Here is a 72089-nt window from a genome sequence, read left to right on the forward strand (position 1 = left end):
AGTAATGGTTTAACAATTAACTGAAGACATTTAATAAAAGATTCTGCAAAACCATTTTGGGTATGAGTGTGTAGAACAGGATGTTCAACATCAATGCCAATTGTTATGCAATAGTCATCATCTTAATCGGATAGTTCGAGAATTGTGCTCGTAATCAAATTATTTGAGCAAGAACTTGAACAAATGCAAAATTACGAGTAAAAAGTAAACTTACGTGTGATCAAATTAAGATCATAAAATACCGAAATGGTCCACACGCTAGATGAATTAGTCCACATATATCCTCTTAAATTCTTTGTAAAAACATTGGGAATTTAGCGACGACCTTTGAGGGTGACGGTCTGACAATCAATTTACCTGGTGAGCATACGATACATGGATAATCACTTGACAAAAGAATCTTCTGGTTCTTTAGTGGATGCCTATGTGATTTTTCAATGATTCGGCGCATTATTGTTGACCCAGGATGGCCAAGACGATCATGCCAAAGTATAAAAATCTTTGGGTCATAGAACTTATGATGCATTATAGCACTTCTAGTGTATTATAACACTTCTGGTGCATCATAGCACTTCTAGTGCATTATAACACTTTGGGTGCCTGCACTTCTGGTGCATCACTACATATGATTCAATTGCTCTTATAGTTGTGGAATACAACCCAGAAAAAAAAAAGCATGGAGTTTTTCTAATACATGCTTCTAGCATGAAACAATATATGTAATGCAGAAGTAGTCAACACTACCTTCATTTATAGTTTCAATATGATATCCATTATGACGTATATCTTTAAAACTCAACAGATTTCTTTTGGATCTAGTTAAGTACAAAACATCATCAAATATTAGCTCTTTCAGAGCTTTCAATCAAGTCTGCAGGATCTGATATTATATTAACACTAGCTTCAACTAATGTTATATGAGAGAAATATTTTCCATCTTGAAGGATAGTGTGCGTTGTTCCACTGTCTGCTAAATATATATCCTCACCATATTTCTTGGATTTAGTTACCAGATCCATGCCTCTTCATATATGTAAATTTATAATTGATTACTTTAAAAATATATATATGAAAAATAGATAAAATATATGTATATTGAGACATGAATAAAATCACACTGAAACAGATACGACAAAACATACTTAGAAAGTTATAATACAACAAGTATTTTACAACAATACAACTACAATACGGTCAGTTGCAAATATCATACAGGAAAGCAGGAGAACAAAGCTACAATATGGCTACTTGCAAATATCATACAGAAAACACAAGAACACATTAATTGGTATAGACATCACCAATAAGATGGTTAATTTTTCCAATGGGATCTTCAAAGAAATCCGAGACATCCAAGTGAGTGATGTTTATCGGCTCATCATCACTAATAAAATTCATTTCAAAATTTCCCCTTTTTTCATTTAATGATGCTTGGTAAAAATCGGCCAGATGTCTAAGTGTACAACAGGTACGCGACTTATACCCTTTCATGCCACACCGATAACAAGGCTTCTTTGCATAATTCTGAGGGGGTTTATTCTGCAAACCCTTTTCTTTTGCCTATTTAGTCACATTTGTATTCCACTTCTGGTAGAACGGCTTCCACTTTTAGTGGAATGGTGTGGGGGTTCTGGGAAACTGTAAGGGATTCTAACCACCACGGTTATGGTAATTATTTCTACCATAACCATACCAATGACCATTGCCAAGACCACGACCACAACCACGCTTGTTTACGCCCGTAAGATGAGGATGCATTCGCTTTTGGGAATGATGTTTCACCGGTCGAATGGGACTGGTGATTTTTCAACAAAAGCTCATTATTTTATTCAGCTACTAGTAACCAAGAAATTAGCTCAGAATATTTGGTAAATTGACGTTCTCGATACTGTTGCTACAGGAGCACATTCGAGGCATGAAATGTGGAGAAATTTTTTTCTAACATGTCCTCATCAGTGATTTTTTCTCCACAAAATTAATTGCAAGCTGATTTTGAAAAGAGCTTAATTATACTCACTTATGGTTTTATAATCCTCCAATCGCAGATGCATCAAGTCAAATCTAGCTTTTGGAAGAAATACAGTTTTCTGATGCTCATATTTTTCTTTTTAAATTATTCCATAAGATGAGTGGGTCTTTAACCGTTAACTATTGTTTTTAATTCATTATGTAAATGATGGTGAAAAAAAATCATTGCTTTTGCACGGTCCCGCATGGATGCTTCATTATCTGTTTTAATTGTATGCCCAAGATCCATGGCATCGAGATAAATCTTGGCATCGAGAATTCATGATAGGTAGTTTTTGCCCAAAATATCAAGGGCAACAAATTCAAGTTTGGTAAGATTCGACATTATCAGGGAACTATAAATGATAAAATAACACAGTTAAAATTATTTTATCATAATCGAACTGAGTTATGCATCATAATAAAAAGAGTAATTAATTTGAGATTATTGAAGTATCACAATCATTATAATATGATTTGCATAGTGATTATATCATATATATAAATAACAATAATAGTCAATTTATATTTACAACAGAACAAGTGGCTTGGTGGCTCGTTAACTCAACTTGCGCATTAAAGGGCCACGGTTTGAATCTTGTGGTAAAAAAATTTTAATTTCTTTTTGCACATTTTTATATATCATGTCATTTACGTACACAAGACCAAATGTGAACATGTTTAAATTATAGAAATAATTATGTGGGTCATGCCATTGACCTTTGGAAATGGAGAAAACAAAATTTCCACCACATACCACATAAATATGTATGTATATATAAATATAATATCAAGTAAGTTTTATTGTCAACTATAACATAAAAGCTCATAAGCTAAAACAATAAACTTGTTCATAATAAATGTGTGTGTGTGTGTATAATAGAATCAAAGGCTCATAATTTATCTTCCTATAATTTTGTGGAACTTCAAGTTCGCAAGGGGTACTTAGTGTAAAGGACTTCAAGTCAACAAGTTTTGTGAAATTTCAGGTTCGCTTGGACTTTAGGCCAACAAATTTTTTGAAACTTCGAGTTTGCAAAAAGTACCAAGTATTCGTGAAACTTCAAGCTCACAAATAGTATATTAATATATGCAAAACTTCGAGTTTGCAAAAATCATTAAATATAAATAATTTAGTATTTGTGAGACTTCAGGTTCAGCAATTTATTTTTCTGTAAAGAATGAACTAAAATATTATAATATAAATAAATATGTATTTGTGAGACTTCAGGCTCAACAATTTTAATTATCTATAAAGTATGAACAAGAATAGTTTAATATAAATAATTGTTTTTCTTACCCTTTGTAGTGAGAAAGAAAAATAAAATTTTCTTCTCAGTTGGCAGAGTCTTGTGCTGATAACGTTTTATAAATATAGAGTAAGAAATATAAAATACAAGAGATGAGAAGGAACCAGAAGAGAAAGGAGCTTTCTATTATTTCTTCTTGTTCGGTATGTCTAGCTAACTCAAAACATCACACACATATTTATTCACAAAATTTTTACTCAAACTTTCCTGTGCCTTTCCCCTTATCTCTTTTTTACCAATCACGCCTCCAATTATAGCTTTTCACACAGAGCCACATAACTCATATAATTGGTGCAAAGCATTTAATATGTGGACGCCACATCAACTTTTAAACATATATATTACTATAATATGTTGAAACAGGTGACCCAAAACCAATGTCGAAACACAGATTCCAACTTCATAACTCAAACAAAATACATACTTTGAGGTGTGTTATTTAATTTTCTTAAAGTGTTATTTGCCCCCACTTCAATTGAGTTTGTTATCGGGTTCTATAGCAAAATACTTTTAGAATACAACAAAGCCTAAATTTATGCAGTTAGCAATAGTGAAGGAATTTCCTAAGGGTCTGTTTGGTACGCGTTATATTTTTTGCTTTTTGTTTTAACTCGAAACTAAACAAATGTTTTGATATGGAGTATTCTGACTTTAAAATGGAAACATGTTTGGCTATGCAAATTTGCAATGGGAATTTCAGAATAAAATATATATAACATGCGTCTTTTATTTTCAAAATTTTTGAAGCAAAACATGTTTGGCAGAGTCTTACTGTTGTCAAAATTCCTAAAACAAAAACAAGAAACATGTTTAATAAAGAATGTTATTTGTTTGTTTTTGAAACTTTAAAATATATTAATACATTATTATTTATATATAATAGTACAATTTTATATAACTTGTGGCCATTATTAAAAAAAAGTGATCATAATTTGAATATTATATAAATAATATTAGAATTCGGGTTCGGGTTTCTAGCATCTCAACTCAAGTCCAAACATAATTAAGTTCAAATTAAAAAATTTCAATTCGAACTCAACCCTAATTCTAAAAGTAATTATCCAAGCCCATGAAAATTGTGCTGTGCTCCGGTTGCCCACCCTAAGTTACACCCTAATTTTTATTTATTTTTATTTATTTATTTTTTTGTAGTCCTACTCAAAGTAGCTCTACTTTCTCTTGTTGCCATTTTAATCTCCGAAATTCAAATGACACATACATGGTGTCATCATCTTGTTGTCGTTTAAATCTCCTCCTAGGGTTTCAAACACGCCGTCTCTGTCTCTCTTTGGTAGCTCTCAGCCTCTCACTGCTCAATCCTCCACCGCTCTCTCTTTCTCTCTTTGTCTAATCCAATCCATATTATTTAATACTTAATGTATTACATATTATGATATGAAAATGTCATTTTTTATTTTTCGCCTAAGGCCCCGAGTTATATCGAGCCGCCCCTGCAAAAACTATAATGGGATTTATCAAGGATCTCATATCCTGTTGGACAGTAGGGTAATGAAGTATTGGAATATCCATCTGCCTTTCTTTTTTGTTGTCCAGGAGGTCTCTAGTTATTATTTGTTTCTTTCTTCAATCAATTATAAAAAATCACAACAAATTTTGAGATGCCAAATTGATAACCCTTTGCAAGAATCCTAATTTCATAAGTTATAACATACTTCTAAAGCCTATAGAGTCAGAAACCAGAAACTTGTGAACAAAAATGATTACATATTTATATTTATATATGTGTGTGTAAAGAGAGAGATGGAGGGGGACCTAGAAGACCTGCGAGGTGGGTGGTGTCCTGGACGTTGGTGGCTGATTAATGAGGAAGATAAGTGATAGAGAATTATTATTCGCTAGTCAAACTAATTTTTAATTTCATATTTTATTGTATTAAAATTATATAATTTTAAAGAGGATATTTTGATATTTTGAAATAAGAGTGTGAAAATATTTTAGACCAGTAATAAATATGAATGTATTTATAATTATTTCCCTTCATTCAATCAAACTCAAAGTCACATAGAGTAACAGCTAATTTGCGTGAGAATGACATAATTAAGTCATAAGTAGTGAAAATTTAAGCGAGAACGTACGCGGAACAGAAATGCACTTAACATGTGGAGTAACACCCATTAAAAAGAATTGTATGACTTGGATCAAATAGAAAATTAACTTTGAATCTATTATTTAGGACTCTAACTTTCCCTAAATTTTATTTTTTATTTTTTATAGTCCTGCTCAAAGTAGTTTTACTTGTTCTTGTTGCCATTTTAATCTCCCAAATTCAAATGACACATACACGACGTCATCATCATGTTGCTGTTTTAATCTCCTCCTAGGGTTTCAAATGCCGTCTGTGTCTCTCTTTGGTAGCTCTTAGCCTCTCACACTGCTCAATCCTCCGCCGCTCTTTCTTCCTCTCTCTCATCCAATCCAATGGTATGCGTTTCCGCCCCCTCTCTTGTCTTGTTGGTTTCTCTCTCTAAAACAGCCACACACACTCTCTCATCATCTTCTATATGAATGTTTCATCTGTTTTTCGCAGGCTCCAAAGAAGGAGAAGGCTCCTCCTCCGTCTTCCAAGCCAGCCAAATCTGGCGGTGGAAAGCAAAAGAAGAAGGTCAAAGTTTTCTTTCATATATATATATATACACACACACACACACACGTGTGTATGAATTTATGTGTGTATATATATGTATTATGAATGAATTGTGATTGATGTTGTTGTGTGATAATAATTTTGTGGGATATACAGAAGTGGAGCAAGGGAAAGCAGAAGGAGAAGGTGAACAACATGGTGTTGTTTGACAAGGCTACCTACGACAAGCTCCTCTCTGAAGCTCCCAAGTACAAGCTCATCACTCCCTCCATTCTCTCCGATCGCCTGCGGGTATCAATTCTTCTTACCCATTATTTTCCTCTAATTTGGATGTGAAGCTATGGACCGTGTGTTTGTTATGAATCGTTGTTTGAGTTTGACAAATTTGAAAATTTGTCTTTTGGGGAAAATTAATCTTTGATGTTATTTTGTTTAGAAGTTGATTTGTGTAATTGGGATTATAATCATGATGGGCTGATGTGTTTTTTTGTTAGTTTGCTAACCTATTCATTAGGTGATCTGATTTTCTGCTGTTTTTTATCAACCTTAATTACCACATATTTCTGTTTTTTTGCTAATTTTTATTAACTACCAAATATCTCTCATTATTATTTTTGTTTATGTTGATTTTTATTATTGTTAAGTTCCAAAAATCTCTGTTTCTGCTGGTTTAGCCTGATATCTCTTGAGGTTTGGTTAAATAACTCATAAATGAAACTGTAAAAAAATTTGTGGTTAAACTCCCTTGAGGTTTGACCAAAATACAAATAGCCCCACATCACTAACAAAATATGAACTCCATTAAATGAAGTCTGCTTAAAAGCCATAACTGCCCTTTTTATTCATAATTTATATTTGCACTACCAATTATATGCTTATAGGTATACTACATATATATCACAAATCAACAAAGCCCCCTTCCCCCACCTCACAGCCACAAGGCTCTTCTCACCTTTCTATTCCAACCAATGCCACCGCCACCTATTCCTCTATCTGTCTAACTCTTCGGCTCTCTTTCCTTAAAATCTTACCTATTTTTGCCTCTCTCTAAAAGTTCTTCGCAAAGTACAACGGTCAATTATTATTAGAGCAAAGATGGTGGATTGTTATTTGGGTTTCCTTGTGTATGCTTTGTCCTTTGTTTTGTTTTGTGGATCTTTATATGTTTAGAGGCTGGCGCGTTTGTGTTATGCTTAGAGAGAGAAAATTAGGACTACTTTTATGTTTTAAAACAAGATGCATGAATTAATTTGTTAGTTTTATTCTTTGAAATGGAAGCATATAACATATCTCATCAAACCTCTCAAACTGGCCACACAAATGGTTTGGACGAATTTAGAACTGGTTACAAACTCAGTTCTGTTTCTTACTTTATCAGTTTGAGTCTGCCTCAGTCTAGAGGCAAACGCATGTGCAAAGAAGACCCAAGAGAATTTATATCTAGTCGAAAAAGAAGAGTTGGTGTACAAGTTTATATGTTTACATAGAAATTTAAGGCTAGGGATCCGTGTCTTCTTAGAGAGGAAATAGAAGATGATACAAATTCATTTGCAATAAAATGGGAGTCAAAGTGAATACAGATTCTATAATATTTTAAAATTATTTCCTTACTATCTAAAGTTGTTATGTAAACGTGCACACACATATATCCCAATATATAAAGTTACTGTTTTTTCCTTGAATTCTTTACTGCCTTGTGGCAACATTCTAAAGCCTTTGTGTACTATGTGTAACATTCATGTTATCATAATGATATGTTTTACGCATATTGTATTTTGTCCAATCATATGTATATTTTGTGTTTCATGTAATACCAAGTAAGCCTTCTAAGAGAGTTAATCCATGTATGCCTTATGCATATAAATATATATTTAAGAATTAACCTATGAGCCTTTTCTTCTAAAAAACAATTTAAATTAAGGAATTGAAACATCAACACTGTGTTTATATATAGATATATATGATACTATTTGTAGTTCAGTAGATAGAAAACCTTCAAAGCCTTGGAAACCTACGTACTCTTAATTTATTTGATCTAGTTTTTTTTTCAGAACAATAATTGTGTATGATAGCAATTTTAGCCAAATTAAGTGACTATTACTGAAAGACCAGTGCTAGCGGCAGTCGCGTCAATCCACAATCGCGCTTGTAGCCAATCAGAAGTCCCACTTTATTTTTATTTTCATTTTTATTTATTTTTATGTTTGTTTTGGTTTATGTTACAGTATTATATATACCATTTATTTAAAATAAATTTACAGTAAATGATGTTGCCAAAGGGAACGCACATGGCCCAATGTCACAATGGCATTGACTCTAATTTGATACAAAAGTAATGGCTATATTTAAAAATAGGGTAATAATGTTCTTGACATGTTGTAATACATGACCATTACTTTTGTGTAATATTACATTCAGTGCCATTGTGAAATTGGGCATATGCGTTCACTTTGGCAAAGGCATTGACTGTAAATTTCTTATAAATAAAGGGTATATATAGTAATTTAATAGAAACCAAAAAAAGAAAAAGAAAGTGGAACCTAGCCAATGACACCTACATAGGTCACACCCTGTGACCGGGCTAGAGAGCGACCTCTTATTGAAATATAATGTGCACACATATTATACATTCCTGAAAAGGAAGGCATACATGAAAGATACAAAATGCTGTGAATGAAGGAAAATATACATGATTGGATAAAATGCAATATTCGTGAAGCATATCATTATGATAACATGAATGTTACACAGTACAAAAGTTTATTATGTGTGTAAAATAGCAGCTTTAGATTGTAAAGAAATAGTTTTAAAATATTTGAAAATTTGTGTTTACTTTTAAAACTTTTAAGTTAGGAATGCTAAAAAATTTATCAAATTAACAACTAGAAGATAACTTGATTGTAGAAACATATATTGTAAAAAAAAAAGATGTGGCCTAGGATATGAAGAGGCATGCAAATGCACTGTCCTAAAGTTGCTATTTCCTCCCTACATGTTACGTGCAAGTGGTGATGGATATAGCAACTCCAACATACAATCCACATAGCCATGGCTCCTCTATGAGCATGTTCACAGTAAGTATAGTATCAAGTCTCGATCAATTGTCCAAAATAGTTAAACTACGATGAGAATTACAGAGAAGTTTATTCTGGATAAAAGATTGCAGAGAATTGATGTGGAAGAAGAAAGAGTATTTAGATGCTATTTTTTTGTTCTACTATACTATGGATGGTTGGATTATAATATTTATAGACTTCTGTAGACACTAAAATTTTAATGAACTTTTGTTTTGATAAATTGACCCATTAAATATGGGTCTAATGTTTAATTAAGGGTGTGTTAGTAACCCAAAACATTTTTTGTTTTCTGTTGTCAATCCTTAAAAAGGAGAAACAAACACAAAAATCATGTTTAGTAATTTGTTTTTGTTTCCTCTTATTTTATGAAAGAAAGAGAAAATATCAAAATGATGTTTCCTGTGTTTTTTCACTGTAGCAGAGGAAACGTTTTCACTACTGTTTCCCTCGTTTTTTACGCAACAACTGATATTACTCTTCCATTAATACACAATCACTAACATTACTCTATTAGTACTTTTATATTATATATATATACACATTATACAAAATCTATTTTTATATTCTATATATATACATTATACAATTGTAGGCCCTGTATTTATTTTTTTTTTTCCTTTTTCTAATTGTTAATACATTTATTGGTTGTGGTTTGTTTTCAGATTTTTTGTTAATATATATGTATATATAAAATCTATTTTTATATTCTATATATATACATTATACAATTGTACGCTTATCTTGCCCTGTATATATATATATATTTTACTTTTTTGATTATGTCTTTTATTGTGATTGAAAGTTAGATTTTGATAGATGGATGAAAAAATAAATTAAAAAAATTTCCCAAAAAAAAAAAATTTTGTAACAAATGTTTTACTAAACATTGCTTTTTGTTTTTTGTTATTGAAATTGTGGCAACAGCAAAAGTTACTAAATGTTATTTTTGCCTTTTGTTTTTACTTTGAAAAACAAAATTATGTTTCTGTTTCTTTGCGACTGCAAAAACATAAAACGAAAACGTTACTAAAAGCACCCTAAGTTATTTAATTGGCCCAAGCTTGGTCCAGTTAAATTATTTAATTAGTCCAGCCCAGATGGTTAAATAAAAAGATATTTGGAATAATTATTTTTAAGGATAATTATCATAATCTAACCGGTCTAGCCCAGTTATGATTTTATCCTTATCAGGAGATGACACGTGTCATCATCCTATGGATCCAAGAAGCCTATAAATAGATGCCTGGAGGAAGAAGGAAGGGACACAAAATTCAGAATTCGGAATTTAGAAATACAGAATTTCAGAGAGAAATACAGAAACTCTGCCAATACTCATCCCAACATCCAAACCCAAAGGCGAAGAACACCAAGCACATCTAATCGTGCCGTTCTTCATCAAATTTTACTGTAATCAACAACAGGCACATCAAATCGTGCCGTTCTTCATCCAAATTCCACGGTGATTCAATATCAAGCTTGTGCAGCCCTTGGATCCAACCAACAAAAAGGAGATCGAATCAGAGTACTTTATTCTTTGTAAAGAATATTACAGAGGGTTGTACTCCAATTTTTTCAAATTAATAAAATATTATTTTTGCTCCCTATTTTGTTCTTATTTGCAGATTACAAAATTTGTGTGTATAAATTTCTACACACAAAATTTGTGTGTCCCTTCGGGCGTGTCAGAAATTTGTACACACAAATTTTGTAGTCTGCAAATAAGAACAAAATATGGAGCAAAAATAATATTTTATTAATTTAAAAAAATTGGAGTACAATTCTCTGTAATATTCTTTACAAAGAATAAGGTCCTCTGATTCGATCTCCTTTTTTTTTTTTTTGTTGGTTGGATCTAAGGGCTGCACGAGCTTGATCTTGAATCACCGTGCAATTTGGATGAAGAACGGCACGATTTGACGTGCTTGTTGTTGATCACCGTGAAATTTGATGAAGGACGATACGATTTGATGTGCTTGATGTTCTTCGCTTTTGGGTTTGGATGTTGGGGATGAGTATTGGCAGAGTTTCTGTATTTCTCTCTGGAATTCTAAATTCTGAATTTTGTGACCCTTCCTTCTTCCTCTAGGCCTCTATTTATAGGTTTCTTGGATCGATAGGATGATGACACGTGTCCTCTCTTGATAAGGATAAAACTATAACTGGTCGGGCCGGTTAGATTATGATAATTATCCTTAAAAATAATTATTCCAAATATATTTTGTTAGGAATAATTATCTTTTTGTTTAACTATCTAGGCTGGGCTAATTAAATAATTTAAGTGGACCAAGCTTGAGCCAATTAAATAACTTAATTAAACATTAGACCCATATTTAATGAGTCAATTTGTCAAAACAAAAGTCTATTAAAATTTGTGTCTACAAATTGCCCCCACTTCGAGTCCTATGTTTGACAGGACTTGTCTCCCTTTTCAAGTGGGACTCGAAGTATCCAACTTGGTCTTTGAATTGTAAAAGGCTCTCCTATCCGATTTTGGATTATAAGATTTCCTCTTTCCCTTTTCTATCCAACCTTGGATTATAATTTTACTTTTCCATTTGAACTGAATTATACAAATCCAGTATCTATGCTATTTTATTGTCTATATATACCTATCCATGCTATAGGGTTAGACATCAATTTCAATATTGTTGAAGACTTGTCTGATTACAATCTCTGAAGATTGTGTTGGATTGCCGCATCTGTTCAAGCAAATAATTGGTATGAATTTTTTTTTTTTCACCCATTTTTTTCCACACTGGAATATATATATATATATATTTTTAGCTTATGTGGGTCAGGAGCATAGTGCAATTTAAGCTCATACGATCAGGATCATAGCCTTCATGGGTAGTAGCGCTTTAGGAACTTGCCATTAATGGGGCCCACTCTTACTCCGTCTTCATCAATAATGAGATATGCGCCGTTAGTATAAACTTCGAGAACATATGGTCCACTCCATTTGGATACAAATTTATTTTTCTTGCGATGATTCATGATAATTGGTCTACGAATAGCTAATATTAAGTCTCGAACTTGAAATGACCGAGGTCGAACTTTCTTATTGAACGCTTTAGAAAGTCGAGCTTGATAACACTCTTAACTGTTGCTGAGCTTCTAATCTCTTCCCATCCAAAGCTTCTAGTTCTTGAAGACTTAAGATGGCATTTTCTTCACTTGTAAGACCTTTTTGTATGGCAATCCTTAACGAAGGGATTTGTTGTTCCAATGGGAGAACAACTTCTATGCCATAGACAAGAGAATACGGAGTTGCTTGAGTAGGTGTACGATGCGTAGTGCGGTATGCCCACAATGCTTCTTCCATTGGCTCATGCCAATCTCTCTTTGTCTGGTTGACTACTTTTTTCAATAGCTCACAAAGAGTTTTATTGAATGCTTCTGCGAGACCATTTGCAGGGGCATTGTACATGGAGGATTTACGTTGTTTGAAGCCAAACTTCTCACAAAGGTCAGTTACCCAACTGTTTTTTGAAATTCGTCCCATTATCTGTGATGATGTATCGAGGGACACCATATCGATAAATAATGTTAGACTTGATGAAATCAACAACTGTTTCCTTTTTCACTTGTTTATATGGTGCAACTTCCGCCCATTTAGAAAAATAATCAGTAGCAGCCAAGATATACAAGTGGCCCTTTGAAGACTTTTCTAGATGACCAACTACATCTAATCCCCATGCATCGAATGGCCATGATGTCACAGTAGGGTGTAACGGCTCCGGTGGTTGGTGTATGAAGTTAGCATAGAACTGACAGGCTTGACACCTCTTCGCATACTCTAAGCAGTCTTTGACCATGGTGGGCCAATAATAACCCATTCTTTTGACATGAAAGTGAAGCTTTGGACCAGATTGATGTGCTCCACAAATCCCAGAATGTGCCTCCTTCATTGTGTGGGTTGCTTCGTCATTTCCAAGGCAGCGAAGGAAAAGACCCTCATATGAACGCCTATACAACGTATCGTTGTAATAGATGAAACGAGGTGCTCGCCTTCGTATTTCAGTCTTGTGGCGTAGGTCTTCGGGAAGCTTTCCATGTTCCAGATAATCAATGACCAGTTTTCTTCCTCTTGTGTCCAACAAGAAACCAAATTACTTTCTTCAAATTTATCTTCCAGGATTTGTGGCAAGACCCATCGTTGACATACATGAACATCAACCAGGTCCTCATCAGTTAACATCAATGTTGTAGCTAAATTTGCTAAAATATCAGCTATCTGATTTTCTTTCCTCGGAATGTGTTCTAACATGACGCTATCAAACCGTTCCAACAAATGAGAGGCATAACGATGATACGTCACTAGATCATCTTTCTTAATCTCATATTCCTTAAGAAGTTGGTTGATTACCAACTTAGAGTCTTCATATATTTCAAGATCCGTGATCTTCATCTCATTCGCCATTTGAAGGCCGATGATCAAGGCTTGATATTCAGCTACATGCAGTTTTCTGCGAGTGCAAAAGAGTATGGAATAACATGTCTTTTTGGAGAGACAAAAACTACGCCTGCTCATGCCCCGTTTGATCGCGCTGCCCCATCAAAAAACATCATCCATGGAGGGAGGATGTCAACAAGAAAGACTTCTTCATCAGGAAAATCTTCAGAAATTTCCCAATCGGCTAGAATAGGATGGTCAGCTAAGAAATCTGCTAGGACTTGTCCTTTCACTGCTTTTCGTGGCACATAAACAATTTCAAATTCGTTGAATAAAACTGACCACCTCACCAAGCGTCCGGAAAGGACCGGTTTAGACATAACATATTTGAGAGGATCAGCTCTTGCAATAAGATGTATTGTATGAGCCAAGAAATAATGCCTTAATTTCTTAGAGGCGAAGACAAGCGCGAGGCATGTTTTTTCAATTGGAGGATAATTTCGCTCCGTTAGGGTGAGTTTGCGACTTAAGTAATACAAGGCCTTCTCTTTATGTTCTTCATTATTCTGAGTAAGCAGGGCACCCAACGATTCTTCTTGCGCAGCAATGTAAAGTATGAGTGGTTTTCCTGGTACAGGTGCTCCTAATACCAGAGAATTGAGAAGGTACTTTTTGATGCTATCAAAAGCATTTTGGCAAGATTGGTCCCAGTTGAATGGGGCGTCTTTCTTCATGAGTCGATTAAAAGGCTGACAACGACTAGCTAAATTTGAGATGAACCGACGAATGAACGCAAGTTGACCTTGTAAACTTCGAAGCTCGCGTAAATTCTTTGGTGGCGGCATCTTTTGAATGGCCTCAACTTTATTAGGATCAATCTCAATTCCACGATGATGTACGACGCATCCTAGGAATTTCCTTAAAGTCGCACCAAATGCACATTTAAGAGGATTCATCTTAAGTTGAAATTTTCTGAGGCGATTAAAAACTGTATGTAAATCCTGTAAATGATTTCATCGCTCTTTCGTCTTAACCACCAAGTCATCAACATAACATTCAACAATCTTATGGAGTATGTCGTCGAAGATCCTTTGCATGGCGCGCTGGTATGTTGCTCCCGCATTCTTAAGTCCGAAGGGCATAACTTTGTAGCAATATATGCATTTAGGAGTGCGAAAGGCAGTTAGCTCCTCATCTTTCGGAGTCATTCTTATCTAATTGTACCCGGAGTAACAATCCATGAAAAAGAGAGCTTCATGCCCCGTGGTTGCATCTACAGTGAGCTCGGGTATGGGAAGAGGAAAATCATCTTTTGGGCATGTCTCGTTCAAATCACGAAAGTCCACACAGATTCGAATCTGTCCATTTTTCTTCTTTACTGGAACAATGCTCGAAATCCATGTTGGATATTTGACCTCATAAATAAACCCTACTTCAATCAATTTGTTGAGTTCTTCCTCTATCCTCGGAACTAGCTTTGGACGGAAGAAACGTTGAGATTGCTTAATCGGACGTGTCCCATGTTTGACAGCAAGATTGTGCACCTACAATTTTAGGGTCAAGACCGGGTATCTCTTTGTATGTCCAAGCAAGACATCCTTGTACTCGGACAATAATTGAAAGTAATCATTTTCTTCTGAAGGGATTAGGAATGCACTAACGAAAACTGGTTTGGGTTGATAATCGGTCCCTAAGTTGATTTCCTTGAGTTGATCAACAGTAGCCTGCCCCCTGTCCTCTACTGTTGGTGAAGCTTTCTCGATTTCATCTGGTTGTTCAAAGTCAGGTTCTTCTTCAACAGTGATGTGGTATGAAGTAACACAAGATGATTCGCCAGTGCCTTCTTTTCTATCCACTTCTTCTGATTGATTAGTGAATACAATGGTTTGCCTTCGAGCTTTTAGTGTAACATCATTGGTGACATCTATCTCTGTCTTACGTTTCATTCGTGAAGGCACTAGACTCCGAACTTCACTATTGTTCACCACGTCGATGTTAGCTTCCTTTGACTTTCCACTCTAGCTGCTTCTTAGCGGTGCATCATTAATAGTACCAATTCAAGAAAATACTGACTTTCGAGATTGAGGTTGTGGAGATTTTCTTTTTTGGTCATGAAAGCTCATTTTGTTAAAAACAGAGGTACGAGGCAAACTGCTGACATGAGAACTTGAGATATTTGACCTTTGGCTTGACAACCTGTTGAATACAGATGTTCAGTCATATGGAGCTCCTATACAGTCGAAGACTGATTTTTGATGCATAGTCTGCTGGTTTTGTTCATCCTTAACTTCTTCAAACCCAATGTAAAAAGTGTTTGACTTCTTATCTTTTTTTGTGATTTGAATTCGAAGTGGCTCAGAAGCTACGAAACCGAGACCGGATTTGGGTGGAATGATCTTATGCCCTTGTTCTTTCAATTTCTTCTGTGTCTCATTGAGGCCATGTACTCTCTCACCGGTGACCTCAGAATTAAGTTTTCCAAGGCTTGCAGGATTTGTAAAATCGTACCCCGACTTAGCCAAGAGTTGGTATGCTTTAGGATCGAATCCTTCATCAGTCCTTTGTTTTGGAAGTGATCCATGTTTGACCAGAGATTGAGAAGGCCGCACGAACCCTTTTAATGGAGGCTTGGAAGGCGAAGACTTTTGAATCTTAGTGAGAGGAAGAGTTAACTCTTCTTGCAGCTTTTGCATATTTTCTTTTTCCTTGGTTTGCGACATTTTCACTTTAAATTCCTTGGTTTCAAGTATCTCGATGACAGGTGACTTCGAGATTTTGGAACATAATTTAAAATAGGTTTCGTCCGATGTGCTTTTATCGAGACCCCTTGTGTTTTAGCTACCTTTACAATGTCTGTTACTGAAACATCTAATGGATCACTTAATGCTTCTTTTGTTTTTGTAGATTGAACCTTTTGTGTAGACGGATGGCTTGGGATGGACACTTCCGAAGGTGTATCGGGATCGATATAGAACTTGGCATCAACAAAATGAGATTCTGCTTCCGTAAATGTTTTATGGTCCGCCATAACCTTTTGTACGTCATTCTTGTAGAATTTAAAGCATTGATGAAGAGTCGATGGAATGACGCCATTACTATGTATCCAAGGCCTTCCCAACAACAAATTGTAGGACGTCTTTGCATCAATAATGTGGAATAAGGTTTCAGCTTGGAGCTCGCCAATAGTTAGCGTTGCTGAATCATGCCAATAGCTCTCTGTCCTCCTTGGTTAACACCTTGAATAATAAGACGGCTACAAGATAACTCGTCGACTGTGGAGATTTTTCATTGTAAATAATTAATTGATAGTTGGGACCAAATGGAACGAGAATTCTTGAACAGGTTCTATAGCACTCGTTGTATTGTTGGTATGATAGAATTGATTAACACGAAGCAATGGAAGGATGAGCCTGTAATTGACTACATTAATCGGTGGCGAGCACTCAGTCTTGACTACAAGGACCGATTGTCAGAAATCTCTGCTGTGGAGATGTGTATGCAGGGAATACATTTGGGCCTTCTTTACATTCTCCAAGGCATAAAACCTCGCACATTCGAAGAATTGGCTACGCGTGCCATGACATGGAGATCAGTATAAAATCCTATGACGGCAAAAATTCGGTGGCCATAGAAACACGCAAGGATAAGAAAGACTGGAAGAAGAGCGACAAGTCGTCAAAGAACACTGATAAAGAATCCATGACTATCTCAACTACCCCAGTCAATATATCTTTTAAAGATAACAAGAAAGATGGTAAAAAGTCTCGCTGAGGGGGAAAGACGGCGTCCTACGCTAAAGAAATTAGAGAAGAAGGAATACCCATTCCCCAATTCCGATGTTCCTGGCATATTGGAATGCTTACTCGAAAGTAAAATTATAGAACTCCCTGAATGCAAACGCCCTCAAGAGATGGGACGTGTTAACGACCCAAAATATTGCAAATATCATCGTATTGTCAGTCATCCAATTGAGAAGTGTTTTTATCTTCAAGGAGGTGGTGATAAATTTGGCAAAACAAGGAAAAATCTTGTTGGACACAGATGAATTTGTAACTTCAAATCACACTACGGCTACTTTGACAACCTCTGTCGTGGGGAGTGCTCATTCTCAACCTTCAAATTTTGAGGTATATTGCACAACTATCCAGTTTGGCTCATTCGAACCAATCCCCATCTATCTTGGCCAAGGAAGTGTACTTGACGTTTCAACATTTCGAAGAATCTTTCCTCAAGATGATGAAGAAGGATGGACTCTGGTAACAAGAAAGAAACCACGAAAGTAATGGGCTGTAATTTTTCAGACTAATTATTCTGACAGGGGGCAAAGGAAGAAGAAACCTCAATACCGCCATAAACAGTATGGCCATAATAGAAAATGGGTCAAGAAGACACAGTTATCCAAACACGCCTCTATGAGCAAAGGGATCCAGAAGTTCATTACTTTGCAAGAGTTCTTTACAAGAGGATATCCAGATGACGAAGTTGTGACAGCTTACATGGTTTTAACTGAGAAAACGAGCGTTGATGATGAGAATAGTGAGGATCAAGATGAAGCCCAGACTATAGAGAACCATGCAAAGGATGCAGCCATCATTAAAAAGTTCGATGATGATGAAGTAGTCAGAGGTATGCTTGATTCATGTTATGCACCAATTGTTTTTACTAACGAGGATCTTCAGTTGGGTTCGAAACTGCATAATTGTCCTCTCTTCGTTTCCGGTTGCATAAAAGAACAAAAAGTTACTCGAATTCTTGTTGATGCCGAGATTTTTCATCGTAAATTTTGGCGTGAGATTCACCGCTGATCCACCATCAACAAGAATTCGAGTAACTTTTTGTTCTTTTATGTAACCGGAAACGAAGAGAGGACAATTATGCGACTTCGAACCCAACTGAAGTTCCCCGTTAATGAAAACAATTGGTGCATAACATGAATCAAGCGTACCTCTGACTACATCATCATCGAACTTTTCAATGATGGCTGCATCCTTTGCATGGTTCTCTATAGTCTGGGCTTCATCTTGATCCTCGCTATTCTCATCATTAGGGCTCGTTTTCTCAGTTGAAACCATGTAAGCTGTCACAACTTTGTCATCTAGATATCCTCTTGGAAAGAACTCTTGCACAGTAATGGACTTCTGGATCCCTTTGGTCATAGAGGCGTGTTTGGATGACTGTGTCTTCTTGACTCATTTTCTATTATGGTCATACTGTTTATGGCGGTATTGAGGTTTCTTCTTCCTTTGCCTCCTGTCAGAATAGTTAGTCTGAAAAATGTCAGCTCGTTGCTTTCGTGGTTTCTTTCTTGTTACTAGAGTCCATCCTTCTTCATCATCCTGAGGAAAGATTCTTCGAAATGTTGAAACGTCAAGTACACTTGCTTGGCCAAGATAGATGGGGATTGATTCGAATGAGCCAAACTGGATGGTTGTGCAATATACCTCAGAATTTGAAGGTTGAGAACGAGCACTCCCCACGACAGAGGTTGTCAAAGTAGCAGTAGTATGATTTGAAGTTACAACTTCGTCTGTGTCCAACAAGATTTTTCCTTGTTTTGCCAGATTCATCACCACCTCCTTGAAGATAAAAACACTTCTCAATTGGATGACTGACAATACGATGATATTTACAGTATTTTGGGTCATTAACACGTCCCATCTCTTGAGGGCGTTTGCATTCAGGGAGTTCTATAATTTTACTTTCGAGTAAGCATTCCAATATGCTAGGAACATCGGAATCGGGGAATGGGTATTCCTTCTTCTCTAATTTCTTTAGCGTAGGACGCCATCTTTCCCCCTCTTGAAACTGGTGAGACTTTTTATCATCTTTCTTGTTATCTTTAATAGATATCTTGACTAGGGTAGTTGAGATAGTCATGGATTCTTTAGCAGTGTTCTTGAAGACTTGTCGCTCTTCTTCCAGCCTTTCTTATCCTTGAGTGGTTCGATGGCCACTGGACTTTTGCCGTCATGGGATTTTATATTAATCTCCATGTCATGGCACGCGTAGCCAATTCTTCGAATGTGCGAGGTTTTATGCCTTGGAGAATGTAAAGAAAGCCCCAATGCATTCTCTGCATATACATTTCCACAACAGAGATTTCCGACAATCGGTCCTTGCAGTCAAAGACTGAGTGCTCGCCACCGATTAATGTAGTCAATTACAGGCTCATCCTTCCATTGCTTCGTGTTAGTCAATTCTATCATACTAACAGTACGACGAGTGTTATAGAACCTGTTCAAGAATTCTCATTCTATTTGGTCCCAACTATCAATTGATTCTGACTTTAGGTCGGTGTATAAACTGTTTAACTAGTAAGTCCCCATCAGTTCTGGCATTGTTGCAAGTCTCGACAAAATGGGCAATGTGTTGCTTGGGGTTGCCTTTTTCGTCAAATTGCTGAATCTTCGGAGGTTGGTATCCTACATGAATCCTCATACTATTGATTTTTCTTGTATAGGGCTTCGAGTACATGAGAGTGCTCTGTGAGACGCCTCTGTATTGGGCTCGGATTGTATTCAGTATCATATCTTGTAATTGTTTGACAAATAATGAAGAGACTGAAGAAGCATGATTGGTTTGACCAACCACCTGTTCTGTCACGGGCGTCTGTCTGGGGTCCTCCGTGCGAGTACCTTGTGCCGTAGAATTTGGATTCCCAGACGGCACTGCTGTGGAAGATGTAGGATTCTCAGATGGCATTGCTGTGGAAGCTGTAGGATTCCCAGACGGCACTGGTGATTCATCGAAGGTCTGAACTTCTAATTTGTTCATCAGTGTAGCGATTTGCAAGTCCTTTTCTTCAACAGTCTTTGTGAGGTTCTCAATGGAACGAGCCATAGTTGCTAGTTGTTCCTCTACTGTGGTAGCTCCAGTCATCATAGCAACGACCACATCTGAGTATGATAGGCCTTGAGAGTTAACGTTCCTTAAAGTGATTGATTGCTCCGAAGTCTGACGTGGTGACTCTGGGGGTGAACCGACATTAGAGTGAACATCATAGATGGAATGAGGTAAATCTGGTGGCGGAATCTCCTCTGGAACAACGTCAGGGTTCTTGACATGTTGAGGTTGTTCGCCGGCTTTGCAGGATTGGTTTTCACCAAGTCTTGCTGATGTTTGGATGACGCGATTGCCTAGGACTTGCTACGTGTCATAGGCCTGCCAATGTACTTCCTTCACTTGATTTGGCCTTCGTGCCACTTTTCATGGTGGCTTTGGCGTCGACCTTTGCAGTAACGATGTTCTTTTGGGCTTTCTTATCTGTCTGAGTCTTAGGGGGAGCCATAAAATCTGACAGAGAAGAAACTTAATGGTAGGAGAAAGAGATAAGAGGCAAAGGATGTCCCACCGGGCGTGCCAGAAATTTGTACACACAAATTTTGTAGTCTGCAAATAAGAACAAAATAGGGAGCAAAAATAATATTTTATTAATTTGGAAAAATTGGAGTACAACCATCTGTAATATTCTTTACAAAGAATAAGGTCCTCTGATTTGATCTCCTTTTTGTTGGTTGGATCCAAGGGCTGCACGAGCTTGATCTTGAATCACCGTGGAATTTGGATGAAGAACGGTACCATTTGATATGCTTGTTGTTGATCACCGTAAAATTTGATGAAGAATGACATAATTTGAGGTGCTTGGTGTTCTTCGCCATTGGTTTTGGATGTTGGGGATGAGTATTGGCAGAGTTTCTGTATTTCTCTCTGGAATTCTGAATTTCTGAATTTTGAATTTGTGTCCCTTCCTTCTTCCTCCATGCCTTTATTTATAGGCTTCTTGGATTCATAGGATGATGACACGTGTCTTCTCCTGATAAAGATAAAATCATAACTGAGCCGGGCCGGTTAGATTATAATAATTATCCTTAAAAATAATTATTCCAAATATATTTTTTTAGGAAAAATTATCTTTTTATTTAACCATCTGGGCCGGGCTAATTAAATAATTAAAGTGGACCAAGTTTGGGCCAATTAAATAACTTAATTAAACATTAGACCCATATTTAATGGGTCAATTTGTCAAAACAAAAGTTCATTAAAATTTTAGTGTCTACAACTTCCAACAATTTGGAAGAAACTGATAAGGAAGATATTTAGTACTTAACGTTTAATAAAAATCAACACAAGAAAAATATTAGTTAGTGAACGTTAATAAAAATAAGCAGAAAATCAGGTCACTTAATGAATAGGTTAGGAAACCTTACCAATACCAACAATCCCCACAAGGTTTACAAACCTCTAAAAAATTATTGCACACGTATATAGAGAGAGAAAAAGTTAAGGCAACTTTATACCAATATATATATAAAGAAGAGTTAGGGCAGCTTTATACCATGTAATTGGTGTAGGTACCTTCTGGGTTTGAACCTACACTTCGTATTAATATTCTCCATTTGAAGGTCTAGACTAAACTTCAGCATATCACACACAGTATTGATTATTGACTTGGTTTGCGGGTTAGCTTTATTAATGGCCATGCACTTGCATCTTGATTTTCGTGAGAGTTGCTAGCGAATAGCCCAATTGTTATGGTTGCCGCCTCACAACCACTCTCACTTAGGTGAGTTCTACAGGAACAGGCTCATTTACTTATCAAAAAAAAAACAAGGGTACAGGCTCATTCAGGGCATTGTCCTTCCTAATGTCACATTAAACAACATTAGTGCCATAGGGATGGGTAGGAGAGAAAATCTTCATGAGAAACTTCCTAAAAAGATAATGTAAATGAGTCACGCTGTACAGATTGTTTCTACCCTTTAAACCTTCTTCATGGGATCTCTAATCACAAAGGATAGGTTACTTCCGGAGGTGACTCCTCCCCCTCTACACTTCTAGGACTAAACTCCCAAAAAATTAAGACTGTCTTATTATGATGTTTTTAATGACATTTGGGATGGACTGCAAAAGACCCTAGATTTAAGTAGAGTTAATAGTTTAGAGGAATTAGGGCATTTTTTTCCCTTGAATAAATAAAGGTTATGTTAGATTGGTGGTTAATGTTGGCAAGAAAATTGGTTCTAGAATATATGATTAGTCATAAATCAATAAAGGTTATGATTTAATTAAAATACTTCTCTACATGTAGGCAGGGCATAAGATTTCTTCTTTTCTGTCTCTTTGTCTGGTAGGTAAGTCATTCTAGGCAAGCCCGGGTTTCAAAAGAGAGACGGATGGAGTAGGAAAGTATTTAAGAGCTTTGGGTAAGGATAAGGAGGGGGTCTTTGACTGTGTTCAGTTCTTTACACATTTATAGCAAACTTCAGATGGATTGTGATAGTACGTTTTTTTTGGTTGAGTAGTTTGTCTGTCCGGGAAGACACTTCTATCACCTCATCCGTGAACTAGGTCCTTGCGTAAGAATTGGGATAATATAATGATTTCTTAAACTTGGAGTATAAATTCTAACACATCAAAATATAAACTCTACTTGATGGAAAAATTGTGTTGAGGCATCTTAAAATCTTGACAGTTGGCCAAGGCAAGCCTGGATTTGTATTTGAAGTTGGCAACTAAGAGATGTGTTAGGTACTTTGGCTTGTGTATTAATAGTGCTGCAAGTGTGTGCCAAAGTTCTTAGTGTTATAGCTGCATATTGTTAATAGTGAAAAAGAACAAAATAAAATAATTTAATCAATGTAATTTTAGTTGTACGCTTTGATTTTCAAGGCAAAGTAAGACCAAACATGCTGAAAGCGACATATAGATGAGATGAGTTACTGAGATTATATATACGTAAGAAGGCAATTCTTAAAATGAAGGCTCTAAGCTCCGCTCCTACTAATTGTTCGCGTAGAATTTAGAAGATGCTACTCAATCCCTCTGGCCAAACTAGTTTCCCATACATTGAAATTTCATGTGTATGACATATGGAATGAAATTAGATTTCCACTAATTGACACTTTATGTGCATCGTACTGGTTATTTATTCATTAGTAAGATTGTTTTTGACCACCAATCCTTCATTCAAAAATTTATGAATTGAAAAAAATGTTCTGTCCATCCATGCGAGTATCTAGATTTATATTAGAATATAAATTGATTCCGACGATCTAGTGTTGCTGACGCCAAATGTTGTGGTCACACACGGTCACACCTCCTGCCTGAGTTTTTTTACTTGACTGGATTGTCATTGGTTTAGCAATTATTTGGAAATACATGTTTCGTGTGCCTCGATTGATTTCTTAGTCTAATTGTAAAAATTTGAATTTGCATGTATGTATGTGAGATGGTGTTTGAGTTTGAGAATTAATCGCTTTATACAAAATAATGTCAAAGTTGGGTTTGTGTCCTGGTCATTCTTCTAATCTGATTGTGGGATCAACACTAGGTGATGACCTTCATGTTACATATGATTCGGTTATGTTTGACCACAGTACAGTAAGCTACTCCATCTAAATGCAGGGCCTAGTACCTTGTTGGTCGTTACAGGCACATCCATTGCTCAATTTTTCCTAAGCTTGATGTTTGTTTGGCTATAACCATTTGAAATATTTGATTTGGCATATTCATTAATATGTTTTGGTTGACTTGTTTATTGTTCTTGTTATTGTTAATCTTTGGTGTGGATTAGAATTTCTTTCCCGCATTAATCTAAAACTTAAATACTTCCAATTTTGAATAAATTTCTCAGGTCAACGGATCACTTGCAAGGAAGGCAATAAGAGAATTGATGGCTAGAGGTTCGATCAGGATGGTGTCTGCTCATGCAAGCCAGCAGATATACACTAGAGCAACCAACACCTAGGTGTCTTGTTACGTTGCTTATTGATATCTATAAATTGGTAATTTTGACTGCTATTCTGTTCGAGTCTGCGTATACTTTCAGCGCGTTTTTGTTAAAGACATAGCCTTTGCTACTCTAGCGAGATTGATTTGGTTTGAATCTTAATCTTCGATCAATTTTTTTTTTTTTTTTTTTTTTTTTTTTGCTTTCCTGGTAAAGGTTATGGATATCCGTGAATCCTTTCTACTGATCTAATTGAGCATCCAATCTTCCAGATTATAGCTCCCTTGAGATGGAGAATTATGGTTTCGGTGTCCGATGTCGGAAACGTGTGCTATTTACTGTTTTTATGAGTTAGTGTGGACATCTGGGTGAAAGAAATTTGTAATATGGTGGATAGGAGGTATTGCACTAATATTCGAATGGGGTTTGGCAATCGTTGTGAAAGAAAATATTACTTATTTTTTACTCAACTCTCATATTTTGAGTTTGAGAGGCCCAAATTTTTTACCCATCTCCAATGCTAAGAGTCATTTTCACACGTCGAATTTATATTTTGACAAGTGCTGTAGTGTTTACATTTTAGCAATTCTGTTCTAATGGTACATTTCATGCAAAATGTTATTTTTTGATGCAATCATCATTTTTTTTCAACTACCATTTTCACAATTCATATTTGTATCAATAATATAAATATTAGACACATTTCAAGTCAAGCTGTAGACTTTAAAAGGAAACTAAAATTAAACCTAATTAAAAAGAAGCAAAAATTTAAAATATCTTGTCAAAAAAGGACCAAAAAAAAAAAAAAAAAAAAAAAAAAAAGAGAGATGAAGCAAAATAATATATATATTTAAAATTTTTTTTTTTGGGAATTTATATATATATATGTATATTATATTTGATTATAGGGTAAAGTACACTAACACCCCCTGAGGTTTGATAAAAGGACACTCAGATGAAAATTAGGCTATTTTGGGACAAAGAAACCCCCTTATCAAATTTACAATCCAAACAGAGCTTAAAATTCCGTGAAAAGTCAATTTTACCCTTCACTATTTAATTAATTATAATTATAAAATATCAAAATAATTAAATGACTAAATTACCCTTGCCCCCTCTCTCTAAAATACAGCGTTTCTCTCTCTCTAAAATACATTGTCTTTCTCTCTCTATACACAGCCACAAAGAATAGGCACACTCTCTCTCTATACACAGCCGCAAAGAAAGAAAATAGACCAAGAAAGAACAACACAACAAATTTCTTCGGTGTATATATATGAAACGAGTGGTATATATATATATAAACACAGAAAAAGAAAATTGGGTATGGCTTTTGGGTGTTAATTTTCAGGTGGGATGGTGTTGAAACGAGTGGTGGTCGGTGGTGGTGGTCCGGTGATGATGCTGGTATATAGGGGTGTGGGAGCGAAGCCAATTGTGTGGCGGTAGTGGTGGTGGTGGGTGTTGTGGCGGCGGCGGCTGCAGTTGGTATTGAAGGAAGAAGAGGATTGTAGGCGCGTGAAGTCCACGCGATTTGCAGATCTGAAAACCACCGTCAGCGCCTTTGTTGCAACCACCGTCGCCGCCTCTGTTACAACCACCGTCGACACCTCTGCCACCGACGACATCATCATCATCTAATTCACCAGTGTTATTCTCCTTGACGACAGCTCGTTGCCGCCCGTCGCCGCCTTGTATGCGTGGATATATATATGTTTGTATCTGTATACACACACACACATATGTGTGTGGATATATATGTGTATATGTGTGGATATATATATGTGTGTATGTGTCTATATATATGTGTGTCTATATATATGTGTGTGTGTGTCTATATGTGTGTATATATATGTGTGTGTGTCTATATGTGTGTTGGTGTTGCAGGAGGAGAGAACCGAGAGAGAAGAGAAAAGGAAAGAAATAGATTAGTAAGGTTAGAAAGGTCATTTTAACATTTAAATTAGTCAATTTAAAAGTTAAAGGGCAAAAATGTCAATTCATTACCATTGGGGTGTCTTTGGTAAGTGTATCAAACTTGAGGGGGTGTCTTTGTCCCAAAATAGGCTAAGTTTCATTTGTCTGTCCTTTTAGCAAACCTCAAGGGGTGTTAATGTACTTTACCCTTGATTATATTATTATTAAAAAATAAAATATTTTAATAATAATTATTTCAGCCCCCCAATTGCCTCCCCATTCTTGTTTTCAACTCTAAACAGTGTGTTTGTATTTTATTTAGCTTGTTTGCCTTATTAAAAATAAATAAAAACATTTGACCTTTCTTTTTTTATTATGCATGGCTCCTCCTTCAACCAGATTATCATGCCACGGTTTATGTAACTTATGTTCACAAATTGCTATATTGTTATATATTTTTGTTTTATTTTTACTGAGAACTAAGAAAGATCCATAGAGAGTAGTATTATAAAAGAGCCAAGGTTTGGCATTAAGCTACTGATTTGTTTGTTTTTCTTTGTATAAACAATAACTCGGTATGGTAGTTATGTACAATTTGAGAATTTGAAATGCTTTGTTGAGTGTCTCAATAAAAATGTAACTGCTCATAATTATATTTTTGTGCAAATAATGAGGAAAAAAAATGGTCTTAATCACTCTGTTCCTGCTAGTATTCTAGATTAATATCAACATGAAAACACACTGAGCATGATTATTTTTTTCAATTTCATATTATTGAAAATGTTGTTTAATAATTTTACCTTTACCAAAATATATATATATATATATATATGTTTACACCTTTCAAGTACAAATACATATATTCAGAAGGTATATATATCCAATATTTAAGAGGCGTGGAAGGCCAGGGATATCACAAGATGCTTTGGAGATCAGTACTATTTAGTAGTTTCTAACTTGTACGTTATATATATACATATATATATAACTTTTTTGAAAGAAATTTTTTTTACCCATTTGATAGCTATTCTATGCAAGCAACATACATGGTGCAAAATTGGAGCCGGTCCCATCTTTTTTGCAGCCCCAGCCCATATAGCAATTGTTATTTGTTTTGCTACAATTGGCATAAGAAATAGCAAAGTTAAAAAGTAACGGCCCAAAAAGCAATACATTGGAGAGCTCATTTTTAAGCCTACTTGCAATATTTTGAATTGGCAGCCCAAATGAGAGCCCCATTGAAGATGCTCTTATTAGTTAGTTTGGCATGATTGAGTTTTTTGTCAGCTCAATTTTGAATACTATTTGATCTTTCGGTGGAAAAAAAGTTTGTTCCAAGTTATGAAGATGCCAAACATGTTTTAATTATCCACTTACGTGAAACCTTGCTTTCTAGTTCGAAGCTTGGTACTCCTGTTGGGGGTGTTAGTGTCAAGAGGCGTACCCAGTGCTTTCGTGCCCTTTTTATATCCAAGTATAATAAATATTTGTATATATATATCTCTATAGAATAATATGTATTATGGAAATAGAATAAACTTTCACACAAAGAGAGGGGGAGAGAGAAAGAGAGAGAACGAAAAAGAGGGTAGGAGAGAGGAATGAAAAACTTGTATTCCATTATGTATTAAGAGTACATATGCATGGCCTTATATATAGGCACAAAGATTGGCTTCCCTGAGAAGCCACTGCTGCAATCTTCCTTTGTAAGCCTCAAGCCTTGATGTCATGGATGACATAATATATTGTAGGCCCCATATCATTATATACATAACACTCCCCCTTGGGGCCCACAATACTACACTAAGAATATGCCTCGTTAAAACCTTACTAAGGAAAACCCAGTCGGACAAAACCCTAGCGAAGGAAAAGAGTACAATATTCTTATGTATCTGAAAATGGTATTGCATAGATTAAAACTGCCTCATTAAAACCTTGTAAGGAAAACCCAGTGGGACAAAACCTGGACGAAGGAAAAAGAGTACAGTATGCCAATACCTCTCTGATCAATTGCTCCCCCTCATTAGATCAACCCTGAAGATCCTTTAGTTGACGCATTCCAATGTTGTGCACCAGCTTCTTGAATGCTGTAGTTTGAAGCGTTTTAGTGAATAAATCTGCTAGATTTTCACATGAACGTATCTTCTGAATATCAATATCACCCTTTTTCTAGAGTTCATGTGCATAAAAGAATTTTAGTGAGATGTGCTTGGTCATGCCACTTTTAATATACCCTTCTTTCATCTATACAATGCATGCCGCATTATCTTCATACAATACTGTTGGACTTTCTTTTATTGATGAGAGACCACATGTTATTCGAATATGTTGGATCATTGATCTTAACCAAAAACATTCCCTATTTGCCTCATGAATTGCGAGTATCTTAGAATGATTTGAAGAAGTGGCAATCATTGTCTGTTTCATAGATCGCCATGATATAGTTGTGCCGCCACAGGTAAACACATATCCTGTTTGTGAATAGGCTTTATGTAGGTCAGAGAGATAGCTGGCATCTGCATATCCAACTAATGGAGAATTTGGTGCCTTCGAATAAAACAAGCCCATATCAGTTGTGCCACGAAGATATCGTAGTTTGTGCTTGATTCCATTCCAATGTTTGCGAGTTGGTGCAGAACTGTACCGTGCTAATAAATTGACTGGAAAAATTATATCAGGTTTTGTGCAATTTGCAAGATACAAAAGAGCACCAATCGCACTAAGATAGGGCACTTCAGGACCAAAGAGTTCTTCACCATCCTCGCGAGGACGAAAATGATCTTTCTTGATGTCAAGTGATCGGACAACCATTGGAGAGCTCAATGGATAGGCTTTATCCATATGAAAGCGTTTCAGAATCTTTTCTGTATATGTTGATTGATGGATGAGAATACCGCTCGAAAAATGTTCAACGTGCAGCCCAAGGCAGAATTTTGTCTTTCCGAGATCTTTCATTTCGAATTCTTTCTTTAAATAAATGGCCGTCTTTTTTATCTCGTCCAAGGTTCCCACAAGATTCAGATTATCAACATATACTGCAACAATAACAAAACCAGATTCTGATTTGTTAATAAAAATGCATGGACAAATATGACTGTTCACATACCCTTCTTTGAGCAAGTAATCGCTAAGGTGATTATACCACATTCGTCCAGATTGCTTTAATCTATACAAGGATCGTTGTAATTTTATCGAGTATATATTACGTGGTTTTGTTTCAGGCATTTTAAATCATTCTGGGATTTTCATATAAATATCACTATCTAGTGATCCATATAAATATACTGTAATCACGTCCATTAGATGCATATGCAATCTTTCTGTGACTGCCAAATGTATTATGAATCTAAAAGTAGGTGCATCAATCACAGGGGAGTATGTTTCCTCATAATCAATACCAGGTCTTTGTGAGAAACCTTGAGCTACTAATCGAGCTTTGTATCTCACGATTTCATTTTTCTCATTACGCTTTCATACAAACACCCATTTGTACCCAACAGGATTAACACTCTCAGGTGTCTGGACTACGGGTCCAAATACTTCACGTTTAGCTAATGAATTTAGCTCTGCTTGTATCGCTTCTTTCCATTTTGGTCAATCATTTATTCGTCGACATTCTTTGACGTTTTGAGGTTCCGGATCCTCATTATCAATATTAAGAGCAACGAGATATGAGAATATGTTGTCGACAACAATTTCATTTCTATTCCATCTCGTTTCATAATTTAATGAGATCTCATCATTTTCAGTACCTTTGCCTCATCAAGGGCATGTGCCTCATCAAGGGCTATATCATCATCCGTTGCTTTTGCCTCATCACTATTTATTATTTCATCATTTTTAGGTACCTGAGACTCATCAAGAGCCTCTGCCTTATCAAAGACTATTATCTTAGATTGATCAATAATATCTGTTGCTCCTTTTGTGGCCTCTTCAGAAGTGCCAGCTTTTCTTTGTGATTTCCTCTTACGAGGAGCAGTATCTTTTGCACCAACTGGTCTGCCACGCTTCAGGCATGTTTTAGATGCATTTGCTGCATTACTGACAGAAGGTCCCTTAGGGATAGCAATTTGAGCTGGAATATTTGCAGCTGGTATATGTGATTTTATCACTTTCTTTGTATCAGTAAATGCATCAGGTAATTGATTTGCAACATTTTGCAAGTGAATGATCATCTGAACTTCTCGTTCACATTGGTTTGTACGAGGATCAAAATGAGACAATTCCAGGGCATTCCAAGTAAGATCACGTTGCTGCTGTGCCTTTTCTCCCCCTAATGGTAGGAAAACAGTCTCATCAAAATGACAGTCAGCAAATCGTGCTTTAAAGAATAACCTGTCAGAGATTCAAGATATCTAATAATAGATGGAGAATCAAAACCAACATAAATTCAAAGTCTACGTTGAGGACCCATTTTAGTGCATTGGGGTAATGCAATTGGAGCATATACAGCACAACCAAAAACTCGTATGTGGGAGTACTTATGATAAGCAGTTGGTCGTATACGAACTAATTATGCAGCATGCAATATGGCATGATCCCAGGCAGTAACAGGTAATTTTGTTCGCATAAGTAAAGGACGACCAATCAACTGAAGTCTTTTAATAAAAGATTCGGCCATACCATTTTGAGTATGAGTGTGTGCAACAAGGTGTTCAACATTAATTCCAAATGGCATGCAATAATCATCAAAAGCTTGAGAAGAAAATTCAGCGGCATTATCAAGACGGATTGTCTTAATTGGGTAATCAAGAAAGTGTGCCCGTAATTTGATGATTTGAGCAAGGAGTCTAACAAATGCAACATTAAGAGTAGAAAGTAGACAAACATGTGACCATCGTGTTGAGGCATCAATTAAGACCATAAAATAACGAAATGGTCCAGAGGGTGGATGAATTGGCCCACATATATCCCCATGAATTCGTTGTAAAAATGAAGGAGACTCAACAATGACTTTTGAAGGGGATGGTTTGATAATCAACTTACCTTGTGAGCAGGCGGTGCATAAATGATTATTTGGTAAGATGATTTTTTGATCTTTTATTGGGTGTCCATGCGAATTTTCAATAATTCGACGCATCATTGTATTCCCTGGGTGACCAAGTCGATCATGCCAAAGCATAAAAAGTTTTGAGTCACAAGCTTTTTTATGGATCACAGCATTTGACTCAATTGTCCTAATGGTTGTATAGTATAACCTGGAAGAGAAAACAGGGTTTTTTTTTTTTTTTTTTTTTTCCTAATATCAGCTTCTTACTTGAAGTAATGGAAGTAATGTAGAGATATTTTACATTTATTTCATTTGCGGTCTCAATATGATAGCCATTACGACATGTCTTTAAAACTTAACAGATTTCTCCGAAATCTTGTAGAATATAAGGCATCATTGATTTGTAATCTTGTTCCATATGGTAAAATGATGTTGGCTTGTCCAGAGCCTTCAATCAAGTCGGTGGGACCTGATATAATACTGACACTGGCGTCTGTCAGAATTAAGTGGAAAAAATATTTTTGATTTCGAAGGATTGTGTGTGTCGTTCCACTATCTGCAAGACATATATCTTCACCTTTTATTTTAGAACTAGTCAGATCAATTCCTATTCATGCAAATTTCTTTATCCGAAAAGAAACTTTTATAACAAAATAAAATTTAATACAAACTAGGAGATAAAAACTTTAATACAAGGAAAAAACAAAAATATAGTAAACAGAACATGAAAAGAAAATAAGATTAATTGGTGTGGACATTTCCATCACCAATCAGGAAGTTTATCCTTTCATCACGGTCCTCAAAAAATCTGATACATCCAAATTTGTGATGTTAACTGGCTCATCATGATCAAGGAAATTCATTTCCTTTTGTTTCCCTTTTTGTTTCATTGAGACTTGGTAAAGGTCAGCCAGATGCTTAGGTGTACAACAAATGCTTTGTCAATGCCCCATCATTCCACATCGGTAACAAGTATTATCATGAGCCTTGGAAGGTTGAGCCACATCCTTCCTTTTTACTTGTCTAATTTCATTATGATCTTTCTTTTGAGGATATGGTGTGGATTTCTGATTACAAAAATGTAAGGATTGATATCCTTCACGATAATAAGAATGATTTGTACCACGACCATATTCATTATTGTGGTAGTTATTTTTACCACGACCATATTCATTTCTACCACCACGACCACGTCCACGTTCGCGTTCACAATCACGGGTTGAGGTAACATATGTTTCAGGGATCGGTGTCGATCCAGTTGGACGAGACTGGTGGTTTCTCAACAAAAACTCATTATTTTGCTTTGCCACAAGCAAACATGATATCAACTCTGAATATTTTTTAAATCTACGCTCTTGATATTGTTGTTGCAAGAGTATATTCGAGGCGTGAAATGTGGTAAATGTTTTTTCTAGCAAAAGTTCATCAGTAACAGTATCACCACATAATTTCAATGTAGAGTTGATTTTGAATAGAACAGAATTATATTCAGCCACAGTTTTAAAATCTTGCAACCTCAGTTGCAACCAATCAACCCTGGCTTTTGGGAGGATGATTGTTTTTTGATGATCATATCTTTCTTTCAAATTATTCCACAAACAAAGTGGATCTCTTTTAATGAGGTATTCAGTTTTCAGTTCCTCACTAATATGGCGCCGGAGAAAAATCATGGCATTTGCTTTATCTTGTAATGATGCTTCATTGTCTTCTTTAATTGTGTTACCAAGGCCCATGACATCCAAATGGATCTGAGCATCCAGAATCCAAGATAAATAATTTTTGCCAGAAATATCCAGGGCCACGAATTCCAGCTTTGTCAAATTTGACATTTTCAGAATAATTAGATGTGACAACAATATAAAAATATAATTTAGCATAGTATATAAAATAAAATGACATTAAATGAAATAATAACATAATATAAATTATTTAAATAACAAAGATGGTAAATCCAGCCATAGTAAATAAATTATTAAACAATAAAGGCGGTAAAACCAGCCATAAAACATTAAATAATAAAGGTGGTAAGACCGATCATAATTAGTGGATCAGTAAATAATAAAGGTGGTAGAACCAACCATAGTGTAAGTACTTATATCATTTAAGTGAACAAATTTATTTTATGAACAATAATCTATAATCAAAATTTTCTTACCCTTTGGAGTCAGAAATATTATTTTCTTCGATAAAGCAAACCAACCCAACAATCTATCAAAACTAATATCACAAAATAGATATATAGTTGGGATAGAAAGAGGGAGATAAAGTTTTTTCTTCAAATCTCAGATGGATGGAGCTCGTACTGATAACGTATAATAAATATTTGTATATATATGTATCTATAGAATAATATGTATTATGGAAATAGAATGAAACTTTCACACAAAGAGAGGGGGAGAGAGAGAGAGAGAGAACGAAAAAGAGAGTAGGAGAGAGGAATGAAAAACTTGTATTCCAACATGTATTAAGAGTACATATGCATGGCCTTATATATAGGCACAAAGATTGGCTTCCCTAAGAAGCCACTGCTGCAATCTTCCTTTGTAAGCCTAAAGCCCTGATGCCATGGATGACATAATATATTGTGGGCCCCACATCATTATATACATAACACTAAGCAATTTATTTCACTACTATTGATTTTTACAACGAATGAGATATTCCTTGAGAAATTATTATCTATTATTATCTAATTTTCTAAAACATTTATGTTCTTGAGGTTGAAAGTATGCCTGTTAAAAAATCTCTTTAGGACTTTGTCTTGGGGTGGCACATCTTAGGTTTTTTTTTTTTAAATTTGAACTGTCCATGCTAGTTGGATCGACAAACATAATTTAATAGTTATAGCACCTTGAATTTTTAAAAATTTGGTTGTTTGGACTTGACTTATCTGTGCCCACCATCAGAGACAAATCTATGAAGGGCTCAGCGGGGGCATGCGCCCCCATTGAAAATTTTTATTATTGTATTTTACAATCTTTAATTTATACTTTTTTATATTTATACCCATAAAATTTTGAAATTGCCCCCACTGAAATTATGAAAAAATCCCTCTATATAAATTTACCCCCTTCATATGAATTTCTAAATCCGTCCCTACCCGCTATGCATGCACATGAACCCAAAAATACTATGTAAAATAAATCATTTTTTGATTAATTTTTCATTTGAAGGAAGGCACAAGCAAATTATTGTTACCGTACATCTTGTATTTCAAGTGGAACATAATGTAACAAAGTCCTAATTTAAATAGTTACACTCACATTCCCTTACATTTAAGCATAATTATTCTATTATTTGATTCTAGATTTTTCACCTCACATTCTGGGGATCGAGAGTTCAAATCTCCTTAATACCATCTTTAGAGAAAATTTTCGATAATTACTCAATGCATTTGAGATCTCTTTGGCACCATCTTTAGAGAAAATTTTTCGATAATTTCTCAATGCACGTGGGACAGTGAGATTGCATGTGCTCAATAGTAAATTATGGAGTATTTTAAGAGGCCCGATATCAATCTCGTTGACATAAAAGAAAAAAAAATGCTGAAAATTATGGGGTTAATACATTGTAACAAATTATTCACCTAATAATAGTTAAGTTAAATGATGAAACTTACTCCTTAGCATTACACTTTAACTTCACTGTTAATTCCATAAAATGACTATATGATTTTGCTATGTTGGAGGAAAGAATAAATAAATTAAAAATACCCCAAGATAAATCATTGTTGAAAGTCTTTTGTTTCATAATTATATACTTCAGGCAATGCTTGTGTGGTGGGAAAATTTTGAAAGTTCCAACGTCCATTACAACAAATCAGCACGTGACTTTCTTATCAATACAAAAGAAATACAGTAAAAAATAATTCAATTCTTCCTCCTTATTTTGTGTGCGTGTACAAAAATAAATTATAATCATTATAGCTTTGAAAATTAATGAACCCATCATTATAGGTGAGTGCACAACATGTCAACTGGCGGAAAATGCACTCTCAGCTGTCAAGTAAGAGCTTACAACTGTTTAGTTGACCGTTTTATCTAAATATTAATTATACAATTTATCTTAATTTTACTATTAGTATCAATTTATCATAAAATAAAAAATAAAAAATAAAAAATAAAAAATAAATTTATAATTACTATTTTCTAAAATGATTAACTTATTATAAAATTTTTATTATTTATAATAAAACCTTTAGTAAGAGCTTACAACTGTTTAGTTGACCGTTTTATCTAAATATTAATTATACAATTTATCTTAATTTTACTATTTGTATCAATTTATCATAAAATAAAAAATAAAAAAAAATTTATAATTACTATTTTCTAAAGTGATTAACTTATTATGAAAATTTTATTATTTATAATAAAACCTTTTATACTCACTTTTAAACATTTTTACCATAAAATACATTATTTTTTATGCAATATATTTATGAAAAATTAATAAATACTTAAATAAAAAATACTTTATTTTTTATGCAATATATTCATTAAAATTTAAGATATTATTTAAATTGTTTTAAAATTTTAGACTTAAGATTTTTATTAAAAAAAATTAAAGTTAAATTTATGCAAATTTAATGAAGAATATGACATCAAATTAGTATGATTTTTTTTTTCATTATTTATTTTAATTAAAAAAATAGATTAAATGTAATTCAATAAGAAAGAACATTAACATTTTGCAACTAAATGCATAGTTTGCTGTATTCGTAACCATTTTTCAAGTGTTTGATACTGTTATACACCACACAGATATTTGTCCGAATTAGTCTGCAAACCATGACGAAATACTATTATTTAGTAGATTTTAAGCACAAAATATATTTTAAAGAGATTATTTACAAATTCTGACTTAGTTCAGAAATGTTTAACACTTTACTCTATATTTTATTACATAAATGTATACATTGTCATAAATTTACATGATGACACGTCCAAGAGTGTGTGGTATGGTCCTTCAATTATAAAAATTATAGGGACATGTGTTTGGTTTTAATTTAGACGAGCCTAGTTACGTGGACTGTGAGAGAAATTATTATTCCATACAATGTAAGTACCTCAATTTTCAACCATCTCTCGGGAGTCGTGAATATTCATTGATTCACAAGCCAATAAAGTTTCACCACCACATTCACCATCATTCACGCATTTCCTACCCTTAGATCTCTCCCCATTTCCCTCAGTCAAAAACCCCTCTGACCACTTCCTCTGTAATATTAAGTTTATTTTGGATTCCATTTCAAAACTCACTTCTTTACTTATTTTCTTTCTTATTTTCCCGAGAATCCAACTTCTTCCAACTTCTGGTACCTGTCTTACCTGAAGTTTTCATTTCTTACAGACTTGTATGATCTGGGTTTTCTTCACATTTCATTTTTTTTTTTTTTTAAAAAACTTGAGTTTTCATAATTAGTAATTTATTACAATATATTATTCCATATAGTATTAACATCTTTTGTGTGATCAATACTTTATTTGGTTACTTAGATTACATCAATAGTCTCTACTTTACTGGGATTGGCGTAGAATAACTTTCTCTCTCATCAATCATCTTCATCATCATTAGGGACTGATTTCTGGGTTGGTGTATTGGTGTGTTTGTAATGGATTCTTGCTGTGCAACCTTGAAATTCGATATCCATTTGGGAAAAGTAAGCAAAGTTTTTCCCAACAACATTGTGTGGCCAAATCAATTGTCCAATAACAGTTTGAAATTTGAGAAAAGGGTGTGGAAGATCAAAACTGGGGTTCTTGCTTCTTCTGTTATTGCATCAAACAATGGCAGAGACACTGTGGTATGTTATTTTTCATTATCTAATCCTTGTTTATTGTTTGCCTTGTGTGTTGATTTATCTTTAGTGATTTGCTTGTCATTCTTCCATTGGATTTCAGATTCAATATATACACACACACATGTATATACTAACTTGAAACCATGAGAAATATATATATATATATATATATATATATATATATATATATATATATATATATAGTATGTTATTTTTCATTATCTAATCAATGTTTATTGTTTGCCTTGTGTGTTGATTTATCTTTAGTGATTTGCTTGTCATTCTTCCATTGGATTTCAGATTCAATATATATACACACACATGTATATACTAACTTGAAACCATGAGAAATATATATATATATTGTGAAGTTGTGGCCAGAATTTTGTTTTAGCTGATTTGAATATTTTATGTTATTATTATTAATTTTTTTGTCTTGCGGGTGGTGGACCTGGATTCTAATCTCTATAGAGTGTAAGAAAGTCAAAATAGAGTGTAAGAGAGAAAGGGTTCGGGGTTTGAGAATTTGAAAACTCCGGTGGTTTTTTTAGTACAGTGAAATTAGGTTGTATGCCATATAACATAAATCTTTGTGTATTGGGTGATCAGGGATGAACCCATAAACTCATGTGAGGGGGAGGAGGAAATTCACCCCGGAGCAGGGGCGGACTTAGAACTTTAGGTGAGAGGAGGGGCGGTTAATAATTTCAGGGGGACATTAGCAATATTTTAACGGTATATAGTGAAAAAAGGAAAAAATAGCATGGTATATTAGTAAAAAACTAAAAATTCAGGGGAGCAATTCCCCGCCTCACTTGCTAAGAGGTCCGTCCCTGCCCCGGAGGGTACAACATGGGTCCGTCCTTGTGTGTGATGGATGTCTTTCTATCATTTTTTATTGTGTTTCTGTTTGTTGGTGTTCGTGGTTACATTTATGGTATTCTTTTAATTTTATGATATGAATTTGATTGAATATTTTGCTGGAATTTAAACTCACTCTGAACATTTTAATTTAATTCAGACCATAGATGTACCTAGATATGAGAAAATAAGAGCAAACCCTAAAGATGTGGCTGCAGTCATATTGGGTGGAGGCCCAGGGGATCAGCTCTTTCCTTTGACAAGTAAAACGGCAACACCCGCTGTAAGTAATTACTTGTGCTCCCATGCATGATTACTAAAAGTGACAATAATTATGCACATAATTAATACAAATCTATGCACGTGTTTTAGCATAATTAATAATTAATTTATGTTCAAAGTAGCTGAGTGGTTTGTTTAGGGCTCGAATGTGCCTTCCAACTGTTCATGAATAGTTCAGGTTCTTATTGGCTTCTAAACAGTCTCATAGGTTTTTATACATCTATTTAGTAATAACGAAAGTAACATGATACATAAAATTCGTTAAAAAAGTGATAAAATCAAATAAACAAGTGTGGAAATACATGTTTCACAAGTAATTGAGCTGAGTAGAGCTTATGCTGCACAAGTTCGTCAGGAGTCAAGCTTGAACATATTTTCTGTTCTTCATCTGAGCCGGGCTTGAGTTGCCTAAAGGCTCAAATTGACTCATATACAACTCTATGTTTGTTAGATAATTAAGCCATTTTAGCAAGTTAAATTTTTATTTATTTATTTTTTTTATGTCAATTTAATGATGATTATTGACCTTATATTTTTAAAATTCAGAACATAACAGAATCGTTGCTTTCATTTGATGATTTACCATGATCTCCAGGTTCCAGTTGGAGGATGCTACAGGCTTATAGACATCCCGATGAGCAACTGCATCAACAGCGGAATAAACAAGATTTTTGTACTCACCCAGTTTAATTCTGCTTCCCTCAACCGCCACATTTCCCGTACATATTTTGTAAATGGTGTCAACTTTGGGGATGGATTTGTGGAGGTAACAACCGTTGAGTGAGACAATATGTAATGAGAGATGACAATCAAGAAGAAATCCCCTTACATTGCATTATGTTTGGAAGCATAGAACCGGTGCCTTGGAATTGGAACTGCAATTTTGAACTAATTTTCCTCCAACTCCAATTCCAAGGCAAAAATTTGATGCTACCAAACATATCCTTGGTATATTTCTGAAGATTTTGGTGGATAAAAGTACTTTTGATTTTTTAGCGAGATAAAAGTACATAAATTGTAGTGACACATACAACACTTTGTTTGAATTAGGATATATAATAATTGCAAAGACAACTCGATTGACATTTATTTTTCTAAGGTCTCTGTTGAGAAACTACGCAATTTTCATATACAAAGTTACAAACTGTAATTAACTAACTTTTTTTTTTTTTCTTCCACGGATTATTAGTTCTCAATGTGAAATTTACTTTTCAAACAGGTTCTAGCAGCCACTCAAACACCGGGGGAAGCAGGTACGGAGTGGTTCCAAGGGACTGCAGATGCTGTAAGGCAATTTATATGGGTGTTTGAGGTGGGAATATGAATTTTGAATCATAGATACTCTTATCATCTTCAGAAATATGATCTGAATCAATGAATTTCAGCAAAGTTACTTTGTTGCTCATTCGACTTGATATTGAACCTGATGGAATTTCACTGATTCTTGTAGGATGCCAAGAACAAGAACATTGAGAACATACTGATCTTGTCGGGAGATCAACTTTATCGTATGGACTATATGGATTTTGTGCAGGTACAATTTACGGACTTAATGGAATGGACTACTATTTTTAACTTCTCTCAAGTCGTGCTAATTTTTTTGCAATGCACCACAGAATCACATCAACCGAAATGCTGATATTACGGTTTCATGTGTACCAGTTGGTGATAGGTCCGTTGCTATACTTCAAAATAAGATCTCTGTTTGTTGATTTTGATATTATGGGTATATTTAATTGTTTAAGATTCTCTAATCAATTTTGCTGCTTTTATATGCATACAGACACACACACACTTTTGGTTGAATATTTTTGAAATTGTTCCTTTTGCAATGAAGTGATAGAAGGGGAAGAAAAAGAAAGACAAAGAATTATAATTATTGTTATTATTTATTATGATTATTTTATACGACAATTATTAGATTCCATATCAGTTTGAGTTTCTTCTGTTCTGTAGCCGTGCATCAGATTATGGATTGATGAAGATTGACAGCGGAGGACGAATCATCCAGTTTGCTGAAAAACCCAAGGCTTCTGATCTAACAGCAATGGTAAGAAATCTGATGCTCAAACCTACTTCGTTTCGTACAGTTTTCTAGGTAGTTATTAGAACTTATCATACATAGTATCTATACATAAGCTTGTTAATTTAAGGAGAATTTTGTTAAAAAATAAAAAATCAATATGCAACCTTCAAAGGAATACATTTATCAGGATCATTACAATATCACCAAAATCTCGTAAAAGATGAAATCAAGCTGATCGCAGTATTTACATGCTCCTTTTCTTTTTCCTGGGCTTTTGTACAGAAACATGAAGAACATTTAGCTTATAGGGATCATTCTGTGTAACTTGCGAGTCATTATCTCTCTCAACAAGTACCAAATTGTGTTGCTTTGACCTCTTTTTGCAGGGTTCAGTGCATAAATCAGAAGAGCCCAAGTTTATCTTTATTAATTAATTAAAGATACCTACTAAAATTAGATTTCAATATACTAATGTTTGGTTTTAGCTCTGCACATCGTTAAGCAGATAGTTTTCTTTTACTTCTGCACATCATTACGGAAATAGCTAGTTTTCTTCTATTGTTAATAGTTCCTGTTGGCTTATGCAGAAAGTGGATACCACTCTCCTAGGGTTGTCTCCGCAAGATGCTGTGAAGACACCATACATTGCTTCAATGGGAGTCTATGTATTTAAGACACAGATTTTATTGAATCTTCTGAGGTGGAGACATCCCACATCAAATGACTTCGGATCTGAAATCATTCCTTCAGCTGTGAAGGAGCGCAACGTCCAAGTAAGAAAAGAAGCTCTAGAATTTGAATATTTTTGTCAAAACTATTCTTCAAGGCTTGAACACACTCCTTTCCCAAACAGTTTCCTTCCCCTCCGCCAAAAACAAAAAGAAATAGGAAAAGAAAGAAAAAGAAATCCAAGAGATTTAATCATACTCCATATTCAAACCATGTGTTTTTTTTTTTTTGGTTTTACCTTGGAAGAAACACACTTTTTTTTTTTGCTTACACCCGGGCTCAAACCCCTCCCATCCTCTTTGAGGATGGGGAAGTTATATGATTGGGATAGATGCGCTTTGGTATATTCAAATCACGTGGTCATCCATTTTAGTTGTTTTTACCCTATGCATCAAATGAACTAAATGTCTAAAGATGGAAAAGGTGATATTATATATGTATACACTGACAGGCATACATATTCAGAGACTATTGGGAGGACATTGGGACAATAAAGTCTTTCTATGATGCAAATTTAGCCCTTACAGAAGAGGTTGGTTTTTTGTTTTTTTGTTTTTAAATGACAATAACAGTTTTTGAGTTTCATATATATATATATATTGGTTCTCCATTTTTACTAGTTTATTTGAATTTTGAACTGATGATTGCGAAGATCATAATGCTACTATCTAATGCAGCTTCCAATGTTCGAATTTTATGACCCGAAGACACCATTCTTCACTTCTCCTCTATTTTTACCTCCAACCAAAGTTGATAAATGCCGGGTATGTGGTATACTAGATCTATTTTTGGCTCCTTTGAATTTTCTTCGTCTTATGGTTAGTCGGGTTTTACAGATTAAGGATGCAATAATATCACATGGGTGCTTCTTGCGAGAATGTAGCATTGACCACTCCATCGTGGGTGAGCGCTCACGTTTAAACAATGGTGTTGAGCTTAAGGTGAGGTCATGACCGTCTCCAAATTTCTTTTTCCTAAACACAAATGGAAGCCTCTGAGAAAAGAACAATGTCTTTTGAGATTTTCCTATGATGAGTTGAGTTTGAGTGCCGACATGTTTTTATCTTTTTTATTATTTCTTCTTTTTAGGATTCCTTTATGATGGGGGCAGACTATTACCAAACAGAATCTGAAATCGCCTCTTTGTTAGCTGAGGGTAAGGTCCCGGTTGGGATTGGAAGGAATACAAAGATGAGGTAAATGGACAACGATACAGAAATTTGTAAACATACATGGAAACTCAGACCATCAAGTTCTTATCCTAATGTGTGTGTGTGTGTGTGTGTTTTCTTTCTGAAGGAACTGTATAATTGACAAGAATGCAAAGGTAGGAAAAGATGTTATCATCATGAACAAAGATGTAAGCATTGCTGTCTGTGCTTTTAAATCTTCTCTCTCCCTATAACTTCTCAGAAAATATATATGTCAAAAAGTACAAATCTTCACCTTACTCATCTTCTTTCATTTCTCTTATTGTTCTTAGGGCATTCAAGAAGCAGATAGACCAGAGGAAGGATTCTACATTCGGTCAGGGATCACAATTATATTAGAGAAGGCAACGATTAGCGATGGAATGGTTATATAAATGTATCTATAATTTCCAGAAACTAGTTGATGAGGGTATTGAATAAGATCAGGGGGACGGCAAACGCCCGCGGGGGCTACCTGTTATTAGTAAGAAGGAAGTGGCACTAGTCATGCTGCATGTAAACAAGAAGCTCCTTCATTACATATAAAAAGGAGGCATATAAAGAGCTAAGCTTATAGCTTATGGCTTATAGCTCAGATAAATTACTTGCAAGATTTGAGGGCTACACCAACTTGCTATTTTCTACCCTTGTAGAGGAGATTGGCCTCTTATAGTAGTGTTAAAAATTCTGTTTGTAGCAATTATTAGGAATAACCATAGTGGCTTGAATGAAGCTTGTATCAAACTTCTCTGTTGATTTACAATAAATCACAATCTATATACAAGTGCTCGGTACATTTACAACAACTATCAAGTCTTTTTTTTTTTTCCCAATTATTTGGGATTGGCTACAAGAATCTTCTATTTTCATTTCGTTGTTTATATTCACATTCATCGTGATAAAATTTTACTCTTCACATGTTAGTTGTCAAAGATACCTAACACAACCCTCCTTTATCTGGGCGAAAAAAAAATACAGTGGGAGTTAAATGCTCAGTGCATGTAGCCCAAATTACAAACCTGAAACTCTTCAGCCATTCTGCTGGAGGAACCCACAGATTACATAGACTGGCGTAGTAAATTTGGAAGTGTCTATGCAACGGTGACATTTTTAGGGTTGATTTCAAAAAGTTTCGTCATACTATTTCACTTTTTGTAATTAACATTACTATGTTAATTTTAAAGTAAATTGTGTCAAATAAACATCCTAATCTTAGTGTTACTGATGCGAAATTATTAAAATGAGCTTATTTATGTTTAAATAAAAAAAGAGTAGAAAAATGATAGTTTCATGAAATATGAAAAGGATATTATAAATTTTTTAGTCAAATAAATTACGTGGAACGCAGGTAACTAATGACAAAGAAAAATTAAAAGTAGTCATTTAATATGGAATTTTTTTTTTAAGAATTCAGTAATAAAAATTGAATAATATACAAAGATTTATGTAATTTGTCCATGTCCTTTCTTTTATCAAGATGAATGACTTGTTATTGTATAGTATAATATATTAAAAACTTGACAAGGGTACAACTTCAATAGTCATATATATATATATATATAGTGACGGCGTGGTTTTCAAATCCAATGCGTCCTGTGATGACTCGAAAGATGACCCCGATAGCGGATCCAGAATGTGGCAGCGACATTTTAAAAACGGGTAAATACAACTCTAGGGGTAAAATGGTCTTTTCAAAATAGAAGTGGGTGCTACTGTGCACACCATTAGAAAGACAACAAAAAATTAACAAATCTAGACTTAAGAATCACTTAATTTGGAGTTCGGACGAAAAAAATATCGAAGTTCAAAGTTTACGAAAAACTTGACAAAGGAGTGCAGGTGCAAACAATGGCCTGACAACCATAAAATTTTTGAAAAATGTAGCAATTTGAGGGTCCAAGTTACTTGTAGGAAGAAGAGCATGTGTATACTCTAAAGTTTTAAGTGTCATGCAAATTCAATATAGATTAATACAAAGGATCATTTCACCTAACGTCTAAGTTATAAGGTGAACTAAGGGATCATCTTAAACTACTCTAAGCAATTGAAATGAAAAATATTATACACAAGTATACTAAATAACTTTAGAACTTAAAGAAAACCAAAATCACAAGTCACAATTAAGCATTAGTTGTCAACTTGGAATTGAATGCAAAATCAAGTAGCCGAATATCTTGGACATCAAATTCCGGAATATAACCAAGACGTAAGCAGTTAATCGGGCTACTAACCCACGGGAACAACCCAAGTGCGCACTATAATGTAGGAAGAACTCTTATCTCCAGTACTAGAGCTTTACTCTAGCCATGTCAATTTTGTAACATCCTAAGTGTTTCCAAAATCAAGAATATAAGTCCATAACTTATACAGAAGTAAATAAAGCATAAAAACCATGTTTCATGCACAAGTAGGGTTGAAACCACACAAACCACGTCTTAGGGTTTCAAGTTTAAAATGACATACGAAATGTCGAATCTTCAATATGCGATTCATTACACCAACAAGGCATTTAAATATCGAATCTTTAATGTGCGATTCATTATACCAACAAGGCATTTAAATATCGAATCTTCAATGTGCGATTCGTAAAACCAAAAATTATATCACATATAACTAAATTAATTACTAAAGTAGCTTAAATACTAAATTAACAATAATATAGTAATAAGCTTGTAAAGTAATCATTAGTGATATTCTACAAAAATTCATTAGCACATCACTTATGAAATCTCTAGAATTTAATAAGCTACTAATAAAATAAAAATAATCTACATGAATTTTCATATTATAACAACATGAAATTCTAAGATTTAGTAATCTACTAAATTAAATATCATCTCTTCACAAGACATATATCTTAGACATGCTTTAAATCATTAACTAGAAGTCAAGAATATAGAGTCTGATGCAATCCTACAATTAAACAAGCATGCATAACACATATATTAAATTCCAAAAACATCTAAAACACTAAGGAGATTAACATACTACAACCCCCGCCTTACTGGAGTAGTAAATTTGGAAGTGTCTTTATGCAACGGTGACATTTTTAGGGTTGATTTCAAAAAGTTTCGTCATACTATTTCACTTTTTGTAATTAACATTACTGTGTTAATTTTAAAGTAAATTGTGTCAAATAAACATCCTAATCTTAGTGTTACTGATGTGAAATTATTAAAATGAGCTTATTTATGTTTAAATAAAAAAAAAAGTAGAAAAATGATAGTTTCATGAAATATGAAAAGGATATGATAAATTTTTAGTCAAATAAATTACTTGGAACGCATGTAACTAATGGCAAAGATAAATTAAAAATAGTCATTTAATATGGAATTTTTTTTTTTTTTTAGAATTTAGTAATAAAAATTGAATAATATACAAGGATTTATGTAATTTGTCCATTTCTTTTATGGACAAAAATCGTCTCCTTTGCGCCTCTCACTGGAAGGTGTCCAGTGAGGGTAAAATTGCTGAGGTGGCGCTTGAGCTAAAATAGAATTTAACCATATTAACAGAGTATGTATATACAATATTTATTCATTGGTCTTTGGTGCCAGCCGTTCTCAACTTTTCATTTTCCATTTTCCATTTGAAACTCCCTCATAACATCTTCTTCCAAATTCTCTTCCAGACAAAAGAGAACAAAGCTCTCTCTCCTCCTAACCATGAAATTTGATTTAAGGTTTTGTACCACACGCAAATAAGAATAGCCAAGACAAGCATCAATTCTTCAATTCATCTTCTTTTTTGTGTTGGGTGAAAGATTGAGTTTTTTAGGGTTTTGATTTGGTTATTTTTTAGTTTTTTATTGTGGAAACATTGATATTATGTTTAATTTGGATTAATGGCGCACACATAAATCACTATATTCTTCTTTAATTTGGATTAATGGCGCACACATAAATCACTATATTCTTCTTCCTTCGGCGACTTCTACTATATTTTCATAACTTTTTCTATACTCTCTTATATGGCTTCCAAGAACGGCGTTATCGTGTGGTCTGGAGAAGACCATGTGATAACACTCTTCCTTTGCTATGTTTCTCTCATGGGCCTTGGAGAAGACGGATAGTTGGGAATCGGTAACAACGAAGAGAAAGAATGGGTTTGCACAATAAAATCTCTTGAGTCCCAAAACGTCTGCTGTGTAGTCGTCAGAAATCGCAATTCACTCACCATTTGTGGAGATTGCAAGGTCCATATTTTACCCTTTATATTTAACACTCACATATATTTATCTAAATAAATATTAGATAATTTTCTTTTTACTCTTCTTGCAATCTTCTTTAGAACCCTTTATTATTGTTAGGTTGATTTGTAGTTTTTTTAAAACTTTTTTTTAGGTAGAATTGTTTGTTGAGCTTGAAAACAAATTGTTTCTGTTTCAATGTTGGATCAATTTTTATTTTTTATTTTTTTTAAAGCGCAGATTTATTAATATATTCACTTTTTTCAAGCTCTATATTATTTTTTTTTTAATTTTTTTAAATTTTTTTTTTTGGGTTGCATGATGGGTTTTTTCATTTGAGCTGTTGATCTATTTTTGGTGAATACAAGTTATCTTTGAAAATATAAGCAATTTCAATTATATCTTTCTGGGTCAAATATGGGGTGTCAATCCACTTAATGTTCAAAATAGATGTTATATGACTCATTTGTTTGTTAATAAGGAACTAAGAAAAACAAAAAGATTTTTAGTATAGACGCTGCAATATCATCCTTCATTTGTTTAGGTTTTAACCTTTATTGCTGTTTGTTTCTATCTACTTAATCAGTTTTCTTATTTTAGTTGTTCCCATAACTTACAGAAATAGAATCCATTTTGGAATATTTTGTCTCATCTTTAAATTATCAGAGCACAAGTACATTGAAAATTTTGGATTATGAGAGATATAGTTGTAGCATTTACCTATTTGTCTTGGTGGTTATGGAGTGAAAAGCAACAAAAGCCTAAAATCTCCAATGGGTCTTCTTTAAATTCTTCATCAGATTGGGGTTTGTGGGAGTCAGATGCTGTAAAATTTCCTTTGGTTAATGTTAGTAATGTGCTATCCTCATCTAGGAGTGTTAATCGATAATGGTAAAGTCAGGAAGAATGGAAATTTGATGGGAAATATAGGGATATGGTTGTGGCATTTACTTATATATATGTATATATGTATATATTGCTACTTAAGTGTGATGAGTTGATACAAGATCTTTAATGGATTTTTTTCAAAACCTCTTATTTTATTAGGTATCATTAGACAAACAACTTATGCTTTCATATTTTTAGTATCAGTCATTTTTTTGGATGAAAATATCATAAGCAATTTATTCCAAGTGAGCCAATGAGTATATTTTTAAGCTCATCTGGATTCACATATTAGGCTCTTGGCCCTTTTTGAGTTCATATATGATCTATTTGTGATAACTATATTAGAAAAGGTTACATCTTGATATGATGGAGCTTTGACATTCCTTTATACTATTTTAGTTGTACCAAATTCGTATTTAATATTGTTTTCCCTCTCAATGATGATCTGAAAAATAGAATATTAAAGAAATTTATGTATGGTGCAACTGATATTTGATTTTCTACTTCTGGATCCAAGGATCTATCGCTTAACGTGATCTCCTCTAATTTATTTGCTTCATAGTGCGTCTATTATTGATTTCCAAAGGTGAGAAATGTAATTTCCGTTAGTAACTACAGATGTTTATTGATATATATATATATATATATATATATATATATATATATATATATATATATATTTTTTCTGAGAGATATTAAGCAATAAGTTTGGTATTTCTTGTTTTCATGTTGGATATCTTTATTCAGATGCCACAAAAAAAAAAAAAAAAAAAAAATTAAATAAATAAAAAATTTGGGGTGAAAGAAATTAATTTATGAGTATATTATTCAGTCATGTTATATTTTTATGGCAAAGGAATTTTTGTATAAGAAAAGATACTTAATCATTTAACTACAAAAAATGATTTAAAAGGTATATTAACGTTTAACTTTTTTTTTTTTAGCACTACTTCTAGTACAGTGGATTGTGGCACATGCAATGCATATTAGGGACATGTTTTTATTATTTTAGCGGGGTATTTGCATTTTGTTTATTGTGATTTAATTTTGAGAATAGACCAAAATTGTGGCCTCTCATAAAACTATTGAATATTAATATTAATTTAATTTATTTATTGAGTTGTGTGATAACTTAAATAAGGGACAAGAGGAATCTGTATGTATACAAATTTCATATCTTAATGTACTTTGGATTAAAGTTTATGCAGGATGGATAAACAATTTGTCCTTTCTCTTTTTAAAATTGCTTTTACCAGGATGAATGAAATTAAGCCTTATGTGAGCTAAAAGCTATTCAATAGAAATATATTAAGTTAAAGGTTCAGTGATTTCTTATTCTTTTACATACATTAATGCTGATTTTTTATTTATTTATTATTTTTATTATTTTTATATATGTGACTAGCTTATTATTTGATTTTCAAGATAAGATGAGCCAATATGCAGACAATGAATGCTTATATTTTCATTTGACGCTTTAATGCATTATTGTGTGCATCATTCCCTATTTTCTATGAGAACTGAATTTAATTACCCAAGAATTCTAAAATATTGTGAGCATTAAGTCATATTAATCTTTTGATGGAATTGTTGCAGAGAAAACTATTGAAATTACCAAAGTAGCAGTAAAGAGTATGACAAATTACTCATTTGATGCTTGGTCCAAAGCCGTTGGCATTTGATAAGCGTCGAATATTGCATATTCAAGCACCCTTATTTGCATTAGTTAAGTCCATTAGTTGATCATATTGTATATATTAGCTTCATTTGCATGTTTTTGTTTACTTTCAGGTTGGTTCCCAAAAAATAGTTAAAAGTGAGGCTTTGATGAGATCTTGAAGATCAAAGCATGCTGTTGCTGGGGACCTTCATTTTGGCCAAGCCAATGATCCATTGAACCCATGGTTATCCCTACAAAAAGTGCTAAGGAGGATGATCGCGTCATTGCCCTTAATTGCATTAGTTAAGTCCATTGTTCGTTTAATTATGTAGATTACTTTCATTTGTATGTTTTTGTGCATTTTCAGGTTCAATTGCAATAAAGGAGCAAGAAGGGTGTTTTGTAGAGTTTTTGAATATCAAGGTGCCAATTCTGAAATTCTGGCAGCAGTGAAGCCCGAACTTTGTTCACCATTTTGACCTACCAAACTCAAGAACTGGACTTCCATCATAACATAAAAGATTTAGATCTCTGAATCAGCTTCCCAAATCTTCAAGCGGTTTGTCATTCGGAGTTCGGAACAGAGAGTTATGATCTTCTTATTAGAGGTGCTCAGAACTGCCTGGCAGCAATGAAGGTCTGCCTTGTTCTTCAATTTTGACCAATCAGACTTGAGAATTGGATCTCTACCAAAACATAAAGTTTTTAGAACTATGAATTAACTTTCCAAATCTTTAAACGGTTCATCATTTGGAGTTCAGAACGCAAAGTTATGGCCGTTTTACCAAAGTAGGTCCGGGTGGAGCAAACCAAGCATAGGGCATTCTAGCCAATTTTCGAGTGCTCGAGGCCTTATTTCGAGTGCTCGAAATTAGGGCGGATTGCTTCACGAGATCAGCCACTTGTGCTCAAAAATTTGCTAACTTTGTATGCTCTCTTTATGAGTTGGTTGGGGGTGTTTCTTTGAGGAGAGAGAGGGCTTTTTGGGTGGAGTAACATGTCTACAAAAGAGGGGAGCCAATTCTGAAATTCTGGCAGCAGTGAAGCTTGATTTTGATTGCCACTTTTGACCCAGAAAGCTCGAGATCTGGACTTCCATTATAAAATGGCATATTTATACCTCTGAGTTTGCTTTCTAAATCTTCAAACGGTTTGTCATTCGGAGCTCGGAGCAGAGAGTTATGGCCTTGTTACCAGAGGTGCGCAGAACTGCCTGGCAGCAATGAAATTCTGCCTTGATCTTCATTTTTGACCAACCATCCTTGAGAATTGGATCTCCACCAAAACATAAAGTATTTAAAGCTCTGAATTAACTTTCCAAATCTTCGAACGGTTTATCATTTGGAGTTTGGAGCACAAAGTTATGGCCATTTCACCAAAGTAAGTCCGGGCAAATCAAAGCAAGCATGGAGCAATCTGCTCCATTTTCGAGTGCTCGAGGCCTTGCTTAGAGTGCTCGAATTTGGGGCAGAATTGCCTTCGGGAATTCTCATTTTGGCAGCCACTTGTGCATTGGTTTCCTCATTTTCTACTTACTTCTTTATGAGGTGGTTGGGGATGTTTTTTGGAAGAGAGAGAGGGTTTTGTTGGAGGACAAAAGGCAACCAAAGGCCACACATTTCATATCCTACATTTCTACAAGATTAGAGGAGAGAGGAGAGAGAAGAGAGCAAGAAAGGTGTTCTTGAAGCTCCAAGGAGGTTGCACGAAAATGGCCATGAAGATGGAGCTTCTTCCTTCTTCTAGCTTGGCAATGGGTAACTAACTCCCTTCTAGGGAGGTGATGAAACTCCTTCTTGTAAGCATGTCTTGTTTTTGATTTACCTTTGGGGATGTAATGTATATATATGACCTTTCCATGAACTAGAGCTTTATTTGATGTGAAGAGCTTCAATGTCTATTAATAATCATTTTGAGTTTAAGATCTTGTCTTAAGATTGTTTCCTCTTATGATTATTTTGCTTCCATTTTCATAGTGACAATGAAGATGAGTTTATGGAAATGTTTTTATTGGCATGATGCTTGGGAAATTTGATAGTCTATAGCTTAGGGTTCTCTTTTGATAGATTATTCTTGATTCCTAATGTCATGTGCTTCTACTATGTGATTAAGGGCTTGATAACTCTATGCTTAGTGAGTATGTCTAAGGTTGCAACCTAGTTTAGGTAACCAAAACATGCAATACTTTGATAAGTTATTCTTGCCTATTGATTTCATAAAAATTCTTGAACGTAATGTAGCAATTTTATGTTGTTGCATTTCATGGTTATGTGTATATATTATTCCCCAAGTAAATCATGTATTAACATGCTTATGGATAGGTAGTGGATTCACTTCCCTAGCCCTCTCTACCTAGATCTCCTTCCTTTACATTTACTAGCATTCTTGTTTTATGCACACTTCAATTACTAGCTTAGTGACAAACCAACAAAACTCTATATACCCCCTCATCATTCTAAACGTAATCTAGTCTCTTAGGTTGCTATAGACTAGCGCAGTCCCAGTGGTTCGACTTACCCGACCAATAGCCCTATTTTACAATGATTCGTGCTATTGCGAAGGTTGATGTTAATTGACCAACCGATCAGTCATCGGGCCAGGCTAAAGTCATTTCAAGAAGCAAAAATTATGCCCAGGAGCATTGTGGGCGCCCGCCATGCACTGCGGGTTCCCACCAACTTGTCCAGTAGGTTTAAGATTTTATGGGGCCCCGCTATGCATTGCGGGCCCCCGCCAAGTGCCACCATCAAACACCAAGGATGCCCCTTGCCAGCGCGTGGATGCTCATCAAGACACGTCGCTGGCGCCTGCCCTACGTTTCGGGTGCCCGCCAAGCTGTAGTCAGCAGGTTGCCAACTCCATTGTTTTGCTAAAAGTTGTCCCCTTGACCAAATGAATGGCTCTTCACTCTTTTAGGGATAAGAAGCCACAAATTTGGAGTTGTTGGGAGGATATTGTTGATTATTAGAGGCTTGATGCATTGTATGATAGAGATCTCACATTTATAAGGATTTTTAGAGAGAGAAATATTTTTCTTGAGAGCTTTGGGTTGGAGCTTGCCTCTAGGTGCAAAAATGGAGGGGCTGATCCTCTCAACCTCCTCTTCCCTTGCTTCTATGGGTAACTAACTTCATTTATAGGGAGGTGATGAAGCCCTTCTTTGTAAGTATGCTTTAGTTTTGTTTAATTTGGGGAATGAAGTGTGTGTATGGTATTTTCATAATCTAGAGCACTTTACATGTTGTAATGGATATTAATGTCTATAAATGATCATTTTGAGTTTATTATCTTATTTTAGATTGTTTCCTCTCATGATCATATAACTTGCATCTTTATAGTGAGAATGAAAATGAGATTGTGAAATGGGTTTATTGGCATGTTGTATGAGAGACTTGTTAATCCATAGCTTAGGGCCTCCCTTTGATGGATTTTTCTTGGTTCTTGACTTCAGGCGCTCTTACCATAGTGATTGAGGGGTTTGATAGTCCCTAGCTTAGTGAGCATGTCATAGCTACACTCTAATTAGGTAGTTCAAACCTGTGGAACTTTGAGGGATTATACTTAACTCTTGATTCTATGAACTTCTTGAAGATAATGTAGTAATCTTGTATTGCTACCTATCATTGCCATATATCTAATTTGTTTCCCAAATTAATCACAAGCTAGCATGTTTGTAGGGTTGGTAGTTGATTCACTTCCCTAGTCCTCTCTACATAAGTTCTCTTCGATTAAATTCCTTCAATTTATTATTTTATGCAATTTTCAATCCTAGTTCTAAGTGACAAACAAACCAAAAACTCTATACCTCTTTCATCAACAAAGTGATTTTAACGACCTTGGTTGCCATAAACTTGCAGTCCTTGTGGTTCAACTTACCCCTATGATAGCCCTATTTTATAATGATTTGTGCTATTGCAAGGGTTGATTATAATTGGTAGCATATACTGAGACTCGCCAATTTTTGGTGCCGTTGCCGAGGATTGTAAACGGTTTTGTAACCGAGGTTCAAAGATATACTTTGGTTTGATTGTGAATAATTTCTTATTTGGTTTTGGTGACATTGTGTTTTAAGTATTCTTGTGACATTCTAGGGACTCAAGGCTTGCCAAGGGAAAGCCGAAAATAAAATAAAATTGTAAGTCTAGAGGACTCCCGGTAAGATTTTCAAAGTTCTAGTTCAAAAATTATGAATATCTTGCATGTGTTTAAATTAGTGATTTTTTATTGTGTAGCCCTGGTCAAGGCTAATCCCGTTTTACTATTTTACAAAGCATCGGTCCTTGTCGTAGCCATTTATTTTCTGTCTTGTTGATAATTGAGGAGAAAGGGAACATTGTATGTGGATGTTATGGTGAAGAAGTGTTGTGCTTATTGTAAATTGTGTTGTTGATGTTGGGACGTAGGTCATTATCTTTGACAACTCTTGAAGCCCCAATTGATATAAATTCACTTGAAAGGACTCTAGGAAGAAACCTTGGGGAATCTGAAAATATAAGAGGAATTGAACTTCAATTTAATACAATGGTCGGAAATGAAAAAAATGTCGGGAAAAGGGAATCAATAATGATATGGCTGAAATTCCAAATGTAGTACCTGTGACTCTTAGGGACCATTTCATCCCTACTACTTATGCCTCTCCTTCTTGCATAGTGTGCCAAACATCGATGCAGCCCAATATGAGATCAAATCTAGCACAATTCAAATGCTTCCATCCTTTCATGGCTTTGAAAATGAATACCCATATAAGCATCTTGATGAGTTCCTTGAAATCTGTTCTACCATCAAGCTGAGGGGCTTCCCTGAAAATGCACTCCATTTGCATCTCTTCCCATTCGCCTTAAAATATAGGGCAAAATATTGGTTAAACTCCCTTGTTGCAAATTCCATCACTGCATGGGCACAATTGCAACAAGATTTCTTAAAAAAAATACTATCCTGTGAGTAAGACCAACCAAATGAGGCGTTCCATTCTTAGATTTTCACAAATCGATGGGGAGCAACTCCATGAGACTTGGGAAAGACTTCAGGACCTCCTTAGGAAATGTCCGCACCACCTAATTCCTAAATGGCGATTGGTGCAAGCTTTCTATGATGGTTTAACCGAACCACATAGACTCATGGTTGACTCATCATGTGGAGGGATGTTCATGTCTAAAAATGCGGATGAGGCTTGGACCTTACTCGAGAATTTGAGTGAAAACTCATTGCAACATAATTCTCGTAGGGCTCCAGCCTCAACTATTGCAAAGAACACCAATCTATGTCAACCAAAGACAATGAGGGAAGAATCTTCTCAAGTGGATGCTATAGCTCACAAATTCTAGCAATTAATGGCACCACATCTCTCTCCTTCCTTGTCTCAAAATTCAGTAAGTGCGGTGTGTGCATTATGCATTAGCCCATTCCATCTCTCGGAAGATTGCCCCACACCGGAGCAATTTCCTAGTAACAATCAAGAGCAAGCAAATGCTATGTTTTCCAGGTTCAAAAATAATCCTTACTCCAATACCTACAATCCGGGATGGAGAGATCATCTGAATTTTTCGTGGAGGCAACCCGCCCCACAAAATTCGACATTTCAAAATCAAGGGCATCAAAATTAGCCCTATTCTTAATTTCCAAATAGACAATTTCAGGCCTCTTCAAGTTACCATCCACCCTATAATCCAAATGTTTCTACTCCACCTCCTGTGTTTCCAACTGATGAGATTCTCGCTACAAATAAACAAATGATGGATTCCCTTAACAAGCAAATGTTAGAATCTAACAAACAACTCTTGACATCATTACAGCCTATTCTCCAAATGGTTCATTCACACACTCAGTCAATAGCTAAACTTGAGAATCAAGTGGGACAAATAGCTAATTCAATGAATTAACTTTTTTAAAGAGATAAGGGAAAACTTCCCGTTCAACCATTTGAGAATCTTAGAGGGATCTATGTGATTGACAAAGTCCCTCCTTCGAGTGGGCTTACTCATGAACATATCCAAACAATCACCATCCTTAGGAGTAGTTGAATTGTGGACAACAAGGTTGATGGAGGAAAAGATGAACAAGTTCTTCCTCCCAAAAATCCAAATCCTAGCTCATCTAATCCAAATTTCACTCCTGAAAATCCAAAGTCTAGTACTGAAAATTCCAAGCTTGTGACCCCAAATGTGGAGACTTCTTATGAGCCTAAGGCTTCGTTTCCTCAACGTCTCCGAGAGTCGACACATTTTGGGAACAAAAGTTATAAAATTTAGGACATGTGGGAGGTAAGCAAGTAAAGATCAACCTACTTCTCTTGGATGCTATCAAGCAAATTCCTCTCTATGCCAAGTTTCTCAAGATTTGTGCACTCAAAAGTGAACTTCCAAAAGTCATTTACCAAAAAAGGTAAGACTAACTGAATAGGTGAGTGCGATAATTTAGCACAACACTCTTCCAAAGTATAAGGATCCAGGTGCTCCAACAATCTCGGGTGTCATTGGTGACAACAAGATAGAGAGGGCCCTCCTTGACTTAGGAGCGAGTGTAAACTTGATTCCATATTCAGTTTACTTACAACTTGGGTTGGGAGATCTTAAGCTAACCATTGTGCTCTTGCAGCTTACCGACAGATCTATCAAGCACCCACGGGGCATTCTTGAAGATGTCATCATCAAAGTGGACAAATTCTACTTCCCGATAGACTTTGTGGTTCTTGACATAGAATCGGTCCATGATCCAAAGAAACATATTCCCGTGATCCTCTGTAGGCCTTTCTTAGCCATGGCTAATGCTTCGATAAATTGTCAAACCAGGATGATGGATATTGCCTTTGGAAATATGCAAGTCAAACTCCACATTTTTCATGCAACTCAACATCCTTCCGAAGAGGATGATTATTTTCTCATTGATGTGGTAGATGAAGTGGTCGAAGATTCTCTCCCCTTCATTCTAAGCAAGGATCCTCTTGAAACTTGCATGTCTCACTTTGATTTCGTAAACTTTGATATCAATCAATCCATCTAAGAAGTAAATTTTTGCTTGATATTGGTGCTATCATGGATTTTCCTCCTTGGAAAGTGCCAAGAGAACCCTTTCCTCAACTTTCCACTACTCCTCCGGTCCCTTCATTGAAATCTCCACCACAACTTGAGTTAAAGCCACTCCCGACCCACCTCAAGTATGTGTTTCTTGGTGTAAATAAGACTCTTCCGGTCATCATTGCATTGAACCTTTTAAAGGACCAAGAAAATATCCTTTTAGTGGTGCTACAAGAGCACAAAGAAGCTATTGGCTGGGCAATGGTGATTTGAAAGGAATCGACCCTTCTATTTGTATGCATCGCATTCATATGGAGGACAACGCTAAACCTTCTAAAGAGGTGCAGTGCCGGTTGAATCCAAACATGAAGGAAATGGTCATAAAAGAAGTGATCAAGCTACTAGATATGGGAATCATCTACCCCAACTCTGATAGCAAGTGGGTAAGCCCCACTCAAGTTGTTCTCAAGAAATCTGGCCTCACCGTTGTTGAAAATCAGCAGAAGAGCTCGTGCCACAACGCACCACCATCGGGTGGCGTATGTGCATTGACTACCGAAAACTCAATTCTACCACTAGGAAGGATCATTTTCCACTCCCATTCATTGATCAAATCCTAGAAAGGCTTACCAGCCAAAGCTACTATTGTTTCCTTGATGGTTATTCTGGCTATAACTAGGTGGCAATTGATCCTCAAGATCAAGAGAAGACCACATTCACATATCCCTTTGGAACATTTGCCTATAGACGCATGCCCTTTAGGCTATGCAATGCACCGGTAACTTTCCAAAGGTGCATGATGTCCATATTTTTTGATATGGTTGAAAAGTTTTTGGAAGTATTCATGGATGATTTCTCCGTCTTTGGATCTTCCTTTGACTTATGTCTCCACAATTTATCCTTTGTGCTTCAAAGATGAAAGGAGATAAATTTGATTCTAAGTTGGGAAAAGAGTCATTTTATGGTCCAAGAAGGCATTGTCTTTGGACATGTTATTTCTAAAAGGGGAATTAAGGTCAGCAAGGCAAAAGTTGAATTGATCTCAAATCTTCTTTCTCCGAATTCTGTTCGACAAATCCGTTCCTTTCTTGGCCATGCCGGTTTTTATCGTTGCTTCATCAGAGATTTTAGCAAAATATCCTGGCCTTTGTGTAATCTTCTCGCCAAGGATATTCCCTTTAATTTTGATGAATCATGTTTATAAGCTTTCAAGAAGCTTCATACTCTTCTCTCTTCAGCCCCAATCATGAAACCGCCTAACTGGTCTCTTCCATTTGAGATCATATGTGATGCATCCGATTATGTATTGGGTGTGGTTTTGGGCTAGCGTGTGGACAAACTTCCGTATACTATCTATTATGCTAGCAAAACACTCTCTGATGCTCAATTGAATTACACCACCACTAAAAAAGAGTTGCTAGCTGTGGTGTATGCCTTAGATAAATTCCGTTCTTACCTTCTTGGATCCAAGGTCATTGTCTTTTCGGACCATACCGCCTTAAGGCATTTGCTCGCTAAAAAAGAGACCAAACCTCGGCTAATTCGATGGATACTCTTACTTTTAGAGTTTGATATTGAAATTCGGGGCAAAAAAGGGACAGACAATGTTGTTGCCGACCATCTCTCTCGTTTACTCATTGAGAAATCTTCTGAATTTGTTGCAATTCGTGATTCCTTTCCGGATGAACAGCTGTTTCAAATTTCTCATTCAAATCTTCCTTGGTTTGCGGATATTTTCAACTACCTTGCGGTAGGAAAAATTCCGTTCAAATGGTCAAAACAAGAGAAAGACCGATTTTTCTCCCAAGTCAAAAATTTCTTTTGGGAAGATCCAGAATTATTCAAGTATTGCCCGGACCAAATAATCTGGCAATGTATTCCCGAAACTAAATTCTCAAGTGTCCTAAATTTGTGCCACACTCTTGCATGTGGAGGACACTTTAGTGCCAAGAAAACTGCTGACAAAGTCCTTCAAAGCGGAATTTATTGTCCTCTTTGTTTCGGGATGCTAACAATTTCTGCAAGTCATGTGAGCGTTACCAAAAGCTCGGATCCATGTCCAAAAGAGACATGATGCCCCTTACCCCTATTTTAATCATAGAAATTTTTGATGTGTGGGGAATTGACTTCATGGGACCGTTTTCATCCTCTTATGGCTATGAGTACATTCTCGTAGTGGTCGGTTACGTGTCTAAATGGGTTGAGGCTAAAGCTACCAAAATCAACGATCATAAAGTTGTGGTCAAGTTCGTGCAATTGAATATCTTCAGTCGGTTTGGTATGCCAAAAGCCCTCATCAGTGACGGAGGATCTCATTTTCGAAATCGCTATCTCAAATCCATCATTCTTAAATACTCCGTCATTCATAAGGTTACCACACCTTACCACCCTTAAACGAGTGGTCAAGTGGAAGTATCTAATCGTGAGATTAAGCATATTCTGGAAAAAACGGTTCGACCAGACTGCAAAGATTGGTCATTGAGATTAAACGTTGCACTTTGGGCCTATCGGACAGCGTATAAGACGCCCATTGGCATGTCACTATATCGGTTTGTCTTTGGCAAAGCTTGTCATCTCCCAGTCGAGTTAGAGCACTGCGCTTTTTGGGCCATAAAACGGTTTAACTTTGATCTTAAGCAAGCCGGTTCTACTCGCAAATTGCAGCTCAATGAGCTTGAGGAAATTCGAAATGATGCGTATGAAAGTGCCAAAATCTATAAGGCAAAGACTAAAGCATTTCATGACAAGCACATTGTCAACAAGTCTTTTGCCCCCAGACAAAAAGTTTGGCTTTTCAATTCTCGGTTGCGACTCTTTCCCGGTAAACTTCGGTCATGGTGGGATGGTCCATATGTTATCTCATCCATTTTTCCTCATGGTGCCATTACACTTCATGTTCCCACAAATGAATCTCTCTTTAAGGTTAATGGCCAAAGGCTCAAACCTTATGTGGATGGCATAGTCCCGATCCGAAAAGTAGAGAAAGTCCTATTGACGGACCCAATTTACGAGGACTGATGTGAAATCATAGTTCGTCTAGCTATTGACATTAAATTTAGCACTCTTGGGAAGTAACTCCTTCAACTTCCAAGCTTCCCTCTTTCAAGTTGCCTTAGCCAAGATTTTTTGGAAATTAGCTAAGTGTAGCCAAAATGTGAACTTTTCCGGAACTGTCTCGAATTGTGTTCTAAAAGTCACTTTAAGCTTACTTAGTCATTTTAAGGTCTCAGTACCATTTTCGGAATTTTTCAAGTTCATTTTGGCAATTTTCTCAAAAATCCAAAAAAATCACGGGAAATTCAGACTCCAAAATTAGCGCTTTTGCAAATGAGCTACGAATCCCGTTCCGAGGGTTATACAAGGTATTTAGTTGTGACAGTAGTTATGAAATCGTTATGATGTTATTCTAAGCACGTGCTTGGTTTTCCTTTGAGTTCATTTCATTTTACCAATCTCATAAATATATATATATATATATATATATATATATATATATGATGAAAGAAGTTGTGATTTATGTTAGAAATGTGTTCCTATATTATATAAAATTTAGTTGTGATGTTAGTTATGAAATCGTTATGATGTTAGTAATAATACATGGTTGGTTTTCCTTTGACTTTGGTTAAATTTACAAATCTAAGTTACATTAAATGAAATAAGTTATGATATTTATTACAAATGTGTTTCTACACTATATGAAATTTAGTTGTGATATTAGTTATAAAATCGTTATGGTGTTATTTTTCTAAAACGGTATAAGAATATTATAAATGGCTTGGTAATTCACTAAAAAAATATAACGAACAAAGTTTATGTCAAATTCTTCAACACGGAAAAGAGAGTTAGTATCTTATCTCCAATCCGACCTTACAAAGAAATCTCATTATTAAGATTGTATGAATCAAATAGTTGCGTCTAATATGTTACGGAGTTCATTACCATATGGATCTATTTGCTTTTCATGTTTCCAGTTGCAGACCGTCTTTTTTTCTCATTTTTGCTAATTTGGGGTTTGTCTATTCTTCATTAATGTCTAAAAATTTAAATGGGTTTTGGAATTATTGTTGATTAATATGTTTGTATTTTATTTGGAGTTGAGAGTTCCTTGGATCTGGTTCTGAACATTTTATAGATTTAGGGATTCTTAGCTTGATTTTTTTTTTTTTTTTTTTTTTTTTTTTTTTTTTTTTTAAGTTTTATGTTGGTTATGATAGTTTTATATGTGGAATTCATATATTGAGAGGCTTTTGGAATGTATCTGATTGAGGTATAGGTGAGTTTCTATTGATTCTGGAAATTGTTTGGGTGTTTTTAATTTTGGTTGATGAAAGCTGGTTGAAAATTACGATATTCTTGAATTCTAAGAGCAAAGTTAGAAAATAACTTGCCTGAAGGTTTCGAAACGAAACCGACGCTTTAAGTTTTGATTGTCTCTTCCAATTCTGACGTCCTCTTTCTCAGATCTGGCCTCTTCCTTGTCAGCCTTTTCTTCTTCTTTCTTTACCTCTCTTATTCATGTAAACTTTTAGCCCTAAAGCGTTATGTATATATTTATACATATTAAAATCCAAATCCTCTTCCTACTAGGACTACCAAATAAAAGAAATAATAATTATCTTACATAATATATATACACATATATTATATAATATATATGTATATTTTCTTTCATGATAAACCTTAACTAATTAAATTATATACAGACACACATATATATATATTTCCTTCCATAATAATTATTAATTAATTATATTTATATACATATAATTATATATATATAATTATGCAAAGATAATTATTTAAATATCTTTATAACCATGGGACCTTATTAATTAACCTAATAAGGCTTTCTTCTAGCTCAAGACCACATCCATTGGTCACACTCTTCTTAAGCCCAATCCAATTAAAATAAAATAATTAAATTAAATCTAATAATTACAAATAATTAACAAATAATTCACGCAAACATAAACACACACAAATCAAATAGATAATTTCATCATAACATTTCACAAAGTAAAACACCATATCAATTCAACAAATATACTAACGAAATATAATCTAATTAAAATAAATAATTAATCTAAACACTCAATTAAATAAAACAAATCATTTTAAAAATAAAATAAAAATAATTAATCCCTATTAATAAATCCTTTATATATATATTCTCTTATTTAAATTTAAATATGAATTATACAAATTACCCTTTAACTTTATTATTAGAATTAATTTATCATTAAACAAAAAATTATAACTATCATTTTATAAAATGATTAACTTATTATTAGAACATTGGGGCATTTTTGGCAATAGTTGGTATTAGGCACAAAATAAAATTCAAGGGGGTTATTTGCAAATTCAAATATAGTTCAGGGAGTTTTTTGCACTTTACCATATATTTATATATACACACACGACTTTTATATATTAAAAACATACCTTATGATAAGTTTTAATTTTTTCTTATTATTTCCCAAACAAGTATATGGTGATAGAAGGCCAATTTGTGATAAGAATTTACTTTTTTGTGATGAAATATCCTTTGTTGCTAAAAGATAGAAATTGGCGATAAATAATTTGTCACTAAAAATCTATCAATGGCGACAAAGACAATTTTTGTCACTATAGTGTAGTTTTTTGGGACAAAAATTCATCGTCGCTAAATGATAATAATTAGTGATAATATTTTGTCACTAAAAGTCTATTAATTGTGACAAAGTGAGTTTTGCCACAATAACTCAATCTTTTGTGACAATGCATCATTTGTCACTAGAAGGTTGTTTGTAGCGACAACAATTTTTGTCGTTAAAATGCCATCAATTGTGACAAAGATATATTTGTCACAATAACTCAATCTTTTGCGACAATACATCATTTGTCACTAGAAGATTGTTTGTAGCAACAACAATTTTTGTCGTTAAATTGCCATCAATTTTGACAAAACTATATTTGTCATAATAACTCAATTTTTTGCAACAATGCATCATTTGTCGCTAGAAGGTTATTTGTAGTGACAACAATTTTTGTCGTTAAAATGCCATCAATTGTGACAAAGCAATATTTGTCACAATAACTCAATCTTTTGCGACAATACATCATTTGTCGCTAGAAGGTTATTTGTAGCGATAACAATTTTTGTCGTTAAAATGCCATTAATTGCTCAATCTTTTGCGACAATGCATCATTTGTAGCTAGAAGGTTGTTTGTAGCGACAACAATTTTTGTCGTTAAAATGCCATCAATTATGACAAAGCTATATTTGTCATAATAACTTAATCTTTTGCAACAATTCATCATTTGTCGCTAGAAAGTTGTTTGCAGCGACAACAATTTTTGTCGTTAAAATGCCATCAATTGTGACAAAACTATATTTGTCACTAAAATCTAGTCAATCACAACAAAGCTATATTTATCACTATATTGCAATAAGTTGCGATAATATATTTGTCACTAAAATCAATTTTGTCGCCATACCCTTTCCCGCTATATGGTCAGACGTGAGGAAATTCCCGGGGTAGACATTGTGACAACTTTTTGTGACAAATTTGGTTTTTGTCGAGTAAAGTTAGCTGGTAGTCCTCACGGCACCAACGTTTAAAGAGCACTAAGAATGTAAGTGTGCAATGTGGCCAAGTTTTAAATTTAGAAAAGCCACTACTTGATCGGTTGGTCAATTAACATCAACCTTCGCAATAGCACGAATCATTGTAAAATAGGGCTATTGGTCGGGTAAGTCGAACCACAGGGACTGCGCTAGGCATCCATTATTTGCTTATTTAATGATTCCATCATTTGCTTATTTGCAGCTACTATCTCGTCAGTTGGACACACAGGAGGTTGATTGGAGACATTTGGATTGTAAGGAGGACGGTAGCTTGAAGAGGCTTGGAAAGGTCTACCTTGATATTGAGAAGAGGGCTGATTTTGCCGCCCTTGGTTTTGGAATTGGGAATTCTGTGGGGCTTGTTGCCGCCACGAGAAATTCGGATGATCTCGCCAACCCGGATTGTAGGTGTTGGAATATGGATTGTTCCCGGGCCGCGAGAACATGGCATTAGCTTGCTCTTGGTTGGGACTAGGAAATTGCTCCGGTGTGGGGCAATCTTTCGAGAGATGGAATGGACTAGTACATGAAGCACAAACTGAACTTGCCGAGTTTTGAGACAATGAAGGAGGAAGATGTGGTGCCATCAATTGATAGAATTTATGAGCGATGGCATCCACTTGAGATGATTCCTCCCTTATTGACTTTGGTTGACAAGGGTTGGTGTTGTTTGGAGTGGTTGCGGTCAGAGCCCTACGAGAATTGTGTTGAAGTGAATTTTCACTCAAATTCTCAAGTAAGGTCCAAGCCTCATCCGCATTCTTGGACATGAACATCCCACCACAAGAAGAATCAACCATGAATCTATGGGTTTCGGTCAAGCCAGCATAGAAAGCTTGCACTAATTGCCATTTTGGGATCAAATGATGAGGACACTTCCGAAGACACCTTTCCCAAGTCTCGTGAAGTTGTTCTCCATCAACTTGAGAAAAGCTTAGAATGGAACGCCTCATTTGGTTGGTTTTACTCACCGGATAATACTTCTTAAGAAATTCTTGTTGCAATTGAGCCCAAGAAGTAATAGAGTTGGGAGCGAGGGAGATCAACCAATATTTTGCCCTATCCTTTAGGGAGAATGGGAAAAGATGGAGATGAAGTGCATTGTCCGGAAAACCTCTCAACCGGATGGTCGAACAGATTTCAAGGAACTCATCAAGATGCTTATATGGATCTTCATTATCAAAGCCATGAAATGATGGAAGCATTTGAATGGTACTAGACTTGATCTCATATTGAGCTGCATCGATGTTTGGCATCACTATGCAAGATGGAGAAGCAAAGGTGGTAGGGATGAAATGATCTCTAAGAGTCATTGGCTCGATATTAGGAATTTTAGCCCTTTCATTCCCCGGATTTCCTACGTTATCCCCCATTATATTGAATTCAGTTTCAAGGTCCCTTGTAAGAGTGGGTTCCCTAAGGTTCCGTCTAAGAGTTCTTTCAAGAGAATTGATATCATTGGGCGAATCGATTGTGGGTAAGGAAAGTGACCTACGACCGAACATCAACAACAAAGCATATACTCAACAAAGCAATTCATCAACCACAACTCCACATACGATGTTCCCTTTCTCCTCAATTATCAAGACGGAAAATGTAAATGGCCACGACAAGGACCGATGCTTTAACACAAAATTTAAACAGGATAAGAGCCTCAACAAGGGCTTCACAACTAAACTAAAACTAAATTTAACACATGCACAATATTCACAACTCGAAACTAGAAGTCACGAGACTTACCTGGGGTCCTCTAGACTTACAATTTGCTAGCATTCCTACGGCGAGCTTCGAGTCCCTAGAATCTTACAACACTTAAAACACAAAGGTGGTCAAAACACACAAGGAATATTCACAAGACACAATATTCACAATCAAACTAAACCAAAAATTGATCGGTTGGTCAATTAACATCAACCTTCGCAATAGCACGAATCATTGTAAAATAGGGCTATTGGTCGGGTAAGTCGAACCACAGGGACTGCGCTAGTCTAATACAACCTAAATGTCTAGAATCATTCTTAGAATGATGAAGGGTGTATAGAGGTTTTGTTGGATGTCACTTAAGCTAGGAAATTAAAAGTGCATAAAACAATAAATTGCAAGAATTCAAGGGAGTGAAGTACAAGTAAAGAAGGCTAGGGAAATGAATCCACCTCCATCCCTATACACATGCTAGGTTAAGATTAATTTAAGGGGAAAACAACATATATGATAGTCATGATACATAACAATACTAGGTTGCTATAATATCCTTAAGAAGTTCATTTAAATAGAAAGGCAAGAATAAACCATCAAAGGTTCACATGATCAACTACCTAAACTAAAATGTAGCTTAGAACATGCTTACTAAGCCAAGGATTATCAAGCCCTAATTTAAATGGTGAATGCACATAAAGCTAAGAATCAAGTATAGCCCATCAAAGGGAAACCCTAAGCCATGAACTATCTAGGTTCTCCAACTCCATGCCATTAAAACCATTCCATGATCTAACTTCCATTGTCACCATGGAAGTGCAAGCAATATGATTAAGAAAAGCAACCATCCAAGACAAGATGAATAACTCACAATAATCATTTAAAACATTCAACATTCATTACAACAAAAATGAGGCTCTTGACCATGGAAAGACTATCAAAAATACATTGTAATCCCCAAAAATAAACTATACTAACACATGCTTACAAGGGAGGGGTTTCATCACCTCCCTAGATGAGGTTTAGTTGCCCATTGGTGAGCTAGAAGAAGGAAGAAGCATCATCCTCATCTCCATTTTCGAGCTCCTACTGTAGCACTCAAGAACACCCTTCTCCTTGCTCTCTTCTCTCTCCTCTCTCTTGCTAAAGATGAAGCTTGATGATATATGTGGCCTTTGGGTAGCCTTTTATGCTCCAACAATACCCTCTCTCCTCCAAGGAACACCTCCAACCACTTCATAAAGAAGGAAGATGGCATTGAGGAAACCAATGTGCAAGTGGGCTGAAATGAGCCATTTCCGAAGGGCATTCTGCCTGATTTTCGAGCACACGCTTGGTGATCTCGAGCACTCTAACTTAGTGCAATGTGCAACATGCTCCTCTTGCTCAGCGCTGACCTATTTTGGGAAAACTGCTATAACTTTGTGCCCCGAACTCCGAATGACGATATGTTTGAAGATTTGGAGAGCTGATTCAGTGCTTTAAAAACTTCATGTTTTGATGAAGACCCAATTCTCAAGTCTGGTTGGTCGAAAATGGGGAGAAAGGCAGTACATCAGTGCTGCTAGGCAGTTCTGCGCACCTCTGTTGTGAAGATCATAACTCTCTGCTCCGAACTCCGAATGATGAACCAATTGAAGATTTGGAAAGCTGATTCAGAGATCTAAATATTTCATGTTATGATGGAAGTCTAGTTCTTGAGTTTGCTAGGTCGAAAAATGGCGACAAAAGTCAGGATCACCGCTGCCAGAAAATCAGAAATGGCATCCTTTTTGTTCAAAATTCCACAAGGCCTCATTTTTTGCTTCCTTTTTGCACTTTGACCTGAAAATGCATAAAAACATGCAAATGGAGTTAATCTACATAAAATAATTAATAACTGGACTTTGTTAATGTAATTTAGGGCGCTTGAATATACAATATTCGGCGCTTATCACTACTACCTCTAACTAAAGATATAGCTAGGGTGAGTAGGGATAGTCCCAAGGGATTGTGGGCGTGTTTGCAATGGAAACAATATATAGGGTTAGTAGGCCAAGTGATCAGAAGATGATTTGTTTGGTTGATTAACTACAATGCAATTGAAATTGAAGCAAGTAAAAGTAACAATTTAGAAAGTAGGTAAAAAGATATAGAGGAGAGGACTTAGGGTACTAGAGCTCACCATTAAGCTTGACTTCACTAGACACTAGCAATTGTATATCAATGGGGGAAATTAAATTGTAACTTGTGTGTGTGTGTGACATTAATTGAAACTAGGCATGGATGGCAAATAAGTATAGATTGTCTAGCCAATTCAAATGGAAAGCATAATTTATCAAATGAGACCAAAATTCATTCAATGAAACCACAATTTATGCACACACAACTATCTATAAACATACACCCTTTGCATTCGTAAGTATGGAACACCAAGGAACAAGAATAATTTATCCACCTATCTATGAATCTAAAGCAACTACACTACCTCTACACTAAAGACATGGAAATTAAATTAAGTGAGCTAAAGGTGTGGCACAATCCATCAAGAAACAAGTGTGAACCATCAAATAAATTACAAGAGTGTTCAAATAAGCACTATATTTTGATTATCATTAGATTAGCTTCATCCATACACATAGACATGTATAAATTCCATTAAATCCAGAGAAAAGCACATGAATCATCCATTCTAGCATACATAGACATATGGTTAGAAATAGACAATCAATTGAAAGCATTAATCCATACACATCAAGTAAAAACCACAAGATATATATATAAATCCAAGATCAAAACATTTGTTGCAAGTAAATCCCCAAAAATATACAAAGCACTAAGTTTAGGAAGCAAACTTAGGGGTTACTCTAGCCCCAAGTAGATGTCTAGCCACTCATTGAAGTAGTCATCCAACCCTTGACGGCTATCTCCATGGGATGAATGACCTCCTTCTTGATGGAAACCCTAGAAGAATGAAAGAACTCCTAAAGATGTGTAAAAAGCTCTCTTGTTTCTAGCCTCCTCTCCAAGACATGAGATGTGTAAGTTATGTTGAGATATGAAGATATGTTGAATCCCCTTCTTAAAATGGCTTCAAATCCTTATATAGGAGGCTCAAGTGTCACACCCAATGGCTTGGATTCGTGCACTAGGGTCCTTGCAATGATTGCACCACGAGCCAACTTTTAATGAGCTAGAATTTGTTTTATTTCTGACTTGAGGAGGTTCGATAGATGGAACTATGTTAAGATCGATCGAACATTGGTGAGATCCATCAAATGCTGTAGAGATCGATCCATCAAATGCTGTAGAGATCGATCATCTTTGGCGGCACCTTTTTGAAAAAAGACAAATCTCTGAGATATTTTGGGATATTTTGGGAAATAGACAAGAGTGGTAGGTGGGGTGGTAGGTGTAGATAAGATCGAATAACTTTGATCGATCTAAGAAATGTTAGATCGATTGAAGATGGTGAGATCTTTTGGATAAGGACAATTGCTTGGATCCATCTTGATGAGGCCAGATCAATCTTTCTCTGATTGATCGAAGGAATGTTGAGATCGATCGAACTTGCTATTTTTCCTCTACTTTGCTTCCACTTTGCTCTCATTTCTTCCATTTAGCTTGAGATTGCTTCTTTTAAGCTTTTATTTGACTGAATTAACTTATTTTTGGGATAAGTACTTAAAAAGGGCAATAACATGAAATTAGTCTAAGACGGGAAAATAAGATAGATAAATATCCTTGAATACCTAAGCTTAAGGGGTTTAATTACGCACTTTTCAGCGCTCATCACACCCCCAAACTTAAATATTGCTAGTCCATAGCAATGAACTACGAAATAAAGAAATGAAATAAATGATTATATAACTATGAACTAGAAAGTAATAAATGGATAACGCACTTTCGTAGGGAACACGATTGCATTTAGCATATGCAACAAGCCTTTTAAACCCCTAGGTTACCCCTAGTGGACGAGTGAAGTCTCGTGAGGGTTTCCAAAAATGATACCCATAAACATTAGGCTCATTCTCACAAAAGAGGCACCAATATTGCAAATAAGTATTGGGAGAGAACTACCTCAACTATGCAATTTTTCAACCATTTTCAAACAATCTCCTAAAATTTCAACATCAAACAAACAAGTATGGTCCTCCACACATCAAAAAAATGATCATGCAAATCAAAATAACTCTAGAATCTATTTTGAGTGGACTGGCATCAAATATGTTGCTATCTTAGCCAACTAAAGAAATGATAACATCCTTATCCTCAAACTAGCACATAAATCTAGTACCGATCATCAAAACAAAGAGTGGACCTTTTATTAAAGCTTTATTCATCTAGGTGCGCTTATTCTTTTCACTTGATTTATTTTTTATTTATATTTATTTATTTATATATATTTTTTTATCTATCCCTAAGGATTAAAGATGGAAGCATAGTGCAATGTGTTAATCTATTAAACTTTCTAGTGATCCATGAGGTCAAGCATTAGGTCAATGACTCCCAAACCGGATGGCTTTAGGGCATTAGGTGTTCAAACACCCCGAAGGACTTATAAGTTTAAATCAACTAGACTACAAATCAAAATAACCTCTATCTAATCATTTCTCACTTCTCACCTTTTGGGAGAAGTCTCACTTTTTATTGCTTTTGTAATTTTTTTTATTTTTTATTTTTTATTTTTTTTTCAAGATTCAATTATTAACCTAGACTTTGGGCCCTCCACCTTTCGGCGCGAGAAATTCAGTGCTTGATGAGGCTAAAATCCCGGCTACTTAGTGAAAAGGGGTTGTTATCTACCTTTATCAAGAATGAAAGCTTTCAATGCACTACTAGCTCAATTGGGATATAACCAATTCAATAATCAACAAAGCATGTACCCCACAAATGAATGCTAGTGTGCGTCGGTGCTAGTGTAGAATCCTAGAATGAATCTCAAAGCAATCACAAAATCAAGATGATGTGGACCATAAGTGCAAGCAAGATATCAATCTTTCAAAAAATTTCCTCCTAAATGGCTTCCATAAGGCATACAAGGAGTATTGGACTCTCAAGTCAAGCAATTTTTAAATTCTAAGCAATATAGTCCTCAAAAGATCAAAATCACAGCTAGTTATGGACCAATTATAGAAAATCCCTCAAATACACAAGTCATGCTCAAAATTTGAAATTGAAAGTAAACACTGCAATTAACACCCGTTACCCCCAAACTTAAATGGCACAGTGTTCTCAATATGCAAAGAGAACAAAAGGAGAGAGTATATCAATGCAACTAAGGCAAAGAATGGCCGTGACACAAATATCCAAAGTGGGTGGTATACCCCCCCAAACGTAAGTATAAATGGGATAAGAAATGAACTAAGGAGAGAGGAAAAAGGATGGTCCTGAAAAAATTTGGGCAGCACTCTCTCTCACTGAAGTCACTGAGATGCACCTGATAATGGAGTCAATCACAGACAAATATATCAATATAAGGTCCAGACATTTAAAAATAGCATGAATAGAAAGAATAATAAACAGTATATGGTACATCACAGTGTCTAGGCCGACAGACTGGCCACAAAAATATCGTATCAGTTTCAAAAGAACAGTCAGATATCACAGATATATATAACGGTGAGAGTAAAGAGATAGAGAAATCAGGCAGAGGAGGTAGGGCGAGCGGGGCGTGATCCCCAGATATCTATGGATATGTCACACAGCGAAGCTAAGACATCCATACGGAGAGTAGAAATATCTGCTCTGAGGGAGACTACTGCATCCTTCAATGCCTGGACACACTCTCTTAGGCCAGGTGTCAGAATTGGAGCATCAGGGATAACTAGATCATTAAACTGTGGTATATCCTGATCCTGTTCCTGGGAATGAACTAGTGACTCAGCTGGAGAGTGATGCTTCAACTCCTCTGGAGGCTGCTGCTCCAGGTCTATATTTAGATGTGTTATAGCCGTGGGTGCTTCTGCTAGATCATCTGCTGCTGCTGCTGCCATCTCTGCCTCCTTAGCCTCTACAGCCTTCTCTGCTACTAAAATAGCGTCTTGCTTCAAGCTCTTGATAAGAGCATTGTAGCTCTTATTCCAGTCCTTCTTGCCGTAATGGCAAGCCCCTAACTCAGTACGCTCTTGTGGATGGAAAGGGTAGCGCTGGTCCCGGAGGCTCTAAGTAATAAAATAAGCAAATGAGAGATACTTAGCCCGCTTGGGCTTGGCCTTGCTGATATAATCTGTATATAGCTTCATCATAACACTCTAGTAGAGTGCAGGAATGGAGAACCAGTGCTCGGTGTAGAAAGTATAAAGAGCTGCAAGAAAGTTTGAACATCTCTGGATTTTATGGCCTACCATAAATACATTTCGGTATAGGATTGAATAAAAGAACCAGAGATCATCGGGCAGATAAGTCCTGGTGGCGAAAGTCTCGCCATCTGCGTAATGGCCAGTCAGGGCAACAGCCATGTTTGTATCAGAAGGCCTCCTCAGAATGGGATAGTCAAGGCCTGGAGGGCAAACATGTAGGCACCGAGAAGCTGTAGCCAACGTATCAACTGTAATGTGGATGGAATATCCATCGATGGTAGTCTGCAGCTCTGATAGATTACCCAGGGCTGGCCGAAGGTTCTGGAAGAATATTCGAACAAGTTGCAGGAAAACAGGATAGGTAACTAGCGCCAGAATGGCTGAAATGCCACGTCGCTTGATGAGTGCTGAAAAGTGCGTATTTAAACCCCTTAAGCTTAGGCATTCTAGTACCTTTATCTATCTTACTTTACCGTTTTAGATTGATTTCGTATTATTTCTATTTTCAGGCACTTATCCCGAAAATAAGCTAACTCAGCCAAACAAGAGCTTAATTGAAGCAATTCTGGGATTAAACAAAGAAAGGAGCAAAGTGGAGAAAGAAGAAAGCAAATGAAGCCAAAGGTGGGAAGCAGAAAAGTTCGATCGATCCAAGTTCAAGATTCGATCGATCGAACAATGATCAATCTCAGCACTTCAAGATAGATCCAAGCCTTGGCCCAAAAGCATAAAGTCCAAAAGTTCGATCGATCTAACACCACCCTTCGATCGATCAATCTAACACCACCATTTAATCGATCGAACACTTTTGTCCTTATTCAAATGATTGATCCTATCCACAGCTGTACCACCCACTAACCACTTTTGTCCTTTTCCCATAAATATCTCCCAAAATATCTCGGATTTGTCTTTTCCCAAAAAGCTCAACCAGTTGGATCAATCCAGCCTAAGTTTGATGGATCTCAGCTAGTTCGATCGATCCAAGTCCAAGGTTAGATCGATCGAACTTCCTCTAGTGCGAAAAAGTTAAATTTCCATCTCATTGAAAATTGTCCTTTATCTAATCATTAGGGAATATTGTGTGCATGACCCCAGCTCATTTTGGGTGTCATTTTGACCTACCTATATATGGATAAGGATTGCTTTTTACAAGAAAAAAAAGCCAATATCATTTTCATATCATCTCTTGGAGAGGAAGCATAGAGAAAGAGGAGGCTAGAGGCACCATTGGAGTTCTTCATCAACAAGGAGCAGATTTCAACCATGGAGTTAGCCCTTAAGGATTGGAGCAACATCACCATGAGTGGCTAGACATCCTTTTGGGGCTAGAGTTAGCCCCAAGCATGCTTTCTATATCTTAATCTTGTGTATTATTGAGGGATTAGTGTTGTAATTGATGTTTTGACACTTTGATATATATAGATCTTGTTTGTTCAATGATTTATGTTGTTTAATGCTTCCAATTGATCATTTCATTCTGTCCATATGTCTATGTATGCTAGAGTAGATGTTCATGTGCTTGCCTCTAGATTTTGTGTTATTGTTGCATGTCTATGTGTATTGAGGCTATAGATTTGTAGATTGTCAAAACATAGTGCTTAAAAGAATGCTCTTGTGATTCTCTTGATGGTTCATACTTATTCCTTGATGGATTGTGCCTCTCCCCTAGTTTATTTTCATGCTAGTAGTGTAGATGTAGTATAGTTGTAGTGTAGTGTTAAATGGGAGGATAATCTATGCTTGTTGTTTGATGATCCAAGCTTTTGAATGCAAGTAGCATATATCTCTATCCTTGTGTTATATTTGGATTGTGAGCTTAATGAAAGGATTAATGACTTGT

General features: G+C 35.4%; 2 protein-coding genes across 2 annotated transcripts; both read left to right on the forward strand.

Moving 5' to 3' along the window:
* Positions 1-5604: 5604 nt before the first annotated feature.
* LOC132300629 (small ribosomal subunit protein eS25) lies at positions 5605-24659 on the forward strand. The gene is made up of 4 exons (XM_059797808.1): positions 5605-5759; positions 5866-5940; positions 6079-6213; positions 24026-24659. The coding sequence occupies exons 1-4, from the start codon at positions 5757-5759 to the stop codon at positions 24137-24139; spliced, it is 327 nt and encodes a 108-aa protein (XP_059653791.1). The 5' UTR covers positions 5605-5756; the 3' UTR covers positions 24140-24659.
* Positions 24660-36101: 11442 nt separating this feature from the next.
* On the forward strand, positions 36102-42881 carry LOC132300630 (glucose-1-phosphate adenylyltransferase large subunit 1-like). The gene is made up of 14 exons (XM_059797809.1): positions 36102-36831; positions 37850-37972; positions 38567-38737; positions 39191-39283; positions 39422-39505; positions 39588-39643; positions 39928-40021; positions 40585-40770; positions 41178-41258; positions 41404-41490; positions 41563-41667; positions 41816-41922; positions 42026-42086; positions 42210-42881. The coding sequence occupies exons 1-14, from the start codon at positions 36640-36642 to the stop codon at positions 42309-42311; spliced, it is 1542 nt and encodes a 513-aa protein (XP_059653792.1). The 5' UTR covers positions 36102-36639; the 3' UTR covers positions 42312-42881.
* Positions 42882-72089: the final 29208 nt, after the last annotated feature.

Source organism: Cornus florida, unplaced genomic scaffold (genome assembly GCF_030987335.1).
Source record: "Cornus florida cultivar Cherokee Brave unplaced genomic scaffold, ASM3098733v1 CherokeeBrave_3.0.0_Hap2_Chr03, whole genome shotgun sequence".
Taxonomy (NCBI): domain Eukaryota; kingdom Viridiplantae; phylum Streptophyta; class Magnoliopsida; order Cornales; family Cornaceae; genus Cornus; species Cornus florida.

Excerpts from the sequence above, each read along its gene's own strand:
- LOC132300629 (XM_059797808.1), top strand. Across the intron at positions 5,941-6,078 it reads GTGGAAAGCAAAAGAAGAAG|AAGTGGAGCAAGGGAAAGCA; the intron begins GTCAAAGTTTTC and ends TGGGATATACAG. Across the intron at positions 6,214-24,025 it reads TTCTCTCCGATCGCCTGCGG|GTCAACGGATCACTTGCAAG; the intron begins GTATCAATTCTT and ends TAAATTTCTCAG.
- LOC132300630 (XM_059797809.1), top strand. The coding sequence starts at position 36,640 with ATGGATTCTTGCTGTGCAACCTTGAAATTCGATATCCATTTGGGAAAA. Across the intron at positions 40,771-41,177 it reads TGAAGGAGCGCAACGTCCAA|GCATACATATTCAGAGACTA; the intron begins GTAAGAAAAGAA and ends ATACACTGACAG. Across the intron at positions 41,923-42,025 it reads GGAAGGAATACAAAGATGAG|GAACTGTATAATTGACAAGA; the intron begins GTAAATGGACAA and ends TTCTTTCTGAAG.